This window comes from Mchenga conophoros, linkage group LG7, assembly GCF_057382185.1.
Source record: "Mchenga conophoros isolate Kocher_MC1m ecotype Shallow Benthic linkage group LG7, M_conophoros_male_GT1.1, whole genome shotgun sequence".
NCBI lineage: Eukaryota > Metazoa > Chordata > Actinopteri > Cichliformes > Cichlidae > Mchenga > Mchenga conophoros.
This window is the reverse complement of record NC_140532.1, coordinates 7,820,700-7,883,036: the sequence shown is the minus strand read 5'-3', so window position 1 is coordinate 7,883,036 and position 62,337 is coordinate 7,820,700. Positions and strand designations below refer to the sequence as shown.

General features: G+C 39.0%; 3 protein-coding genes across 6 annotated transcripts in view; 1 reads left to right on the top strand and 2 right to left on the bottom strand.

Annotated features, from left to right (window-relative positions):
- Positions 1–8,406: 8,406 nt before the first annotated feature.
- Positions 8,407–43,095, bottom strand: banp (BTG3 associated nuclear protein). Of its 2 annotated transcripts, none has more exons than XM_085281811.1 (13): positions 42,928–43,095; positions 38,642–38,720; positions 38,353–38,462; positions 38,062–38,261; positions 37,880–37,936; positions 37,535–37,707; positions 36,214–36,453; positions 34,317–34,475; positions 31,322–31,443; positions 29,185–29,256; positions 27,146–27,190; positions 13,330–13,470; positions 8,407–9,451 (listed from the first exon to the last, which is right to left on the bottom strand). In XM_085281811.1, exons 2-13 carry the CDS (start codon positions 38,709–38,711, stop codon positions 9,335–9,337), a joined length of 1,506 nt encoding a protein of 501 aa, XP_085137937.1. In that variant the 5' UTR covers positions 38,712–38,720; positions 42,928–43,095; the 3' UTR covers positions 8,407–9,334. The 2 variants fall into 2 exon arrangements, with proteins under 2 accessions (XP_085137937.1, XP_085137936.1); XM_085281810.1 differs by having other exon boundaries at positions 37,880–37,969; positions 42,928–43,094.
- Positions 43,096–47,987: 4,892 nt separating this feature from the next.
- On the top strand, positions 47,988–61,114 carry fbxo31 (F-box protein 31). Its single transcript, XM_085281808.1, has 9 exons — positions 47,988–48,560; positions 50,009–50,080; positions 55,755–55,831; positions 55,943–56,110; positions 56,243–56,317; positions 56,437–56,546; positions 56,673–56,826; positions 58,539–58,906; positions 59,330–61,114. The coding sequence occupies exons 1-9, from the start codon at positions 48,137–48,139 to the stop codon at positions 59,550–59,552; spliced, it is 1,671 nt and encodes a 556-aa protein (XP_085137934.1). The 5' UTR covers positions 47,988–48,136; the 3' UTR covers positions 59,553–61,114.
- Positions 61,115–61,516: 402 nt separating this feature from the next.
- The window catches only part of LOC146569479 (cocaine esterase-like), a 13,242-nt gene continuing 12,421 nt past the window's right edge, over positions 61,517–62,337 (bottom strand). For all 3 annotated transcript variants that reach the window (XM_085281805.1, XM_085281804.1, XM_085281803.1), the window contains 4 exons: positions 62,269–62,337; positions 62,026–62,175; positions 61,845–61,917; positions 61,517–61,771 (listed from right to left, as the gene is read on the bottom strand). The exon at positions 62,269–62,337 is cut by the window's right edge and continues 79 nt beyond it. In XM_085281805.1, the coding sequence (XP_085137931.1) occupies positions 61,585–61,771; positions 61,845–61,917; positions 62,026–62,175; positions 62,269–62,337 (479 nt within the window). In that variant the 3' untranslated portion in view covers positions 61,517–61,584. The remainder of the gene's footprint in view (positions 61,772–61,844; positions 61,918–62,025; positions 62,176–62,268) is intronic.

Genomic DNA, 62,337 nt, shown 5'->3' with positions numbered 1-62,337 from the left:
GACGACTGACAAGTACAAGAGGATGAAAGAACAACTGGAAAATATGTGAAAAGTGAAGTCTAGACTGTTCCCAGTGATAATAAGAGTTGAGAGAATGGCTCCAGCAGATTCCAGAAATAACATCTGAGGTCTATGTCAAAGAGTGCATTATGTAAGTGACCCAACAGGCACAATACCAGGGCCCTTGAATTACTTCACTTAGGTGGAATGCATGTTATTATTAACAAGACACTAAGTTTAATGAAAAATAAATTTTTTTTTTGACAATATCTAGTTAATATACCATTACAGCTGTGGACAATATTCAAAAATATTCAATATTCAAAATATTCTGTCTTGGCAAGAAAACCTTTGAAGTTTGGTTAATTTCCATGAGAATTATATTAGCTATCCTACTATTATAAAGTAGCCAAATGTTGTGTATTCACTGACAGAGAGTTCTGCGGTATCTTAACTATTCCTAGGACTGCTAATTATATTTTTCAGATTGGGCTCACCGTAAAAATGTGTCTGTGTTTTAGGGTGGAAATAGAGTGTCTGTGTGGGTTCTCGAGACCATCCAAGTCACGTTAGTCTAGAGCTTGAAGAGAGGACAACTGGATTTATTTAGGAGATTATTTGAGAGTGTTCTAAGGAGTGAGATATTTATTAACGGAGAGAGGCTTGGCCCTCATTTTACAAGTGACCGTGTTTGTTTAAAAGGCTGTTGCATCATGGGCTGTTACTGCATCATGTGTCGTCTAAGTTAAAACTCTTACTCCCCCTTTCTCCCCCTATTAAGTAGCTGACCATAACTTCTTGTAAGAACTTCGTAAATTGTAATGCTCATTAGTTATTACAAGATGATTTCTATACTAAACATCTGCCAGCTGTTTTGAAAACATCTGCCATTACTTGTAAACATGTAGGCTTTGTTATGGTAAGATGTCTTATTGTACTATTTTTCTTATATAGAAAACATGCTGCAGTGTAGCTGTTCTCTTCCTTTTCCCTGTCTCTTTCCCAAAACTCATATCTGTCTTAATCTTTTATCCCAAGATCCTCTCTGTCTCGTCTCCCCTCTACACTTAAGTAACACATGCAGATTCTGTTGATCGCTCCATTTCTGCATTATCTTTGAATGTGAAATCTCTATGCTCATTCTAGCCTGGAATATGTTCAAATACTGAACAAGGCTTTCCTTTATCTCAACTTTTAGTGACTCTGGTGGCAAGCTGTTTTGTGCAAACTGGGATCAAGTAAGCTAACAAATGACTCGGCCTTGGGCTCGAAGCTTGTAGCACATCCGCAGAATACCAAAAGGAACGTTTCTGGTCGACATTAATGCTCGGATAGGAGGCAAGTAGCTCAATTTATTAAGCCTCATAAACACTCTTGCCCCTGGATACACACTAACACACTGTAAATTCATGCGAGCCAGCCACATACACTCACACATACAGAGTGACATTATAGGTTGATGGGTGATTTTAACCAGAGATGGTGGGATGAAGGATCAGAGATGGGTGTTCAACTGTCCCCGAAACCTCTGAGTCCCTGTTTTCCTGGCCTGACCTTTTGAATCAGTCGAACCCAAGAAAATCATGCTCTGAGACATCAGCCAATTGTGGCTCCAGACAAATCCATGTACTGCATGCCATCTTTGGCATAATCATATTTGTAACCATAACAAAGATAAGAGAAGGGAAATCAAACGGGTCATCTCAGAGTACTTACATTTGTGTTCAATGAAAAGGGTACATTCAGTAAATTTTCTTATCCTGATCCACAAGAGTGCCAGAGTCACAGCATTAGATTCAACGTTCCAGATTTTTCACTGTACTGGATGCAAATATAATAGAACAGCCTAGGCTATTCATATTAATCCATAAAAATAGTTTGCTGAATGAAAGTCTTTCCATAAATCTTGTTACGTGGAATGAGGCAATGTTGATCTTATTAAGTTCCCTGCAGCTTAAGTTAAACAGTAGGCCCTCCATAACTAACATAATGAAATTTTACTATGATGCCATTCAGTGCTAATAAAAATGTTAAAGTAACTTGCTCAAACGAACCGCAGACCTTACAGAATAAATTAATCCGGCTGAGACGTTTAATATATGCAAGAAAGGTTTGATGGTTATGGCACTGTAGCTCATAAAACAGGCAAAGCTTCTGAGTCAACTCTGATGATTTCTTGCAACCAGCTCACCCATACTAACAGCACAAAAACACACATAAAACAATGCTAATATCACATTAAATGTGATCTCTTTTATGCGAGTATTTAAAAAAAAAAAAAAAAAAAAACTTACAAAAACAACAACAACTTGTCAGTTGTGTATATGTAGTTGATTACTGACAGTACAACGAAACTGCCTCCACTTTAACGCGTTTAAATCACTGCTGTTAAAGCTCATTACAGCTTTGTTTGTCTATTTTTAGGTGACATGGCGCACCTGCTGCGCACTCCTAGACGTTAACAGTCTGTATCTGATGACTGCACACTGTGCCAAAGTGCTATGACGCGCCACAACATTTGCGCTCGTTTTTGGAATTACTGCTTTTGAATGAATGTAGGCGGTCAAGTAGAAGCAACTACCATAAAGAGAACAGCAGAAAAGCAGCTCAGACATCATACACCCTGGGTCTGTCAAAAGCAGTTACCCCCTCACGTCATCACGTCCTCGGTTCACCTTCAGGGCAACGACGTAATGCGCATTTCAGTAATCAGTATACAAACGGCCGTGGAATTATCTAACTTACCTCTGAAGCTGATATCAGATGCGTGCGTTCAGCCGAAGGTCTGAGCTGCCAACTTATGCAGTTTGTTTAGAGAAACTAGGAAGTATTTTGTAGCTGTTGTCTGGTTGCCTCTGTACCCCTCCTCTCTCACACATCTGGTCCCCAAACTAAAGGAGGACCTCCCATTCAGGCAGCTTCGGCTGGACTCTGCGGCACCCACTTCTCCTCAAAGGTTTGACTATTTTTCACGATTCAGGGAGTTCCCTATGCTGTCTCAATAAAATACCATCCAGTCTTTGAAACTGAACAATCTTTACATGGTTCTTAATCCTTGCGGGCTTTTTTCTTTTCTTTTCTCTCTCTCTCTCTGTGATTTACCAACGGCACCTGAACTTCTCGTGGCCATTTTAACCCTTACAAACTGTTCTGGTCAGATTTGACTCTTTTTGGCTTTTGACAACATCAAAAATGTCAGTCTGGTGCCTGAAATTTGATTGATTGTTCTTGAGTGACCCATTAACATTAATTCTAGACGCACATGTGTGGGTTACTTGAATCAAGGAAAATTGTGGTTTTGTGCAGTCTTGAAAGTATGAAACTGTACGTGCTGACAGAAGTCAGACTTTTGGAAGTTCTAAAACTCTACATACTGGTCTTTGAATGATCAGGGGGGTCTCGAGAGAGTGAAATAGTAAAATAGCATGTAGGACTGATCATATATTATACAACTTGTGTCAAGCCAGCCTCCAATTCGAGACTTGCAGTCAAGCCAGCCTCCAGTTTGTTTTACGTTCCCTGTGTATTCAAAGTATTACGGGAATGGATGTGGAAACCGGATTTCAAAATAAAAGCCAACTTCGAGTGAATTAACAGGTATGTTAAGAACATAATAACATATAATTTAGGCTTTTTTTTTTTTACAAACTCTAATGTTAGATCTATATGACACAGCCTTGTACCCTAATTGTGCCCTGTCACTATCAAGGCCATCTTATTTTGGATTTCAAAGTAAAAGCCCTGTGAATCTTCATTTTTGAACTACTCTTTCAATGACTTAATAATGCTCTTAAAAGCAAAAGTCGTATTTCCAAATACTATTTGAACTTTATATCAACACTTTCCAACCACAGTCTTTTTACAGTGATACCATATCAATATCAAGTCAGTCTGATTTTGCCTTTCATAGTAATGGCCCTTTGAAATTGTCCATAATTGACTTAATCTTCTAACGATTCAAAATGCTCTAAAATGAAAAATTCTTGTTTCCACAGGGTAATTCCACCTTAGATCAACAGTATACAGCCCCACAGTGATACCATATCAATATCAAGTCATTCTGATTATGCCTTCCAAAATAAAAGCCTTTTCAAATTGTCCACAATTGACCTAACTTTCAGTGATTTCAAAATGCTCTAAAATGGAAATTTCGTGTTTCCACAGGATAATTCCACTTTAGATCAACAGTATACAGCCCCACAGTGATACCATATTAATATCAAGTCATTCTGATTATGCCTTCCAAAATAAAAGACTTTTCAAATTGCCAAGATACGACCTACTCTTTTAAAGATTTCAAAATGCTCTAAAAGTAACATCGTGAGGTTGTATACTGTTGACCTAAAGTGAAATTATCCTGTGGAAACAGCAAAATTCTTTTTAAGAACATTTTGAAATCGTTAAAAAAGTAGGTCGTATATATGCTCAATTTGAAAGGGCATTTATTTTGGAAGGCATAATCAGAATGACTTGATATTGATATGGTATCACTGTGGGGCTGTATACTGTTGATCTAAGGTGGAATTACCCTGTGGAAACAGGAATTTTCCATTTTAGAGCATTTTGAAATTGTTCCAGGATCAAGTCAGATATGGGCAGTTTGAAAATGCTTTTATTTTTGAAAGCAAAATCAGAATGACTTGATATTGATATGGTAACATCGTGAGGTTGTATACTGTTGAACTAAAGTGAAATTATCCTGTGGAAACAGCAAAATTCTGTTTAAGAACATTTTGAAATCGTCAAAAAAGTAGGCCGTATATGCTCAATTTGAAAGGGCATTTATTTTGGAAGGCATAATCAGAATGACTTGATATTAATATGGTATCACTGTGGGGCTGTATACTGTTGATCTAAGGTGGAATTACCCTGTGGAAACAGGAAATTTCCATTTTAGAGCATTTTGAAATCACTGAAAGTTAGGTCAATTATGGACAATTTAAAAAGGCTTTTATTTTGGAAGGCATAATCAGAATGACTTGATATTGATATGGTATCACTGTGGGGCTGTATACTGTTGATCTAACAAGAATTTTTCATTTTAGAGCATTTTGAATCGTTAGAAGATTAAGTCAATTATGGACAATTTCAAAGGGCCATTACTATGAAAGGCAAAATCAGACTGACTTGATATTGATATGGTATCACTGTAAAAAGACTGTGGTTGGAAAGTGTTGATATAAAGTTCAAATAGTATTTGGAAATACGACTTTTGCTTTTAAGAGCATTATGAAGTCATTGAAAGAGTAGTTCAAAAATGAAGATTCACAGGGCTTTTACTTTGAAATCCAAAATAAGATGGCCTTGATAGTGACAGGGCACAATTAGGGTACAAGGCTGTTGCATATAGATCTAACATTAGAGTTTGTAAAAAAAAAAAAAAAGCCTAAATTATATGTTATTATGTTCTTAACATATCTGTTAATTCACTCGAAGTTGGCTTTTATTTTGAAATCCGGTTTCCACATCCATTCCCGTAATACTTTGAATACACAGGGAACGTAAAACAAACTGGAGGCTGGCTTGACTGCAAGTCTCGAATTGGAGGCTGGCTTGACACCAGTATGATACACATGAGGAACAGACACAATATAGAAGTCAGAGGGTGCCTTAAAGAGATATAGGGTGACTATATAGTTGGTTAGCATTGCTGTCACTTCACAAGGTTTATTTAGTTGTTATTCTGTGTTTGCTCAGATTTCGCAATCAGCATTCCAAAATTGGAGGTATTTGTCTTTGATGTATGGATGTAAAATTATGGAATTGTAAAAACTATACACAACTGTATTTTGTATTTCACATAGTGTCTAAATTCTTTGCACTAATAAATATTTATGTTGTTGTTTTTGAGGTTTATATCAATAAGAAAGCTGGATAAATAATAACTTATAAGTTTGCACTTCTTCCCACTTTGTATGTGTAAACTAAAGCAGCAAATGTGAAGCTATATTGTTGTGTATTTTTGCTTTATTTTTGTGTATTTCTTTCTAAATTACTTTCTGTATACTGTTTACATATTCTAAACGAATGCAACAGAACAATGCATTTGTGCTCGTAGACATGAGCGAGATGATCTGCTTAAGTTCAAGCTAAGCAACAGAGTGGAAATTTTAAAAAAATGAAAAAAGTGATGTTGACCATCTCATGGTGTTTGGTGTCAGATGGTCTGGTTGGAGCATTCCAGAAATTGCTGACTACTGAAAATTTCCCACACAAACATATCTAGGATTTAAAGAAGATGTTACAAAAACATTGATGTCAGAGGATAGGAAGGTAACTTAAATAGTTACAATCAAAATATGCACAAGTGCATCTCTGAACGCACAACATCTTGGACCTTGAAGCAGATGGGCTCTGGCAGAAGATCATCCTGGATGGCACACCTGTCAGCTAAGAACAGGAAACTGATGCTCCAATTTGGATTAAACAACAGATAATTTAAAAACTATAGCCTGGTCTGATGAGTCTTAATTTCTGCTGTAACATTCAGATGTGGTATTTAGAAGTTGGTGCAAAAACATGAAAGTGTGGATCTATCCTCAGTGGCTCAGGCTGCTGCTGGTGGTGTAATAGTGTAGTGGTTATTTTCTTAGCAGGCTTTGGATGTTTTAGTACCATCTGAGCACTGTTTAAGCACCACGATGTACCTAAATATTATTGCTGATCATGTTCATCCATTTATGACCATTTGTTCACCACCTTGTTAAATATGCGCAACAAAGAATTAAGACTGTCCTGAAGGTAAAAGGGGAATAAAACCCAGCACTAGAAACCTGCAACTTATAAAACGGCAGTGAGTGTATGTGGATCCCTTTCTTTTATATTACGATATATTGCGGATAATACCTACTGCAAGCCTGTCAAACAGCTCTTATTAGCAACTTCTCTTTTTATATAGTCTGTTTAAATAATGAATAAAGCTTCAATTTTTAGACCTTCAACCAATAAAAACGGACATTTAGAAGCTCGTGCTGTTTTATGATGCATATAACAGCAGCCATGCTCCTGACTCTGGTCCAACACAGTGATACATCCATCCAGAATCCCCACAATTTCATCTATAAAAATATTTTTTCTCTGTTCATGCGTAACAGAAACCAATTCAAAGGACTGAGATGTTTCTAAAAGCCTTACCTGTGACCTTTTGGAGTAGAGTGAATGTGAGACAGATTTACATCTGCATTTGTCATTAACACACATGGTTTAGAAATTTTTGATCCAAATATGATCTTCACTCATTGCTGAACATCCTAAGGGACGCCTGCCTGTGGATGATGTAGACAAAGAGCAGATGCCAGCAGACCCACTGTCTCTGCAGGTGAACACAGAGCTGCTGAGAAAAAAGGGAAAGATACACGCCTGCTCTCTGCCTGTCACTCCTCTCCTCCTCTCTAAACACACATTCCCTTTCCAGACAATCGCATCTCTCCATCTATCATTTGCTTCAGTTGTCAGCAGGTTATCTTAGAGGCAGCCCATGAGAGAGCCCATAGTTATGGTACCAATTCCAGCTCCTGAATAGAGTCCATAGTTGTAAAAGTGAAGAGCAAGGTCTATCCCGTTCCAAGTCCAAGATTTAATGGAGGGCTCACTGTGAGCAGGGGGTTGTGCCAGCATTTCAACTCAGCTATGGCAAGGGATGCACTCACCTGACTATCCCATGAAATTTTAGCCCAGCTTAGTGCATAACTTCAATGCAACTTCCAAAAGGAAAAGAAAACACAAGTTGAGTGGGAGAAGAGCAAGACGTGGGAGAAGCAGTGAGGGGAATGTACAAGATGAAGAGGCTGTGTGAAAGGACTCAAACACAGCAACAGACTGAAAGGAAACAAAAGGAAGCAGCCAAGACTATGAATGTTGTTTTATCGAGTTCATTTTGTCGCCTAACTCTTTTCCCCACTCCAAAATACACTATTACATCATGCTGACCATGGGAAACATACCCCAACACAGTTGAGTGTCTCGCTCATCTTTTTTTTTCTTAGTCATTTCTTGAGGATCATTCTAAATAATAAGAGTCCTTTGTCTTTACTTAAAGAAAGGCATAGACACGCAGTGGGCACAAAAAATGCAGTCACAGTTTAAAAATTATAATGAGGACTAAACATAAATTTATAGTCTCCTGACAAAAACCCTGTCGAGTGTATGGAAAAGCTTATTATTAGTAGCCTAATCCTACACTTATTGATGTTGACATGATACAGATTTACTTCAAAAATAGCTAATAAATTAGCTCAACATGAAACAAGACCTCAAACCCCAACTATCATTTCAGACTCATTTCGATTGTCTGTTTGTAGTAGATCAAAGCGAAGTCATGTCTTGGAGCTATTTTGATGACCATGTCTGATGAAAAAAAAGAGAGAGAGAGAGAAACTAGAGGGGGAAAGCTAAACAAAAGCACACTTTAATGGCAACCACAAACATGTTTTATTCACATGAATGGATGTCACAGAGACAAAACTGGGGGATATAAACAACTTCAGGGTTTCCCTGGCTGTCTATAAGCAACTTGTACTGTCTACCATTGACCCGGTCTCTTCCATTTCATGGCCTTCTACCTCTGGAATTAAATCTCCCCCAATATTTCAACATGTTACAATTAGATAAACCAAAAACAAACAAAGCTGTGTGGCTGAAGCAACATTAAAACAAGTTGAACAAAATAAAGTGTCTCACAGCCAGGAGAGATAATATGGACCAGATCCAGGTGAGTGTTGGGAAATCAAATCAATTAGGACAAAGAGCAGCTGTCCACAGCAAATTCTACTTTCTCCTTCAGATCATTGTGACAAGAAGGGACGAAAAAAGGAGTGCAGTGCTGGTTGTTTTGAGGAATTTTCAGGGATTTTTGCAAACCCTCTGCGGCATCTCAGGGTTAGTCAAACAGCTGAAGTCCAAATAACCCACTATTTTCCAAAGCTGATGTAAACAAGTACTGGTGCTGATGAAGTGGCAGGGTGATGGTGTCCAGGAGCAGCACCCTCCTTGAAGAGACAATAATCCCGCTGTGTATTCTTCGGCCTGTCAGGTCATTATAGTGATGAAACCACCAGAAGGGGCCACAGTTGATTTTGAAGCATCTTGGTCTTTTCACAATCTCTGAGCATTTCCACATTGCGACATCTGGCTAACAATGAATTAAGCAGTTTGCAAGGGGAAAACAGAAAAAAGGCTCCTCTTTGTTTTATCCATGACCTTCAATATTTGTTAAAAGACTATCTAACTTGAGTGCTTGTCAGACTGTATGCATTTGTTGACCCCCAATCTTCCATAGACTCTTCAGGTCCTGCTGTAGGGAAAGATTCTAATCTTTGTCAAACCAGATGGACTCTCAAGTGGCCACAGATGTCACAATCTGGACGATCTCGCCATTGTCTCCATGGATAGCACCCTGGATGGCCTCTTTCACTTCCATGTCTGCCTGCAGGGCTGGTGCCAGCTCAGCAGCCTGAGATAAAGAAAAGAGAAGAGATGAAATAGGTGACAAGAAAGGTGAAAATACAATAAACGTTCAGTACTTTTACTGAATGTTCACCAGGTAAGGGGGACTGAGGACCAGTCTTAAACCAGTCTTAAGTTCTCTGAAGAGCGGAGTATATCAAAGGGTTATTTCAGATGATTTGGGAGGCTCCAGAGAGTATTCTAACTGTTTATTTTTTCCTGTCAGACAGTCTATTCTCTTGTGTAACTGTAGCTGTTGTGTTGCTCTCATAAAAACCACCAAAATCCGTTCACAAAAACAATTTTACGTGACAGAACGTTGCAGCTGATCATCAGCTGCTGTGACTTTAGTGTTTAAACACAAACATTTGGATCATAACTAACATGTTAAAAGATCAAAAGACATGCAATAACACAAACTAACCAACTGAAACATAGTTGACTAAAAAGTACCCTGATCTCAAAGGAATATGTTTCCCCTCAGTTGAGGCTGGGACTTTCTTTGTCAAAAGTTTACGCCTTACTGTGGGAGTGGATCAAGTCTCCACTCATTGCTGCATCACATCCACCCTCTGTCTCACCACTTCCCTGCCTTTCTTAATCCATTCCTACCAAATGAAGGTACAAGAAGCCAAAAGTTTAATCTTTTTTGGTTTCTTATATAATGAATCTTGCCCTCAATTTAGCTTCTTTGTTGGAATTAGCCCTTGAAATCGGATCACTTTGCCAGTAGGGGTACAAGCAGTTAGAAGCTGGGATTATAGGCACTTTTAGGTTAACACAAAGTAGTTATCCATTTTTGACATGGCAAGTGGAAAAAGTGCTGGCTTGTAAAGCTGCCAGGAGGTCCAGTTGTAGGGAAGCTAGACAAAATGATGTTGGTAAGCAGCTATACGCTTTAAACCTCATATATAAACATCCCAAAATGTAACGAACATTCATTTTCACGATATGGGAGCATTTTCTCTGCGTACTAGTCAAATATAGTCACACAATATCATTGCCTCGCTACAAAAGTCAAGTGAGATTGACACAAAAAGCTGTCTGCATTTCATAAAGCCCATCCTAAAATCCCAAATGTGTAAATGGAAGTGGTCAGAACCCAACTTCCAGGGAGTGATCTTAAATTAGCAGGACCACAAAGGCACACAAGGAGACAACTCTGGAAAAAAAAATAGGGTGAATTTACATCTTTTAATGGCTGGAGTCCCAAAACTTTGCGGTCACACCTTGTAAAAGCCTAATGACACCTATCACAAATGATGAAGACTTTCCTGTGGACTAATCAATGTGACTAAGCTATATCCTGATTCCATTTTATTGTGTAAGACAACCACAGTGAATAACAACACACAGAAGGAGCAGAGGAATGACAAGATAGATTACAGAAGAAATAGTGGAGAAAAACAAGAGGCTAGCCATTTGGATTTAAATGCTTCCCTGACTGTCTCTATAGTCGATGTCAGATGTATCGAGTTATTGTGTGTCTAAAAGCCCTGTAAAAGATGAGGTTCATGACTCAGTTCTGGACGATGACCATGAGGAGTGACTCATTTGTTCCTCAAACACACATCCAAGGTTCCCTCAAACACACCTGCAGCGTTTAATTCTCTCTCCAGCCCAACGTGCTGTCACAAGACAACAGCATTGACTGTAGCACAGCTGTACCATAGCAGCACACACAACACAAACATGAGACACAGCGGCAGTAAAAATGGCAAGTTCAGCACCTTTGATTCCAAGTTTGTTTTTGTTTTTTAAATGAGAACTGAAAGACTCTTAAGCTATCATAGCACAGACCTAGCTCTACCCTTGCAAATAACAAATGGAAGAACGAAAATATGTAACATGTGTACTAAAACCAGGCTGCCGGTGCTTTGCAGTCTCAGCTTTAAACTGTGTCACAGTTTAGCCAGAAGTTAGAAATGCTATGCATTCTTTAGATAAAAAATATATCGCCTTGCATTGCGCACCACTTCATATGTCTAATGGAAACTATTAAATAAGAAAAAGAAGAAAATGCAGAGAAAACTAAATGCAAAATCTGGAGTAATTTTCCAGCATGTTGCATGAATGCTTCCACATGTGTGTAAACAGATGAGAGCCAGTGTCTTGACTTAGCAGACTGCAGAAAAGCAGGAAAAGAAATAACCTTTCTATGAACTCTGAAGAGAAAGTTAACAACGTTTAAACTAGGATATCAAAACAATACAGCCTACATGTCCTTTGTTTTATTAGGTCCTTTCGGGTAAAGTTTTTCATTTAAACCTGGAAAAATATCAATGTTAGCATACAGATGTGTTTTAAAACATCTTAGAATGGGAGCTTAAAGTCTACTCGGTTAATAAACACACCGCTGTTTATGAGCAGTTTCAGTCTGTTGTTGAGCATGTCCACATGCTCTTGGTGAACCCCAGCTCTACTCAACATCAACATCACACTTGTGACTGATCAGACTTCTGCCAACTTTGTTGATATCTGTCAAGATCTGTGTACAATCCAACATTAGGAAAAAAATGAGCTCATTTTAGATTTAAAGGTTCATTCAAACAAATCACTTGTGTAAACAAACAGCTTGAATTCTCACTGCGCACAGAAATATAAAGTACAGATTCTGAAATACAGTACATTGAGTGGCAAAAACTTTGTGGGCTCAGTACACAAATAAATTGTATAACAAGGCCATCAGTATGTGTATAATCCACACCCAAAAAATGTAATCAGTATAAAATGCTCTAACTACTTTCGTGTTCAAATCGGCAAGGAACAGATTATTGAGACAACTATGGACAGCAATTCCTTACTCAAAAGGCAAAATCTTTTTTTTTTCCCTTTCAAATCCACTGCTGTATGGCTGGTCAGCACATTTGCTCTGCATTTCTTACAGGGAGATGAATAAGCCTGTCCTGATTCATATCAGGACAGGACTGGAACCAGAAGTAGGCTGAAATTCCACCTATTTACATTATCACACCACAAAAACCTGACTCGTAGCACACGCGTCAAGGAAAAAAGTAGGAAAAAAAGGACTAAATATTCATCATATCTGGGGAAAAGAAAAGATGACAGAACAAAGGAGACGTGCATTTTTTGAAGGGTTAAAGTGACCACTTCAAAGACTGTCTGCACAACATCCTGATTCCACATGTGGCTGTTGCTCAGCAAGCTCACTCATTGAAGGATTTTAGAAATATCTACTAATTACTACTTTCTCCCCTCTTGTAACATTCCACCTCAACTTGATTATGTTTAATTACTGTTTGTCCAAACACCTGTCATAATGACAGAAAGCAGAATGTATGCCATTTAAGCGATGGTATAAGAAAAGGAGAAAAGCAGATTTGGTGTACCTACAAGTACTTTAGCTAAATTTTTGAAGCAATATTTGAACAGCATAATGAAAATATACAGTACATTTACTGCCTCTTCATGAATGGTAAAGCAGTTCAATAAATACATTTAAAGGTAGAAGACTGTACATTTCCTTTTCGAGCAATAACTGCAAGCTCCAAGATGCATCCTAGCTCAAGAAAATGAAACCAGCCCCATTTGGATTTATATACATTCTTGATTCTTGAGGTAATTTGGCATCTTAATGTTTGTTTGTTTTGTTTACGGAGTCTGACTGGCTTCGTTTTAACAGAAAACAGATTATATTTACAGTTTATTTACAAACTAGACAAAAGTGATCAACATCAAAACAGACATGACATGTTTTCTTACAGTATTCTGAAATGCAATATTTATTGTGGAATAACTAAAAGCAAGCAATAAAATTGCAAGATTACTACTGGGGGATCTGTTCCATGAGGCTACTCAGTTACACTCAATGTGCTCTTTGCAGAGTTTGCCTTTTTTTGGAGGGTGTGTGTGTTTGTGTTTTACCTGTACAGCAGCCGTGTGATCTGCAACAGGAGCTAGTTGGACATACTGCACTTGGATGTCAGGTGGGAGTGGGGAGCCCTCCACTGCTGTGGCTCCTCCATCAGCTGAAGCGACAGCTATCAACTGAGCTCCACGAAGCACCTAGAGCAGAAAAAGAGTGGCGATGAAAGCGGAAAGGTCAAACACAACTGGGATTTTTAGTCCTTTCTCTGATTTTTCATGAATCAGTTAGAAAAACTGAGCTGAATAAAACATATTCAATACGTTTCCCCACTGCCAAGTGTAAAAATCCATCATAAGAAAACTCATTATTTTACAGCAAACGCAATAAGAAACAACCACAGGAATATTTTATTGATGTCCTATCTGATGTTTTTTATGTCTTTAATGATTACAGTCATCACTGAGTACAAGCATGATGACACACAAATGCAGCAAGAAACTTGGCAACTAGGAACGAGTCATGTGGTGGCATAAATAAACATTTCATCCCCACTGTTCTCACTTCTCCGCATCCCACTCTTGGGTTATACATCACATCTAAGAGAAACTTTATGATCCAGTCATTTCAATTAAGTTCTGTTTTCCTGGGTTCTATAATGTGTTATGCTCACCAGCAATGTTTTTTATTTGGGTTCAAATTTAGAAAAAGAAAGGAAACTGTTGGAGAATGGTTAGTGAGACATCGCAAGGGGATCCTAATCTCCCACGGCGCTGAAAGTCAGCCAGACAACATTAGAGATCTGCGGTTTTGATGCTCTAATTACAGAGCAGTGCAGTGCAGCTGGAGTGTCGTTGAGTAGAGCTTTAGTTTGTTGAGGTGGTTCCTATAGATAGACTGCAACCACCAACAGAGAGGATTGCACTGCATGTATACACTTGCAGAGCACTGCTGTTAATTTGGACAACAAAACTTTCATGTGACAACAGACATACAAATTAACATACAATCATCCTGTCAACACAAGCATACAAAAAGAGAGATGGAGGGAAATATTCACTAAGCTTTGTGCTTGTGCATGGTTTGAAGAAATGCATTTCAACATGACCTGACAGCAGGATCTTATTGATATTTTTTTTCCTTATTTCAGTGATGCCTGGAAAGCTTTTAGTTATGAGAGCTCTATACTTCGGTCCTATTCAAGGTGCCCTTAGTGCTGAGATAATCTTGCATATGCTTAACACACACACACACACACACACACACACACACACACACACACACACACACACACACACACACACACACACACACACACACACACACACACACACACACACTCAAACACACTCAAACACACACTCAAACACAAAAATAGGGCCAAAAATGCAAGCTGGCAAAAAAAAAAAAAAAAAAAAAAAGAAAAGGAAGGGAAAAAAAACTCATTACAGATGATGTTTGCTGCCCTGTAACATCCCACACTGCTTCCCAACCCCCCAGCCCAGCCATTACTTTAAAGTTCTGAGCTTGTGATGTGCCCCAAAGGTTCAGTTAACCACCCCAGTACCCTCCGGCAAGAAGTTCTGCCAATCTGACCACAAAATGTGCTGCTTCACCACCACAGTATGTTAGGCCAAGCCAGCCCGATGGAAGCTATTAGTGTAAGAAATCAGTCTGACTCACTCAATGAGATAATTAGGACGCTTCAAGGACAGGAGTGGATCGAGGCTAAGTGGGCTGACCTAGTATAATCTAGTCATCTGTTAGATCTGGGTCAAAGGAATCACACTGAGTGAGAACCTATAAAACACTGAAATATTTAGAGCCTTAGCCTGGAGTTTTGGTGTAAAGACGACTCATACGTTTAAAAAAAAATGGATTTCATGTTCATACTCAACATGTTAAGATATTACACTTTTATATCTTTACTATAAATCTGAAACTGAGGCCAGCAGCCAGCCAACTTAGCATTAAGACTAAAAAATCCTGATAGAGCTAGTCGTCTTCTTCCAATCTTCAAACTCAGTTTAAATTAAAGCTCCCTGCCTTCTGTCTCCAGTTATATGTTTATTTAGCATACAGAAACGGTGTATAATGCTAACAATTCTGGGAAACATTTGCATTTCCTTCTGTGTCAAACGACGTTTACATTCTTGAAACAGCCATCATATTTTAGAAAATATATGCTAAAAGTGTTCAGACAGACAGCTCGGTGAGAAACTAAGAGGAAAGATCCACCTGCTTAATGGTTTCATTATGGCAGACATCCATTGCATCTCTACAGTCTCTACTCTTCTATTAGGGATCAAAACTGGCTTCTTTCAAGTGCTTGTCTGTCTGAAATCGTACATTGAGTATGTGTGCCTGTGTGCATAAACTCAAGCATGATCATACGTCAGTACTTACTGTATCTAAGTGTACAATTACCGGGGTTTAAGGGATGCTATGGTTGACACATGAGATTGTAAAAACTTGTCTCACTCAATTAACGTCTGAACCTCCATTTGAGAGCAGTTTGCATTCTCAGCTGTGAGGAGCAGCCCACAGACTCACAAAAGCATTTACAAAGTTGGAACAGTGTGTGAGATCTCTGCAGCGATTACACACGAACTTCTCGGGTCCATATCCTGTCCCACGACTTTCTTTGTCAGAACAACTCGTCTCCAGTATTTGAGGATAATACTGTCATGCTTGGCTCTAAAGTATAAAGTCAGTCTAAAACAGCAAGACAAAATGCTCTCGCTCATAACAACTAAATCTAATCAGGGGATAAATTGTGGTTTTCTTTATCTTTCTCCCCCATTAGCATAAATTATAGTTTTGTTGTCTATAATTACCTCAAGGTTGGAAGTTTATATAAAGCACTATAAAGCAATTCTTTGAGTACTGATGATAATTACCGCTCATTCAGCTAATAGAACATAATCATCATTACGCTGGTTGGCAATGATGCAAAAACAAAGATCACTTTAATATATCAAGAAAAGTTTTCACGAGGTAAAAAGTTATGATTTTTGTAAATTAGGCTGAATCAACAAATAGACTGTAAGTAGAAACAAATTACACATTATACAAGGTGAGAAGTGTTTGTACTTGGAACACACGAGTCTCCTGACACTGAAAAAATTTACTTGGCCTGATTGCATAATAACATCGGTTTTCAACTACGATTTGGAAGAAGTCACTTAAAACGTTGCCCAACATATTAGATTTGATCTAGGGGGCTTAATTTGTCAGACATAGGGGCCACCAGTGGATCTTAAGAGAATAAGTTACTGTTGACCTCAAGGTTTTGGGGATTTGAAGTCTTAAATAATCAGTTTGAATGGCCGGCCACCTTCATGACCAAGTGCCAAAGAGAAGAGCAGCCAGGGAGCATTAAAAGCTATGGTACTGCCCCACAGTACTGGAGAGAAGAGCAATTCTCTGTAGGCTTTGTTAGCTATCACGGTCTTGAGAGAAAAAGGGAAGAAAAGAATAAATCTTTTGCTGATGCTGTAATGCTTTCAGTAATGGATCCAGGACGCTAAAGAAATACAGCAATGGGAGAGGAAAGACAAGTGAACAACAACAGCAGCCTGATGCAGAAAACATTCGCAACTCCAACAGCGAAGGAAAATAACGAAAAGGATAAACAAAGTTCTTTACCAAGTCTTCATTTACTTGCTTTAATTCAATTTAAATTTTTTCTGCATTCACTTCATATGAAAGTAGTTACACTTGATTTACACAAAGGTAATGGGTGTTAAGAAAAAAGACAACACCTCTGAATACCCATCCTCATCCTCAGTCACCATCCAAGAGTAATGCAACAGTGAGACAACCAGCATTCACAAGGCATGAGCCAGATGCAAGCTGGCATTAATTCCCAGTCTTTCAGGAGGTCTCACTTAAACTCAGCTGTGGATCGGGTGATGCTATGAGTCACCCTGTTAGCGTGCGTGTGTGTCTAAGTTTCTAAATATTGTGCTTCCCTTGCTAAAATTACACTGGGAATCAAATATAGCGGCATAGAAACATACCCTCTATTTATCAGGAAACAAAATTCATACCGACTATATTGTAGCAAAAGAGACCAATAAAAATCTGGTTCCTATCACTCCCGTAGGAATACCGCCTCTTCTTTCAGATCTGGAGAAAAAAAAACTAAACCAAAACAGGGAAATGAAAAAAGAAACATTTGGACTTTGGAGTGCCTGGAACTTCCTCTCTGCTTAATAGCCGTCAACAACATCTGCAACAGCCATTCCTTAACAGATGTCCAAGCAGAAACACTAGCTCCGGGTGGGTAGGTGCGGTCAAAGTGGAGGAGTGGGGGGCAGGGGGAGGGAGTAAGGCCTGGGTTCAACTTGGCCATAAAGATAGCCATAGACACAGAAGTGCTCTAAGTGATTGTTTTGTGTGAACTGGGGAAATGATCACACCGACTGTAAAATGTCTCACTGCAGTCATTACCGCTTTGTTACATATGCCTTTTATTTTACTGCTGAGTCTTACGCTGGCTATTCTGATTTCAGCTGGACCTCAGATTGTAATGTGACTCAATGAAGTCAAAACACTGAAATTAAAAACTATAGTATTGATTTTTCCCCTCTATGTTTTGAGAATTACTCCACTCATTTGTTGATGCATCTTTACCATATATTTCTGACAGATATATCTCCTAGCTAAATATACTTCTTTGAAACTTGTTATGTATGCTATACATGAACTTGTGACCTGAACCAAAGCTTCCCATTTCCACCCACACCATCAAAGTGTTTCTACACTAGAGCTCAACACCTGCAAAGAATCAAGCCCTCCCTTGCATCCTTTGCTTCACAACTCCCACCAGCAGACTGGGAGTCGGATTCAGGCAGGGCTCAGAAAAGTTTTATGATAAAACCAACTTCACTTGAGTTCTGATCCAGAGCAGAAAATCAAAAGGGAACTGATGACAAAAATAACAGCTGTAATTAAGAATAGGGCCCCTTAAACACGAAAGAGAAGTACATTTCATTGACGGTTTTCACTGTTCTCTAGCATAAATCCAAACTTGGCTTGCCTAATTGACCACGCCATTTTTATAGCGTCAGTAAATTTCATGATTTAAAAGGGTGCCTTTATCATGTTTCCAATTATTCTGTTTAATTCAATGGAGCCAGGGAAGATGATAAATACAGGTTGTAAAATTCAATGAAGAAAATACAGCACTGCCCAAACTACCCATCGCAACAAGATCCTTTATCTAGTTAGATTTGCAAATACGCATTATTGAGGCCAAATGTAATTTTCCTCAGTTGTCTAAAGCAATGCATCTTATGTTTGTTTTCAATTGTGCCACTGTCCTTTTAATACATAAATACAAAACAAAGAAAATTGCAGTGAAAATTAGATCTCACGTACTGACATGTCCAAATTACCTCTAGCTGACCCTTTTAGGCTTCCAAAGCACTTCCATAACAGAAAACCTTAAATGCACTCGGCGCCTTTGACACACACCAGCCAAGAATCCAACAAATTCAAATCTCAGATTTGTTGCGAAAGACATCTGTCATCTTTCATCAGCGTGTAGCTTATTGGGAGTCTTTAACTCACTGATGCATCACATCAACTATGAATCTATCAGAATTACTTTTACTGCTTCCTGTAGATTTTCCAGTTTCAGTGAAATAAAGCTTGGGTACTTCTACCTCATCCTTTCTCTGGAGTTTTTATTTATCCAACACACACAGATTAACAGAAAGCATTTACACTGGTAACCCCATTTTGGAGGTTAATTTTAAATCAGGGAAGTTGTTTTGCTAAAATTGCCATTCTTTACTGTAGTAACAGTAAAATCAGGGTCTGCTGTAAATATGTCAAGAATAATTCGAAAGACTGTTGAACGTTAGTCTCAAAATTATGACTCATGTGTGATAAATTCACTAATTAAGAAATTTACATGACAACGGTGCTTCATGGACTTGGTTACAGAGGTTGCAGCATTGAATGATGATGATGGAGCCATCTATGCCTGACACTGGTAAGGCAGATATGCACCAGGCCTGTGCTGAGGGTGACTCATACTGAAATGCATCTAAGACATCTGGTCTCTCTTACTCACACAGCCAGCGACCCAGACTTTGCCCACACAGACGAAAGAAAACACCACTGGGGGTATCCTCCTCTGAACAACTCTGAAAAGCTCACTTACAAATACCCCCTCCCACACACACACACACACACACACACACACACACACACACACACACACAAAGAACTAGGATTCCCCGATCTGTGTCCCTTTATCTCTGCCCCATGATGCCACAAGACATGAAGCAGACCACTTCTTTGAAACGTGATCCACCACTAGTCTTCCAAATCCTTGAAGGCTTACGTACAATCCACTTATACTAAACCCTGGTCATAAAACATTTTGTTTGTATCTTTTAATTGTTATCCTGGCCCAACATTGTCAATCACAGGAATTTCAACATCCCCTTAAATACCAGAAACCACATTTCGGAAAACAACTTGGGCCATGAGCCAGCAGTCTGATTCCATCACACCCTGATTCTGTGAGGTTAAGCCTACTTATTGTTCAAACATTTGCCTTTTGTGTAGAAAGGAACAAAAACACATTGTCCTCACACAGCAGACCTGCAACAACCCTAACCAACAACAGGCAACAAAAGTGCTTACAATATCATAAGTTCACAAAGCTCGAGTCAAACATAGTAATCCCCATTTCCTCTTAAACTCTACTTTCACTGTCTTCCTGTACTCTTCCTTTCCTTTCCTTTCCTTTCCTTTCCTTTATCCCTATCTTGTCCAGTAACACTGTGTGCTTCCCTCACCATGACCCTAAAACTATTTGTATCTGCTCTATGTTTGAATGTCCTGGCAGAAAAGACTGGAGGGACCAGTGCAGAGCTGGACTCAGTTCTATGACCCAGTTCTCATACCGGCCATGAACATTGTTATTTGGGATGTTTCAACAGATGCACCAAAACATGCGATGACAGAAAAGGATGGCAAACTTTCAACTGAGGGAAAATGAGGTGGGGTGAGAGAACAACATGTTTAAAACCCCAGATGGGAGGTAATCAGGTCCATCATCGATAAATGATGCAGGCAGATGATGGGATCAGTAAATTTCGTAAAGCTTTATAGTAGTCTCTTGAGATGTGCTGCATTTACAGACTGACATAGCTTAGGTTTAAAGCCATCTGACTGGAAGAGTCCTCTAATAACCCGAACTGCATGTTTTAATATGAGATTCTTTGTGTTTGCGATTCACGTTCAGTGGAATCAGGCAATGTTTGGAGCTGATTCGCTTCATGTTCTATTTATTGACATTATTGCAAACATACGAAAATTAAAAATAAAAACAATGAAATCTCTTCTATAAAGTATCCACTTGACTGAAGTCCAAATGTGTCAAAGAGTATCAGTTGGACATACACAGAATCCACAATGGATTTAAAGACAAAAACAAAACAACCCCCACCCACACAAAGCAATGCATACAGTCTTACTAGGAGTAAAGTAGGTTGTTAACTGTGAAGTTTGTACCGTTGGCTAAACTGCCAAAACAAAATAACTGAGCAGGAAGAGCATTGGTCATGAAGACCCACCTGCCGCTCTAGCAGAACCTCAAGAATTCTAATTTAAAGATGGCAGCTCTCCATCATTCAGGCCTTTATGGCGAGATGGCAAGAGTCAATCTTGCCCGCAGACCGCTTCGACTTTGCTCAACATAAATGAAAGACTGCAGAGCTTTCAGAAAAAGATTTGCAAGCAAGATGTGACGAGCATTCGTCTGCTTCCAAAAACCAGTTTAGCTGAAGTTTACTGACTTGTCTATTCAGAGATATAGATTACATGCAGTGAAGATTCGAGCACATCAAATAACATTAGATCAAATAAAAGTTTAATAAAGTAAAATAAAAGTATTTTTGGCCAGTATTGCTAAGAATGTTTTGCATTTGAATATCAGCTCAAAAGCACAAAAGATGCAGTTATTACAGTTTTGCAGCGGGTATCCAAGAAAAAAATAACACCTGCACGTAGAACTGTCAGCAGCCATTGTGAGCATACTGTATTTGCCTGAGCCAGGCAATAGTCCAGCAGAGGGCACAATCTCCTCCTGTGTTTTTAACCAGTTATACCTGGTACATTGCATTTGTATTACAGAGTGTGCGTTTGTTCACCAGCTCAGCTGGTGTCTGTTTTTAAATCATCAGCATTACAAAACATGTCTTTCAGGCATTTTTTAAATGCCTTTCCCTCCCCATATTTTCTCTTTTCTCCTGTTCTCATCAGTCACTCCTTTCATCTTCTAATCCTCCATTTGGTCTGCATCAGTGCAGGATAAGATCACAGCAGAGATACAGAAGGGCATAAGATAAGAGGCTATGGCAGACAGGCAGTGCAGTAAAAGGCTAGTTATTTTATAGCTTCATGGTCTGCCTTCTCTTCCATCCGCATGAGAGGGTTTTATGAGCAATTTGGGAACTTTGGATCGCTCTAAACCAGTTTTGCTCAGACTTTCAGCTGGCACAGTGGCACCAAGTTCATGGCTGAGTTGGCACAGACTCCCATGGTAGAAGTAACAAAAACATCTGCATCCATAATGCACAAATGTATACTATAGTGTAGATGCAAAAAAAACAAAAAAAAACAACCCTCTACAGTCATCTGTACTACACAATGGCTCAATCACACTAGCATGCAAAAAATGGGACTTGCCTCACTGTGACTAAATTGGTGGTTGTCCAGTGATAGCATTGAATTTTTTCATATTCAGTGCCCAACTTGAAGTAGCTGCAGTGACCAAGTGATTGCTCAAGGGGCTGATCGTGCAGCACTCAACTTGTGGCTGCATGTGATCCAAATGGTCTGACTTATACTGACAGCAGTCACTCTCGGACGACCTAGCAAAGGTTTCCAAATAACTCCCCTTACTGTATTTGGGTTATATTCCTATATAGAAGTTAAAATCCATATGTTAGCAGTTAAATTGCTGTCCTGCAATAACCATGAAAGAGGAATTTCTGTTTCAAATCTATGAAGTACATGCTGGGCTCTGAATATAAGTAGTTAGTGTGAATTTCCGAGTATGCATATGGCAGCAGATTTATCAAAGTTAATCACTCAGTCGATCAGGTTGTAACTGCCAACTTCACCCCATTCAGTTTCAAACTGAAAGCAGACCGTCTCTGTGTTATAGATATTTTATTGCTGTCTTAACGCACTAAAGTCCCTTTGGCAACTGACTGCAATTGGTTGCACACCTGGTTAGAAGCATTTCAAGCACCATTTCAAAAGGTAACAAGATCAGAAAATCATTGCACACAGTAACAATCATTTTGGTCATGCAGTTGTCTCCTGGACTGTTTTCCCTAATGTGGCTGTAGCATTAGACAAACGTGCAAAACTAAGATGTGTGCCGCACATTTCTCTTCTCACTGCATGGACATAGTCTCTAGTAGCAATACAAAAGATGATAGATGGATAGACGGTAGACTGCCAGCAAAGCATGTTCTGTATAGGTATATACTGCAAATGTATTAATAATCCAACAAAACTTAGCCTTACTTAAAGGAGAAAGGACACTCTTTTGAGGATGCCACATTTTAGATAGAGAAGACAGATGTTTTTAGAGACTAGTAAAGGAGGCCATCTATATCCACTGTGAATTACCATTTTTAAACATAGGTGGTGGCTTATGGCACCAGCTATCAGCCGTGTTGGGGCAATGTTTCATAGAAGTTTCACCTCTCAGCCCCAGCGACAGGAGTAACCCACAACTTGACTCGTGTGATGACTCAGATCTATAGGTGTTTAGCAACTCTAAGGAACACCTTGATTGAGACAGCCCCAGTAGGGGTTTAGTACCCGGGACTCTCCACCATTGTTCTAAAACCAAAGAATCCAAAACTAGAATATCAATATGTTTCTGTGAACAGGCAGTATTGTCTGTTTAGAACATAAAGGTAGATTTGAACTCACAAAACATGCTATTTAGTAAAAACGTGTTAATATGAGAGTTTAAAAAAAGATCGATTTGGCAAAAACTCCAAAATTAACCTGTCCACTATCTTTAACAGTCCCTGGTAAAGAGACAAGGATATAAATCAACAGAAGAAGTTATTTAACATCTTTCATGATAAAGCTTGTAAAGCCAGATTCAGACTCATCATCCCAATGAAAGATGACATCGTAATTTGAAACTTTAGGAGTGATTATTCAGACTATACAGACTGTGACCAGATATGACTCATATAAAGTCTACTCGCATAACAGACTGATGAGACAGAATAATGCAAGCCAGACCACCTTACAAAAAGGAAATAAACATGGATTAGAAGTCCCCAAAAGAGCTATACAGTTATTTAGAAAAAAAAATAAAAATCAGTGCTGAGCTGAAAATTTGACTTTATTTTGATGTGGGTATCAGGTCCAAATATAGCTCAAATAGTACCACAGAGTGTAAATATCTAACAGAAAATGGATGTGGCAGGTAGCTTTTAAAAGACAACCATAGCCACAACTACACTACATAAGTGTAGTGAAAGTTAAATAAAGAAGAAGTGGTCCCAGAGTGAGATAAAAAGATGGCTTTTCTGTGATGAATTGCGTAGGCTAGGTTACACCAACATAGCCTCAGCACTAGTCTGCCAGATTACAAAAACGCTGACATCATTCATAGTCCTTTTTTTTTTTTTTTTTTTTGCATTCATAGTCCATTTGATGTAAGGCTCTCTGTAAACAGACAAATTACACATTTAAGAAAATACACATCAGGATCAAGTGTGATCTTTACTGTGTGTCTGAGGTTCTTAACAAATGACGTTCCAAGACACACTGCAGCAATCATAATATAGCTATAATCTGTCATTTTCCTGAGTAAGTGCTATTACTACTAACATACTTGTGGAAGCACCGTTTCTTTTATATGGCTCAGTGATTTAACTGCATGTTATCAAGATTTAAGAGTTGACCCAAGATTTGCTCTCCCTCCAGTGCATGAGAATATGAGAATTTGTCGCATGTAACTGGATGTGTGTGAACAACTCGACCTACAACATGAGGTCTAGCAGAGTAAGTGACTTGGTGTTTGTTTTGGAACAATTCTGATATCTTTTTACAAACCCAACAAAAATATGAGCTTTAAAAAAGGGAGTGATAAGAAAAAAAATAAAGGAGCTTTTCATTGGAATAGACTCTCAGATACCCCCTGAGGAATACAGAGCTTTTAGTTCCTCTATCTTGGGATGCAACACACATGAAAATCCCCCACAAAAAATACAGTTTCAAAAGTTACATTTTTTTTAATCTATGCCATGCAAATCATGGTGTATACCACAAAGAAGAGCTAACCCCAATGGCAATCTGCAAGAGTAGTTCATGCACTCTTTGAACTCATATGAATAACTGCTGGAAATGTGTGTAATGGGACAAAATCTAAACCACACTCTAGCCAAAACTCCTTCTAAGATCTTAGAGAGAGACGGAGAGGAATGCTGCTGTCAGGCTCACCAAACAGGTCATCTGAGGACATGAACACGCATGTGTGAAGAGAAGGAGCATATGGATGTGTGCTGACTACCTTAATCAATTGACAACACGCACCAAGCTTAACAGTCAATAAAGGAATATAAACAACAATAACAACAACAAAAATCTGATATAAAGCAGATGCATTCATGCAACCCAAATGTATGCACATCCAGAGTAAATGGCATCTTGAACCTATGAGGGAACTGAGTGATGGGATCATAATCAGACTATAAAATGAAGAACTGACCAGCTGGAAACAAGTGGTTTCAGCTGCTGGCTGTGGTGTAGCTCCTTCTTTGCTCCAGATTTTGAGATATTATATGTTGATGAGTGTATCTGTTTAAAAGTAAAGTGTTGGGGTGCCTAAAAACATAGTACTATTGTAATTGCTTACTGTCAGACTCCACAACAAAGACTTTAACTGAACAAACACACACATCCACACATGTGCAATAACACTAAGTGCAATAATCTTTTCTGGCATCGTTGTATTTTTACTCAGTTGTATATAGCATTCGTATTCTATTTTTATCTTATTGTATATTTTTATTCTATTTTATTCTACTGTATATAGTATATTATTTTATTCTATTCTGTACAGCTGTGTACTGTATTTATTCTTATTGTATTCGAATTTTTGCGTCATAACTTTTGCACTGTCCACTTCCTGCTGTGACAAAACAAATTTCCCACGTGTGGGACTAATAAAGGTTATCTTATCTTATCTTATCTTATCTTACCATATTGGAAAAAGCAATTACCATACTGACTGCATAGATGGGTTGTTACATTACATTCTTTACCCTGGTTACTGGCATAATGTGTACAGAGAAAGCCTTGTTTTATTGTTTCCTCAGTTTATGATAAAAACAAAATTATGACCAGACTTTATAAGACAACAAAATTTACGACCACGAAAGCCTGAATTTTAGGCTACAGGTTATTTTTGACTTTTTTCATAACAAACCCTGGAAGAAACCAGTAAATCGACAGTGCTTTCAAACACAATAGCTTTTGTTTATGTGCAGAATGAACTGCTGAGACACCGAAATAAAATCCAAAAAGGCTGGCCTGAGTCACCATTTTATAGCTCTACCAAAAATTACCATGCTTTCATTTTATGCTAGTAGAAAAGTATGCTTGCACATATTTGACTACCCCATAGTGTGCCGTACCTACGGGTGACATCAGATTGTTTGGTAAAAACGTTTTGCAGATGACAGCATGCTTTTTTTGTGCTAGGTTGGCAACCAAAGTGTACAAACCCAGCAGCCATGTGATGCACCATAAGATAAGTTAAAGATGGGTCTGTGACGCACCCATCTCTTAATTGCCTTTAAAAAAAAAAAGGTAAGTAAACAATCTCCTTTTGATGATCCCAGGAGGGAGTTTGTGTAGCCTCCATTCAGGAAGAAAAGGCCCTCTGAGGCTGTTACATAATCACACCTGTGGTAACAAAATAGTATAACCACCAGATGGAGCGTGAGAAGGCACTTCCTTCCCTAAAGCCTAGCTTCTAGACAAACATGATGAAATAATGAATGTGAAATGGTGGTTGTCTTCAGGCATCCATATGTGGCATGTATCGGTGATACACAGCCAACGCTGCTTTGATCGAGACTCACTTGGATCTCAGAGGAAAGAATAAAGGAACAGGAAGGGCTCTCAGTCCAGTGACAGAGAAGGAAAGAAGGGAGTGGTATGAACAAAGACACGGACACCAAGAGCACAAAAGACATCTTGCTCTGTGTGTGTGTGTGTGTGTGTGTGTGTGTGTGTGTGTGTGTGTGTGTGTGTCTAATTAGTCTATCCTGAAACATACTGTGTTGAAACATAAATGGGACACAAGCTTTTGTTATTTGACACCTTACCTGGTTCATTGATCACATTTACATTATATATGAATGCCAACAGAAAATATCTCCTCAAAGTCATAATGACCTGCTCCATCCTTTAACCTCTAATCAGACAGTGTAATTGCAAACATAATCCACGAAGTATGAAAATATGAGATATATATATTTTAAAATCTACAGCAAAGATCAGTTAGTGTTTTATAACATCTTTTGAGTTGCTGTCAGTCTGAGAACCCAACCCAAAAGCCTCTGGATTTAGCCTTGCCTGGCAACTGTCAATTTTTCAGGACTTTAATCAATTATCAGTTGCTGGCTTTTCAGATATCCTAGATATACTTAGGACTTCCTATTCCATCTGCATTTTCCCCCCCACATATGTCAAGACTGCATTGCAGTGCCTCAAAAACCAGAAAGCTTCCAATACCAAAAATCGTGTCCCTTGCTTACACATTCTGCATATTCATACAGAAATCTTGCTTAAACGTGTTCTTACCTGTCCATCCTGGCCAACATGCACCTGGTGGATTTGGAGATTTCCCTGAAATTGAGAAATGTCATGTCAGTCAGCAGCCCTATGTTTTAATATAAAGACTATGGTTTAACTACTTTAAGAAGCTGAAATCACATTAAGTTAAACAAGTCATTAAACTATCTAAGCCAATCAGATATGCAGTGTGAAAAGGTCAGCATGATAAGTTCCTGCCAGTGTTTGTACTTGAGAGGAGGTGAATGGAACATCCATGTATTTTCATTTCTGGATAGAGTTCGACTCCCTGTTAACATAAAAAGAAATCTGTTTGCTCTGACATAAGTGCATGATTGTCTCAGATCGAGATATAGTGGCTATTAGAAAATCTCTAAACACCCACAGTGATATCAACAGGACCATTTTGCAAAAGGATATTATACAAGACACATTTAGCTATCCTCAGGTCTCAGCTGTTTCTGCTCTAGCTAATTTTATCTCATGTATATATGCAATACTGTCTGAGCTGCCATATGGCCAGAGAGCAGTGTAATCTCTCAAACAGCTCATTTCCTTTTTAAGCACACTAAAACCAATCCCTTTGATGAAAGGGGCCCATTCCTAATGAAAACATATTCTGTGAGTGGCAGTTGGGAGAAGTGGGATTTTGTTGCTAAGCTTTGAACTCCAAAAAACAAACAATAGCATGGAATACGAAAGAGAAAAGACAGGGGAAAAAAATCTGGGCTCAGCCACAAAGTGCAGGAAAGGCTTTAGTGTTTTCTGCCTCCAATTTACTCAGTCTCTCTCCTTCAATTGTGCATTTCTTCCTCTAAGTGTCCTCTAGGAGTAGAACCGAATAGGAAATTAGAAAAACACTTGCTTAAGGTGTCAATTGCTTTTGCAAAAATGCCGAGCTGTCAAGCATGTGTGGCCTGAATCATATACAGTATGTGATTACATGTATATATGTGTACACAGACTGGCGCCTTGAAATAAATCTCTCTCCCACATCCTTTAAAATCATTAGCAAAGATGTTGATGCGGAAATTCCTCTTTAAAAGTCGGGGTGGTTTGGAGTTAGAGTTTGATTTCAACTGACAGGCTGTGTGCGCGCATGCAAGGATGTGTGGTGGGGAAAATAAGCCACCTGGGCATTACATGAAAACAAAATTCAAAACCTTGTGCATAATCTGGCAGATAGCATATATAAACAATAAGACGTTCACTGAAAAAACTTTACTTTGGCTAAAATTCACTAATGTCTAAAACGTCTAGCGCAACACCAGACAAGCAGCTAGCTGCCAGCTAATTGTGTGAGCAAAACAAACATACAGGTTCTTGATAAACTTGTTTAAATTGCTTTGTAGAAGTAGACTAGTTTAGAGACTACAATAAGCTGCTTGTGAGATTACAAAATTAAACAGCCATTGTAAAATCAATGTAATCAGGACAATTATTCCACACTTATGCTTTCTTATAAGACATTGTATATTATGCTAATCAGCAGTTCTCTTGCCGTAAGAAGTTGGCACTGAATAGATGTAATGTCGTGCAAAAAATTCATTTTTCAAGTATTCCTTTGTTTATAGTTAAACAAATGCAGTGGAAATCATACCAGTCCTACCATTGACTAGCTAAAATGAATAGAAGTGGTTGTTTTTGGTTGTTAATCAAAACAGGAGATTCTTCCAGCTCTAACAAATATTGTGGATAATTTCAGATAGCTGTTTAAACAATTCAAATCACAAACATTAACTAAATTCAAACAATACAAATTAACATTGTGAACTTCCCCCACAATAACATACACAGAATTGATTTTCTACCCCCGAAACTTAACTCTGCTTAAATTTGACTTAACTATAAACAATAAAGAAAGGTAGGTATCAGCAGACGGCTGACTACAACCACTGGTGCCATCGTTCTACATAACAGTCATATTCTTTTTAGATACATGTTTAGTGAAGTGAATTTAATAAATCTAGAGAAGTGACTCAGGGTGATTGTTTATTTTTCTTTTCTATTTTACAACCCCTCTTTCACGGGCGCACTTGCACACTAACCTCACTGTCCTGTGTGATCTGCACCTCCTCTCCTTGTGGTACCTGGGCTATGTGCAACTGCCCCTGTGGAATCTGAGACACACAGATGAAGATGAGGTATAGCTGAAGCTAGAACAATTTCATGAATATGATTAAAAAAAAAAAAAAAAGTTAAAAGGTATGTTTATATAATCTTCATAACCCACAATAACAAAATTGCACACAGTGGTTAGAAAGTCTTTTTAAGTTAATTCATCCTCTTTGGGTTTTCCCAGTCATCATTACTGTAGAGCAGGGATGTTGGACTCCAGGCCTCGAGGACCGGTGTCCTGCAGGTTTTAGATCTCACCTTGGGTCAACACACCTGACTCACATGATCGTTACCAGTCCTCTGGAGAACTTCAAGACATGTGGAGGAGGTAATTTAGCCATTTAAATCAGCTGTGATGGATCAAGGACACATCTAAAACCTGCAGGACACCAGCCCTCGAGGCCTGGAGTGCAACACCTGTGCTGTAGAGTGATAACAAAAAATGTAAAAAAGAAAAAGAAAGAAAAAAAAAAGGAAAAAAAACCCAGTTGTGACTAAAGCTTTCAAACCTAATGTTAAAGCTAAAGAAAAATAAGGAATTGACCTTCGATCCAAGATCAAGATCTACTGGAGATCACAGCCCGGGTTTGATTAGTAGTACGAAGGTTGAACAAGCGACGACTTTTAAGTATTTCTGTGTTCATGATGGGTGTGTGCATGATTTAGCGCTTGCATTTTTTAAGAAGGCTTAGGGTCCATGGAGTGAATAATAGCCTTATGTTACTATTTTATAGGACAATTGTTGAATCTATTATCTGTTACAGCATCTCTACATGGTTTGGCAACCTTTCCATCAAACTCTGACCCAAAATTCAAAATGTGAAAAAAAGGGATGGAAAAAAGGTACGGGGTACCAAACTGTAAGTTAAATAGCTTTAAATTTTCTCTACTGCCATTATTGATCAAATTACTGAATGCTAATAGATGGAATTGTAAATGAGAGTTTGTATGCATCTGCTAGCTTACATGACGTGTTTCCCTGGCTTGTCCAAGGTAAATTTCTCCCAAGGGAGACACAATAAAGGCTAATCTAATGTAATCTAATCAAATTATTTGCTAAACAACTAAGCTGCTCTATTTTGGGAAATATAATTTGATGATGATAAATTACATTGAGTTACTATGGAATGATGGTTGCAATGCTCAATCACTCTTTGCAAGTATTAATTTCTCCTACTGCATTAGGAGTACTAATAAATTTTAGGCTCAACTGTAGTCTTTAATACTCAGATGTAAGGTTGGATGGTCTTCCCTACAGGACTAAGTTATCATATTGAGAAGGTGTTGCAATCCCTCTCTCACTCAACAATGTGAATCCTTGAGACCATTACTTGCACAATCCTACTCAGGCAGGCAAGTAGGGAGAACTCCTGACAATCTTTCTCACCCACCTTTCCCTGAAAGCACTTCCTGCCTGTCTACCCTGTATTTTTTATCATCTATCTGTTCCCTTCCCAGGGAAGTGGTCTGTCACGAGTACTGCCAAAACTATGCATCATGTATAGTATGATGTAAACCAGAAACAGCAGAAATACTCATCACATTGTATCCACATAGGCTTATCAAACCTGTACAAATGAAGTTTTAACACTAGAAAAAGAAAATATAAATTAGTTCCTTCTTGAATAACCCATCAGGACTCTGAATATATTGACATTGTGACTCTTGGTATCTAACTCTGATCATCTATTCTGGGTGATTTCAGAGCTGAGGGAACTAAAAGATCCAGTCACTTCCTCTATCCGCCTACCTATAACACTGTACTGGGCCTGAACGCAACCTCTGACCATAGCATCTGTTCATGTACATCCCATGAGTCACTGGTTCACTGACATAATTTGCACTATTCCTCCAGAATGCTGTAAGGGTAATTGTAGTGGGTGGTGTGACCCATTCTAGTACACTATGAACTCAGCTCTGAGGGCCTCTTAGATAAAGTACACACATGACAAAGAAAAGAACAGAGATATGAGCAGAAAGATTTTCTTCTGTTGTGTTTGCCAATCAATAAAAATGTTTTCTTATGAATTTAAAGAGAGTTGGAAATAAAAAAAATCTGACACTCACCACCTGAACTTGTCCATCTTCACCAATACGGTGAAACTGGACCTGCTGATTGGCCAATGTATAGTGCAAGGTTTGTTGAGTGGCAGTCTCAATGTGAGCCGTTTCTTCTGTGATTCCTTCCTCTAGATAAGAAAAGCAATAAGATTAGTGATGCACTCATGTACACAGTAAAAACAGGTGAGAAATAGCTTTCAATGGATTCCAGGATACATAACCAAATTCTAATAAGAAATTCTGGATCATCCTAGGCCATCCACAGAATATTACGGTTTTTAAAATGTATCAGACACTTAAATATACATTAAAGACTCCAGAGAATCATCAAACAGATTCATGGTGTAGCAGCCAAACTCAGGGTCTGGGGTTTGTTATCAGAACAGCAGTCTGAAAGCCTGACCAGACCTGGCCATCATCCCACGGAAATGCACAACAGCATCTACAGAGATGTCAAATAGATATCAGTACCCTCATCCAAAGTGGAGCCTGGCCGCAAAATAAAATATCACTTTCTCGTTTTCAATGTTTAAATATAAAGTAATAAAAGACCTATTTACAAGAAGTGACATTAATGAGAAAAGTAGTCGGATTGCTTTTTTAAGCATGAAAACAAAGAAATTTGCAACATGAGGAAGAACTCTTGCTTGGTAAATTTTGGACTCTATATGATAATTGATTATTAAATATTCCAGTTCTGATTTATGCAAAATGACAAATTTGTGTTTGTGATTTATGTTATTTGATGCATTTGCAACTAATATTTTGCATTGTACATTCTGGGGTGTTTGTGGCTCATAAAGGCGGGGCCTGACAACCCACACCTAATTTGTGCTCATGGGTTATTTGGGTTTCCCCTGCAGTCTTACATTTCTCTGGTCAGAGGTGAGAGGTTTTGACTCACAGGGAGGGAAGGACTGCAGGCATTGTGTGCAGATTACAACCATCTGCAGAAACTGCTTTTGGGTTCCGGTCTTGAAATAGCTTTCATGTAGCTGAAAATAACTAGCTAATAAATAGCTAAAATAAGATGAAGCAAAGTACTCTGTGTCTCTGTGGTTGTTGACTGTTTTCACTCCTGCCAAAAAGCAGTTTAAAAAAAAAAACGTGGAAATTGATTTAATTCACCCTTTGCTGCAAATAAGGCTATCTATCCCAAACCATTATAATAGTAGTGTTTTTTTCAATTCTCAATTTTGGATTCCCAAATTTGCCTACTAATATTTGCTCCTGCAAAACACTGAAGTGGGATTCATGGTCCTATATAGTCATCCGTTTGCATTGCCCTTAACCAGTGCACTCGCTGGTTGATGGCATTGGCTGTTGTGATGGCAACCCCCAAACCACACGGTGGACATGATTTGGAGCAGTCAAGCTGAAGGGGCTATATGAGGCTTCATTAGTCTTTTGGACTCCAACCACTGCCGACAGGTACCGACAGGCCAAGGAGAGTGTGGCTCTGGCAGCAGCTGAAGCAAAAACTTCAGTAAGAGGGGAGTTTGATGAGGCCATGGAAGAAGTCTTTCAGTCGGCCTTGAATTGATTCTGGCAAACCATGAGGTGAGTCAAAAGGAGAAAACACTGCTCTATCGTTCCCTAGGAAAGTCTATGCCAGCGTACTAGAAAGGAGAGTCCATCAGTTAGTCAAACCTTGGATTCAGGAAGAACAAACCAGTTTTCCTCCTGGTCAAAGAACTCTTTATCCTTTGGAGGATATTGGAGGGTGTAAAGGATGCAAAGGAGTCTATAAGTCTATACGAGTTCTGGGTAGTGAACAAAATAACAAGATCACAGATAAAAGTGACAAAAATAAAAGTTCCCCTAAAGAGTGGCTGGCCCCTTAGCCAGTCACTCAGGTTGAGAAGTTCAGTCACTTTGGACAGACTCAGAGTAAAGTACTCTACACACTGAAAGGATAGATCGAAACTCCAGTAGAGGTGGTTTAGGCATGTGATAAGTATGTCTACTCGCTGGAACAATGGGGTGATTACACCTCTTGGCTGGCCTAGGAAAGCCTTGAATGAACTGGAGGAGATGGCTGGGGAGAAGGAGACTGGGCTTCTCTGCTTAGACTGCTACCCCTGGTTGGATGGATGGATATAGAGATGCACTTTGTGCAGTCCTACAAAAAGTCAACATTGCCTGAATGCAATAACGCTAAGAGTAGGTAAAATGGTGATTAGTTAAAAAGCTGGATTGAACAGAAAAGAGAACGGAAGATTCACAAGAGAAAGACACACAAGAAAATCACAGATTAGAAAAAACAAAACAGAGACGATGTCCCCATTAGGAGTTTGGACACCGTTACAAAATGTAGCCAAGGACCTGCAAAATGTCTAGCATCTACATATTGCCATTCCAGGAACTTGGTGAAAATCCTGAATATTAGCAGGTGTAATTAATTTCAAACATTTTGAAAATAAGGTAGGTGTGCCCAAATGAACTATTTGATGTGATCTAAATAATAGCAACCATATAAAACGTGCCAAGCATCATCCAGAATCTGCATGGAGAATGTGCGTGGCACAAGACACAGAGGGTGGGTTTATTACTCACCAAATAAAAATGCATGCATATTTACAGAGAACAACTGGTTTAGTCCATCTGTTGACCCATCCTCAAACCAAACGTGACCTCATACTTTTGCTCAGACATACTGTGGCCATCACCAGTATTTACAAATCGAGATTGTGTGACTGCAGAGCTCTTTTAAAGATGAATCCAGTGGTTTCACTTTCTGCTCCACTGACACTGACAAACAGAAAACTAGTTTTCTAACTGGCCTATAAATAAAAACAAAGAGTGTGCAACAGATGTCTCCTTCTGCTGCAGTTTACTTTTACAATTTTGCCTCTACTTTGATCAGAGAATAATTACAGAAAACTAGCTAAATTTATCTCCACATTAAGACAAATGAACGTGTACCAGTGATGTTAGAAACATTTATACTTATGTAACAAGCCTCTGGTAAAAAAAAAAAAAAAAACAACCTGTACTTTACCTGTGACTGTGTTGCGAGGTGTTCGTTTAGAGAAGCTCTTGACAGCCAGACTCTGACCACGTTGCTTGCGTCTCCAAGCAGTGCGACACTTTGAGTCAATGCTCTGCTTGATCCGGTACCAGTCTGATTCGGTGATGCCAAATTTGTGGAATAAGTGGCCTGTGGGAGCATGAAGAGGTCAATGTTACCTAAGGTTTAAATCAACAACCTAAAATTAGTGAAATATTCCTTACTTCATTTGTCTCGTTCAGTCTCTTTCAGTACTGATGGGAATAAAATATTTTGCTTTTAGCTTTGGTGACTTTCTATACACTTAAATATTAACACATTCAACTGGTGGCAAGAGCATGAGCAGATTGCTCATTACTTAAGGCTTAATTCTTAACATTTTTAGAAGAATACAGTCATATAGCTTATACTTTAAAAAAAACACATTAGGAATTTTTCAGATCCACATGCAGAAAGGGGGGGGGGGGGGGGGGGGTAATAAATACCTAAATAAATAAAATCGCACTTGATCCAAAACATGTAATACTGCAGATTCATCCTGCTGAAATTGTGTGCTCGATGTGAACGGCACACCATATTCGTACACATTTTACACATCAGGTGTGTAAAAGCCCCTGATTTGCAATTGGTAGTTACTCTGTAGGTAAGGTAAATTGTCCTTTCTTTTTTGTTGTTCTCTTCTGAATGGGAACCATACATAGAACAAATAATGGCTCATACTTCAGTGACATCACTCTTCCTCATTAGCAAATGAACACACCCTGGAAATCCTCCCTATTTTAGATAACACTTTATATAGCTCAAAATGACTGAGCAAGTCTATAAACTTCTCAGAGAAGTGTTAACAGAGATCAGGGCAGAGGGTCATTTCCCCAAAGACTTTCGTAGAACGGGAGCCACATATATCGCCCCCTGGCAGCCCAAAGATAGAATGCAGGTTTAAGACACTGGGTTTGGTTTGACTTTTTCATTTTCCCAGAAGCAACATTTACCTTTTACACTCTCTTTGGCCTGAACAAATCTACATGTAACTACACACCCATGCTGTTGAGAGGAAATAGAGTCTGACCGGCCAAACTACAAGGCAGCAAAAAGGCATGATGGTGTGTGCTGTGGGGATACTTCTTTCTTACCTCAGCACAGCTGGCCAGTCATGGTGTGACTAGGTTGTGATTGTTGGATCTTTTTTGTTTTGCCTTGTCCAGACACTTACAGCAAAAGGTTACCAAGACATCCCTTAGCCAAGTGGACAAGGTGTGGGAGGAGGGGATTTCTGACTATTTGACCATCTTACATGCAGTTCACAAAGAATATTAATTCTGCTTATGTCTACTTGCACCAATGGGGGATACAGTGGGTACATCAGAACTCTGGAGCATAGGTTACAGATAACTGAGACCCTTTTAACACTGTAAGAAGGGCCTATAGTTATATAAATAAATACACTACCAGTGTAACCCTGACTCCACTTAATCAAGAATCAAAGAGTTTTTTGCACTGAGAGTGACTCCATTAAGATCTTTCTACCAGACATGTGCTTGTCGTTTAGAGTCTGGTATGTTCTGAAATGTGTTGCACATTAATGCATGTGTGCAATGATGAATGGATGTTGTTGTAACCCGTCTTGGGAATACAGAGTGCAGTCTATTTTCTGTGTTTTACTCAGTGCCGCTTTGTACGAAATGCGGGATGAAACGTGGAAAGGTCTCAGAGAGTTCATTTATTACTTAAAATCAAAAACTGAAAAAGTCAAACCCTGCATGACAAATAGCATGTCAATCAGCTTGTCATGGAAGTATGTTCACTACCAGACCTACCACTGCTCTGTCAAAAACAAATAGTCCCCCAAAAATTACCAGTATTAGATGGTTATGTTATCAAGACTCACAGCGGATGCCGTAGATCATAAGTGGGTCCAGCTGCTTCTTTCCATGTTTGCCCTGCCCAGAGAGATTTGACATGGCCTGGACCTCACGGTGGAATAGGTAGTCCAGCAGCGTCAGCGCCATTTTCTCTGCTGTGCGACAGTTTGTGCTGATATGAAGCATATCAGCTGCAGATATTGGACAGCGAACTCGCATCTCTGGGTTGTTCTCATCTCCTAACCAGGTGCCGGCTGGATAATCATCTAAAGAACAGAGGAGGAACGGCTCTTCAAAGAGTTGCACAGATTGAGAAATATTTTACAGCAACAGCCACTGAGATAATTGATATAATATGACAGCACCCCCATGTGGCAGTAAAAAGGAAGTGAGTGAATTTGTGTAAAACTTAGTATAACTGTTATAAAAAAACAGAATATGTGGTTTGGTCACAGTGTATGCTAGCTATTAAGTAAACCACATGACCAATGCATTAGGCATATGGTAACATCTAACTTGCTGACTAACAGAAATTTTTATAATGGTAACCCAAAGTTGCAAATGAATGAATAATAGTTTGCCTTTGAAGGTAACCAAGAAATTCAGATCCAATAAAAATTATCCAACCAGCAAGCACAACAATGGGACAATGTGGACTTCGTTTAAGTTTGCATAGTTAACTATTTTCTCTTGGTTTCAGACAGAAAAACACAGTAATGCAACTCAAGGCATGAATAATGCCTAACAGCATCTGAGGCAGAAAAACAGGGAAATTAACACATCAGCACAGTTTGCCATCTATTTAATATGGAGATTAGCTGAAAGAGTCACGTTAGACACATTAAACAACTAAAAACTGAACAAAACATTCAAAATCAATTACTGAGAGGTCTAAAAATGTCAGGGGGTAATTTACTGCAAGTGACTTTTCCTTAGAGTTGATGCAGATGAACATGTTGAGCACTGTGTACTTTTAGTGCATAAGTGTTTTTGCTATTAGTGGGATTGCAGATGGGACATTGTTGAGGCTTGTTGCTGTGAAGTCGCCAAAGATCAGGAAGTCATTTTGAAAGAAAAAAAAAAAAAGGCTGAAAAACCCCTAGCTTTTTCCCCCCCTGCCACAATCAGTAATGGTAGTGCTCACCATATGTGACTGTCACTTTCTACTGTAGAAAAATTGTGATACAGAAATTTTGAACACATGGCAGAACTAAGTTTGAAAATGAGTAACATGGGCATTAAAAACAACCTATGGCTCTATGTAAGTAATATACTTGTCCTTTTCTAATTTTAAGAAGAAACTAAAGATATGTGCCTTGCTGTGCCTCTTCACCAGCGTGGTCATACCTTCTGCATTGAGTGTGATGAGAGTGACATTTTGGCCTTTCTGTGCATTGCTTGATTGACCACCGTTGGAAACACAATCACTGGCCTCTGAGCCACTCTCCTGTTCCTCTTGACTCTCTTCTGGGCCAGGGACCTTTACTAGGATGGTGTTGTGTCGCCTCCTGGTCACTGTGCTGCAAAGAAACACAATGCATTGACAGATCTTGTTTGGCCAGAAAAACAAAATAGGTACACTCAGACTATTAGCTCAACTGAAAAATTGTTATAAGGCAGTAACTTGACATAACTTGTGTGGTGGTGTGTTTGGACAGATATAACATACAGTATAATAAGTGTGCCACTCACTTGCTAAGCAGGTTCTCCAGAGGAGTGTCTTCTGGACTTGAGGGCTTCGGCGGTTCACTGCTCACAATAACATTTGTTTGTGGGACAACACTGAGAGCAAAACAAATAGTTTTCATTTTCATTGAACTTTTAACCTGCCTGACTGACTGGTGGCCAATATGGCACCAACATTTAGAGCTTACCATCGCACTTTGTTCCAAGTCTGAGTGGCCCCTTGAGGGGATCCTGCAACCATAGGAACCTGAATGGGACTTCTGGCACATGGTGCCATGCTATCCAGTTTGCGTGCAAGGTTTTTGCATGCAGCATCCAGAGACTGTAGCTTTGACTCAATTCCCTCCAGCCGCTGGCTGATTGACCCAGTGAATGATACCAACAAGTTCTGAAAAAAATTCAAAAGCAAAATTAAGCTCTACCAACTACATATAAATGTATGACCAGTAAACAGTATATGGTTTATAAAGAGCTGCTACCTTAATAAGAGCGATATCTTGATTGCTATTGTTATTCTCCTGGCCGTTGCTTAATTTCCTTCTTTTCTTCTGAGACCTTTCTTCATCATCTTCATGATTGTCCATCATGTCTGCCATGAATCAAAGGAAAAGACACCCTCAAAACAACACACCAAACCATCCTGTTAGATTTTACTTCAAGAGTGAAGGTGTGCTTCTACACAGGAGAAAAGTACTAACTGTCTGCTTAATCCTAACCTTATATTATAAAAAGAGTCTAATGACCTTTTTTTTTGCAAAGGAATCTTACCAGTACGATTTTCCTGGTTAAAGTCCTCCACTGTTATTTGCACAATTTCATTCAGCTCTTGTTCAGACATTGTTCACCGCTGAAATGCAGGAAGAACATGTTCAACTTAAAAAGACATTAAAATATTCATTTACTGATATGTTTATATAAATTAAAATATCTTTTTGCTGTCTGTTTCTATTTACACATTAGCAGTGGGCAATATGATTGTAGGGAATTTCTGTTTTCTTTGTATTATTGTATAGAATAGAATACAATAGAATAGAATAGAATAGTCCTTAATTGTCATTGTACATGTACATCGAAAATATGGGTGCTCCATGCCAACTGCGCAGGAATAAAATATAAATAATAAGACAACAGGAATAAATAGTAAAAAGGAGAGATAAACCAGTTAGAGGAATATATACAAATATAAGAGAAAGGCACACATTGGAGAACAGAGTGCTTGGAAGTAGTTTAAAGGAATTGGTCTGAGTATAGAGTCCTTATGTGAGTGGCCTGAGTGATGAGAGTTACTCGGACAATGGTTCAGATTGGTGAGGTGCGGGGGGATAGTTTTTGTTAACAGTCTGAATAGCCCAGGAGAAGAAGCTGTTTGTGAATCCGGAGGTGTGGGACCTGATTCAACTGAGGCACGGACCAGAGGGCAGCAGGTCAAACAGGTTTCTCAGTAGTGGCCCCCTGCGTACCAAACATCCAGGCAGTAGGAGGGCACGCTCTCCACTGAAGAGTGGTAGAAGGCCAGCAGCAGGTTCTGGTTCAGGTTATTCTGCCTCAGGACACAGAGAAAGTGCAGCCACTCTTGGGCCTTCTTTACCAGGGCATTTGTGTTGTGGTCCAGGTGAGATCAGTGGACATAAAGTGCTGTGAGGCAACTGTTGTTGTGATATGGTACCATTTTAAATAACGCTCAATTGAATTGGATTGAAACTCTTTTGTGCCATGTAATAGTGCCGTGCAGAGATAAACCAACATTAGGTATATTAAAAAAAATCATGCACAGACACCTGTGGCTGCAGGAAGAATGCTACTGTGTGTGTATTTCCCTTCACTGTAAGCAGCAGTGAAGCTGCCTTTGACATTCTACTCACATTTTAGGCATAACAACAGCCCTGGGCACCTTCTTCAGTTTGAAGTCTATTTTCTTCTGTTTTGCATGCAAGAGAAGTATCGTGTTTTGGACTCTTAAAGTAGCCAAAATGTAGGTAACCACAAAACAGTGGGTGAAGACAATGACCGAGGCCTGCAGCTGCAGCTGCATGCACACTGCTTCCATTAAATACACTAAATAACATGTGTAGCAGAGTGTGAGAAACAATTTAACTAAAGAGGCAGTGTTCTTCTCAAGACTGTTAAAACAGTACTGGAATAAACAACCCACTTTCTAAAGGTTTACGAACTGATGATTAGGTAATAATGCTACATAAATAACAACCATATTCCTTTAGTCTCAAAAGCTGACTTTGTGTTGGCTGCTAAAGAACTACTACCCCTGGCAGAGAAGAAATGCAAAACCAAAAAAAATGATTTGAGCATACAGTGTGCCTCAGCTTTTCAGATCAATCCATCATTTGAAACATTCAGTTACAATTTACTGGCAGTGGTCAACATCCTCAAGTCAAGTATTCATGACAGGATTTCCGAAAAAGGCATTCGTGCCATTTATCTTTTACATGAAGTCTCAAGTTTTCATGACACATACTGTGCTTGTATCTGATGTTCTACAATTTATGCTCAAATACTTGGTTGGGTACGTTTGTGTGTGTGCAGTTAATCATTATTTTTGAAAAAATTAATATAATGTTATTAAAATATTCGAATACCTTAGCAGTATTCGTGTTGTGTGCACCACAAGGTTTACTTATGTAATCTCAAAGGTCCTCTTCCATTAAGTGTAGCTTTATATAATAACCACTATGTTATCAATAGTACAACAATAAAGGTTCTCTCCTTCAGTACAAATGTTTGACATGTTTAGTTAAGTTTTATCTTTTCTTGTCCTCACACAGGAACTCCATATTCTTAAACCAAGTACAACTCTGGGCTCTATAACAAAAGATAGATCTCTACAAAAATGCCTGTGTCCTGAGTAACACTTCAAAGTGGCAGTTACTACGACGGAATATTAGGAGCACATTAAAAGAAAAGCAATACTGTTGATCGTTTTAATAATAAAGTAGTGGAAACGTGGAGATCATCATTGTTGTGTCAAGACAAACTGCCATATTTTCTATACCTGTACAAAAATCCTTTGTTTAGATGAATTAGTGAAACAAATTAATTAGCCTTTCTGTGATACAACATACATCCTCTTCATTGGACAAGAGTGGAACCATCAACAACCTTGCATCTGTCCATTACCAGCCATTTAATTTTGTACAAACCCACTCTTCTTAATTTGTGTTTTTGTCTATCTGACCAGATGCATCTTTCTGCAGCATATTTTTGACTTATCACTTTATACTTATCAAGAGATGAGAAATCATATGCTTCCTTGTTACTAAAACCGATTCTGAAGTACGGTTTCCCTAACCCAGAGACTATGGCAACTGTGGCAGTTTGTTTTGTGTAATCGCCACATATAATTTTTCTCCCCCTTATAATAGTATTTTGACTTTAATCTCAAAATGATCGATAATATTTTTTTCTTAATGTGGTCCTAATACTCATACATACTCATACAGTCAGGGTTACACTTTTAATAAGCTACCTTTACACAACAAATATATGACAAAGTAACTCCCACAAAACTGTCAAATTCAGTAACCCAAGAAAGATCTAGCACTTACACACTCCAAACTAATTTATTTTTGCAAGTTGCAGTAGAGTATTTGCAACTTCTGATCCGTGTATCAGTTCACTTGAATACATGTTATAAGTTGTCCTGTTTTGAGCCTTTATGTATTGCCAAATATTGAAAAAAAAAATCCTGTATAATTCATCGAATTTTAGCTGCTGCTTTTCATTTGTTGCATTGCTTTGTTTGCCTACTTTCAAGGTTTCCTTGGTCTTTGTGTCATAACTGCACAATTGCTTTAGTGATTTGCCTACATTTTGGAAACAAAATGTTGGAGCTGTAATGCAAATGCTAACACCAACACATTTTTAGCGCAGTTGTGGAACAAATTATTAAAAACAAAAGTATTACTCCAGAAATGCACAGCACCTCAATTAAAATGTGTGAGAGAAGGATCCATCTATTGTAAATACAAGGCTTATATCCTCATAACAGCCACGAATAAACTAACAATCATGTTGTGTGTATGAGAAATGATATCCAGAGTCATGATCTCGCAGCTTTGTCTTCCTGAGTCATTTCCTCGTTTCCCAAACATGGCAAAAAAGCATAGATGCATAAGGGAAAATTACAATAATCAAAGTATGACATTTTTATGTGAGCCCGTCTCTACGTAACTAACAAAAGCATGGATTGCAGCTTAAGAGTAATAGTTTGCGCCATTACTTTACATTTAAAAAAAGAATAATAAATGTGTGTTTTGTCCTTAAACTTACACAAAGGAAACTTTGTTACTGAAGACACACACCATTTATGTAAGAGGGTTTATTTGAATGCTATGCCCAACATAAAATGAGCGAAAATCAGTTTTAGAGTAGCTCAACTAAATTAAGCCCTATGTAAAACGGTCTGAAATTGCAAAAAGCTCCTGGCGCTTTTTTTAAAGCAGGCTACCGTTACCTGTGATAGTGGCTAGCTATAAGGAAACGCGGTCGTACACAGCTGTTTCAGGCTATTTTCTTTAGACTTTAGCTGCTTAGCCTAGATTACTACAGTTTAGCTTACAAATATAAAGAAATGGCACGGAGCTGGTACACGTCTACTAGCCAAACTAACGAGCTTTAGATTGGTTAGTTAACTGGGCGGGGGTCTGACGATGCTAAACACAGGCGAATAAACGGAGGAAAACTAACTTGGAGCATCTATTTGTTATGTATCTATGTAATGCGACTAGACATACGGTTCAAAACTACTGTACTTCAGATATTTTATTTATTTTTCATTAGTTAATTAGCGTCAGCAGAATCATAACTAGCACCTAATGTTAGCTGCCGCTACAAAATCGGATTTGAAAGCTTGCATGCTAACTTAAAGGAGACGCTATTTAAGCTAGCGTGGTAGTTAGCATGCTAGTTGGGCCTAAAGGCCTTTGGAGCGTAATGCAAAATTCGTTTAATGCTGAAGCAATCGCTAAATTAAATGTGATTTTGATGCAGCTTCTCTCTCGCACACAACACATGTACCGTGTAAGATTGGGTTATATTACCGTGTGAATGGTGAATTCTCGTGTTGTTTGTAGAGCTTCCGATAATGGCGTCGTTCCTCGCGAGAGATGAGACCTTGCCTTCGTGTGCTTCACACGGAGGTTTCCTCAACGCTCATTCAAGGGAGCTCAGTCTGCAGGAGACCGCTTGTCACCGCTGTAGACGCCACTCACAGACTGCACGATTGCTTCTTTTCAAGCTGTTTTATCTGAATCTGAAAAAAGCCGAGTTCCATTAAATTGTACAGTTTATTCGACTACTCATCATGATACCCCATGAAAATAAAGCACAGTATCTTAATACAACCTCTGTGGCAAGCACTGAGATTGGATAAAGGGATAACATGTTTGTTTAACCCTGTAATTTTTAAACGTCCACAAAACGTTTCTTACATCCATGGTAATCCAACTCCTCAGGATTGTTTGTTATCTTGATTTAATCCTAGTCTTTGTTTGCATCAGTAGGTACCTTATAGAGTATATATTACTGTATTTTACTATTTTGGTTTCCCAGTGATTGGAGTAAATGGGTTTATTTTCCTCTACATTGTTTGCCCTTTTATGTAGATGATTTGGCACAAGAAATTAAGCAGGCCACTAACTATTGTTCATAATGTAGATGACTCTGATGTTTATTTCTGAGACAGATAATCAGCAAAAATGATAAAAAAACAACAACAAAAACAAAGCAAATTCAGTTGAAACATTACAAAATTCAAGGTCAGCTGAAGCGCAAGTGTATTTTTATCAAGCGTTTTACATTTACTTGTTTGGTCTTCAGTGTACATATAAAGGTGTTTATTATATTCAAATAAACATGTTAACTATAGAGCAAGAATAATACGTGCAAAATGTTGCAGGATAGAGAAGAATAACTTATACAAACAATATATTTTATTTTATATATTAATATCATAGAATATGCCAATATCTAGTATAGAGCATATTGCTTTGCACTAAAATGTAACTCTCTCAACAACTGTGGTGAAGAGGTGGTGAGTGCTACAAGTAAAAGCAGCAAATGACCAGCAGATGGAGCGACTGGCAGGCTCAGTCCATCTTTCAGCTAGGCAGGGATTTGACACACTGTTTTTAGACATTTTTCTGTTCCTCTGGGTGATACAAGAATAAGAAAATGCAGCAGATATTAGGTTATTACAATCACTATATTAAGTGTCTATTAACTCTCCACATAGCAGTGGTTGCACTTTTCATCATTAAGAGCTGTATAGGTAGAGCTAGATAGCATTGTTTAAAAGGACTCAGATCTGCAGATGAGGCTCAAGGTTCAGTTCATAGTGCGAATGGTGATGCAGAAGGGCTGTTCCTGGTTGGAATACATGTCTGTAAATAAAAATATTTTTAAAATAACATATTCTTATATGCACACCAGTGTGCTACCATGGGAGAATTTTCTGCCATACATCTCAGAATCAGAATCAGAAAGGGTTTTATTGCCAAATGTTGAGCAGGTTTACAACATTAGGAAATTGCTGCGGTAATTAGTGCAAACATACTGTCATATAACGCTTAAATAGACATAAAAATAAGAATTAAAAGTGCTAAGTAGATAGATATATACATGAGTGCAGGTGGTGATCAGTGCCAAACATGGAATGATGCAGTGAACACAGTGTAGGGTCATGTGTTAGTGGTGGGAACAGTCATACGGTTATTGTTCATGAGTCCAACAGCAGAGGGGAAGAAACTGTTCTTATGGCGAGAGGTTCTGGTGCGACTGGACCCTCCTGCCTGAGGGGAGCAGGTCAAACAGACTGTGTCCAGGGTGAGAAGGGTCAGCTGTGATCCGAGCTGCACGCCCCAGTGTCCTGGAGGTGTACAGGTCCTGCAGAGATGGAAGTCTGCAGCCAATCACCTTCTCAGCAGAGCGCACAACACGCTGCAGTCTCTGTTTGTCCCTGATAGTGGCTCCAGCGTACCACACGGTGATGGAGGAGGTGAGGATGGACTCAATGATTGCAGTGTAGAATTGCATCATTGTCCGTGTTGGCAGGTTGAATTTCTTCAGCTGCCTCAGGAAGTACATCCTTCCTCCCACTCCCACTTCAGGTCCTGGGTGATGGTGGTACCCAGGAAGCGGAATGAGTCCACAGTGGTGATGAGGGTGTCAGTCAGGATGATGGGGGGGAGTGGGGCTGTGTGCTTCCTGAAGTTCACAATAATCTCCACTGTCTTCTGGGCATTCAGCACCAGGTTGTTGTGGCTGCACCAGGACAACAGACGTTCAACCTCCCTCCTGTAGGCAGACTCATCCCCGTCTGAGATGAGTCCAATAACGGTGGTGTCATCTGCAAACTTGATTAGCTTGACAGACTGATGGGTGGAGGTGCAGCAGTTAGTGTACAGGGAGAAGAGCAGAGGAGAAAGAACACAGCCCTGTGGGGAGCCGGTGCTGATGGTCCGGGAGTCCGAGACATTCTTTCCCAGCCTCACATGCTGCTTCCTGTCCGTCAGGAAGTCAGTGATCCACCGGCAGATGGGATCAGGCACATTCATCTGGGAAAGCTTGCCTTGGAGATGGTCTGGAAGGATGGTGTTGAAGGCAGAGACATTCTTTCCCAGCCTCACATGCTGCTTCCTGTCCGTCAGGAAGTCAGTGATCCACCGGCAGATGGGATCAGGCACATTCATCTGGGAAAGCTTGCCTTGGGGAAAATCTCCTCTGATATGTCTAAAAAATACTTTCCTCATTCAACCTGGTAAGTTTAGATTCATATGCCTAGAAAAAGGTGTCAGTTTCCAGTGGTCACGATGAAAAATGTTAGATCTTTCATACTGCATACATGGCTCGCTCATTTCCTTTCCCTTTTCTTATTTTATTTTTAAATGTCTACTGTTTGTTTGTTTGTTATTTAATTTCTGGGTTATTTTATGAATATAATCCTTTGTTTGATTCATTGTTCGGGCCTCCTCGATTTTCCTCATCATGTCCTAGTCCATTTAGAGAATGACAACATTTCAGATTGTCATCCAGGGTTAGAAAGAGAACAGGAAACAGATTTAGTGTATGAGCAAGTACTCCTTTGTGTTGCAGTTGTCTCCAGTGATTACTATTATGAGTGTTGCTGCCAGAATGTTTATTGTTTAGCCTTCATTAAATGTGGAGACACTCACCCGTCTTTCTTAGAAAAAACAAGTGTCTTCTCAGCTGTGTCATTTTTTCCCTTTTTTCTTTTTTGGCCTTTCTTGTTTTCGGAGTAATCCTTGGTGGCGATATCTGTTGGGTGTAGGTATTTCAGAGCTCCGGCTGTTGAGGTTTAACCTTTCAAAATGCCTCTAATCCAGCAAGCGCTAGAAGATGGGAATATAAAGCTCAGTTTAGGCAGGATCAGGGGAAGTTTGTAGATTGTGGCCAAAAGGATTCAAATTATACTCGCCTGCATACATCAAGTGGCTAAGTGGCAGATGTCTAGTTAATGGTGTTTTGAATATGGCAGCATCTGAAGGAAGTGTTTGCTGGTATTAGATGAGTCTATATTAGATACAAACTGCAGGAATGATGACTTATGCTGCATTATTCCTAGAAACAAGTGATCAGAAACATCTCAGTCCTTTCTTCTGATTAACCTCGTATTGTGGTTTATCCTTTAGTTTAGCTTTTACTAAATAAATACAGGACTTTTTTTGAAACATGTGCTTTCATTCATAGTTTGACCTCACTGACATCCCTGAAAGTGAATGGCAGAGAATGGCACCAAAAAGGGCACTAGAGATATTATTTTATTAGTGGATATTATCACATGCTGTTCACCATTGTCTTGTTCATGTATATATGAAGACAGCATGACCACCAGTGTTAAACATTTTCTACAAGGGCGGCAATGCAGTTGGTTGCTCCCAAGATAGTGTGAGATGAATATCTGCTTTTAAGGTTATTATGAGAATGAGAACCTCTTGAATTCTTGAATTTCTGATCTTAAGCATACTACAGGACATGAATAGAATAGTAATGATCTTTAATAATAGGTATATAATAATAATAATAATAATAATAATAATAATAATAATAATAATAATAATAATAATATGTTAATCTGCCTGTAGCAGACTGGTTCCTGCTATATATTAATGTGAAAAAAGGACAACTATGGAAAACATCCTGACTAAACATTCCCCTTCCACTCAAAAGTGGAAACTGCTTAAGGTGCAAGAAGATTAAAATTTCAGTTTTTGGAATTCAGGGTGGCATTTGATTGGTAAATAATATAAATTTCTTTTTCCCTCACACAAATGGACGGCTAAATCAAAACTGACACCCCGTGTGAAGATGAAAAGTGCCAGTGAGTGAAAGGAAGGGCAGTCCTTAAATAATGTTTGACAGAAAAATGAGTAAAGGACAAAATAACTCAAAAGGCAATCATTGGCGGGGATATGAAGTGAGCTGGGGAAAAGTGAGAAAAGAAATAAAAATAGAAATCTTAGTGATTCGAATCTAACTGGACAGAAATAGTTAATTTTGTCTCTTTTTCACTTAGGAATGTGAACAACACATTGTACATAACTGCTTTACATAAACTAACTCACAGAAAATATTGTGTTTTACAAAACTATAGTAGAATAACAAGCAATCAATGTTAAATTAGCATTAGAAATAGGTCTTGGTTTAGCAATGCCTGTCTTATAAAGATTGCTGTTTGATCCCTAGTTGAGTGCATGTTGCACAGAGAACAAAAACACCTCCCACCTCGACAAATATACAACCTAAAACATAAATGTTAAAATGCAATTATTGGCTATCAGTTTGGATATTATTCTGCACGGATTCATGCTTATTTTGAATGAAAGCATTTAATAAAGACTAATGTTACTATTTTAAATAACAGTAAACTGATCTTTTAGAGGGTGACTTTCTAAGCTTTTCTCCTAACTTAAAAAGGAACCATGTCGCTGCAAACTCTGCAGCTGTGTGACACGAGCTGATCCGTGACCTTTAAACCCTGTGTTAGTAAGCGGTTACAAAGAGCATTGTCTTTCAGGCATAGGCTACCCTTATAAACTTGCGTAACTGCAGGAGATACTGCACACTACCGTCGCTTTATGTTCAAAAGCAACAAACTACGCACTGTACGGGAACATTGTGACGTCAGATGAAATGCCTTTGCCCATGCTCGCGAGGACGAGGAAGGATCAGGCACACTGCAGCTGATGGATGTGTTGTAGTGATGTAATGTTGCCTGTTTGGTAACTACGGATGGCTGTTTGCGCCAGGCTCTGCGGAGTTGGTCAGTCTCGGAGGTGCCGAAGGCGACAGAGGCATAACCAGCAGGATCAAGGCAGCGATTCCGACATGGACGAGGAGGAAGAGGAGCGGATCGTGGGCAAAGGGAGATTCGACGCAGGTGCTTGCGGAGGCCCAGAGCGCGGCGTAGCAGCCACTGCAGGGCCGAGTGACGCTTGCGAATATGGCAGCGGTCGTGTCAACACAGGGGGCTTTCTGGATCGCACGAGCACGGGACCTCCACACCCCCAGTCCTTAGCGGAATTACCACCGGAGCTTTTAGTGGAAATATTCTCCTTGCTCCCAGGAACAACTCTATCAAATGTTGCCCTCGTTTGTAAGAAATTCAGACAACTCCTCAAGACGGAAACCATCTGGAGAAGGCGATGCATTGAAGGTAAATGTAGCAGCCCTGGACGTTTATTGCAATTTAAACATAGAGCGATAACGTAAGACCGAAATATAAAGCTCGGGTCTCTGATCAGAGTGTCCGAGCTTCTTTCTTGTCGTAAGAATTTATGTATCAGCTGATTTCGCGGAAACGAGTTCCCTTAAAAGCATTTCAATTGATCTCTGCGGGAAATATGAAGGAAATTACCCCACCATATCCCAGCTGCTGGCTCTGTAAACACAGCTGCTTAAGAATAGACCAAGGCCTGTGACTCTCATTAGGGCCATGTCAGCCATTCTGTCTGGCGGTTTAGACTTTTGATGCAGGCCCTGACCAAGCCCTCTGCGATTATCTTAGGTGACTGCAGATGACAGGGTTCAACAAAGGCGGTTCAGTCACAGTCCATGTAATCATGACGAGCATAAATTGGTAGAGCTGAAGATTCACTTCCGGGTTTCCCAGCTCATTTTCAGTGTTTTGAAACATGCAACGTGCAAAGTTTAAAAATTAATGGACAATAAAAGGCAATTGCAAATGATTAGAAAATTGCAAATTATAAAATAACCCTTTAAATCAGTTGGCTGATTAGGTAAAAAAAAAATGAGCCACTTAAACATATTTGTGCAATAAGCATTTATTATTTTCTGTCTTTTTTGGGTGTGTGTGTGTTACCAATCTATTAACTAGGAAAATGCAATATAGTAGTGCATCAGTAATAGCCTAATTAAGTCTTAGATGAAACATGAGTGTTGGAATTTCAAAACATCAGCGCGTGAGATAACCTTCTAGTCCTGACTTGACACACATTCAGAATACCAGCTGTTTAAACTAGGAGACATTTTCTTAAATGTCTGGCAGAGAATAACAAAGAGAATAAACATGTCTGTACAGCATCAAAGACAGTAACATGATGACTTTTGGAAAGCGCTTTATAAGCAAGTCGTCATTTCAGTGGCCCTGAGAGACATTACTTGCTGCTCAATAAGAGCAATTAATATCAGCAACAGATGCCACCACTAGTACTTTTACTACACACATACACACATTCTCTTTTAAGGTCTTACTCTATTTATATCTCTCTTTAGTACAAACAGAATTTAGACATCAGAGCAATCTCCAAAAGCATTTCCACTGTCTTATTTTTGGATTTCTGTTGAAACTGTTGCTCATGCTTTTGGCTCTGTGTGCCTGAGAATTTGTGCAATTCAGATCTGGTCAGGTCTGTGTCTGATGACTGGGGTTTAACTTTGCCCTATAAAGTCTTTATTTCGCTGATCTCAATTTAAAGGGGAAAAGACACCAGGAATATCGGAATTGTTCTCACCTCACTGCTTTTTCTCAATTAGATAAATACCAAGGTTATTTATCACATTAATTATAAGTGTGATTATCTTTATAATCAAAGTCATAATCAAACTAAGTTTTGTTTTGTCTTGTTCTTTTTTTCCTTGCAGAGTTTGGCATGAGGGAGGATCTGAGGAAGGTGGAAGCACGAGGAGTGACTAGCCAGGATCTCTATGTTAAACGTTAGTTTCTCAGCTCTCATGTCACATATTCATCCTTCTTTGTCTAAATATAACACAATATAAGACATATAAGAGAAGTAAATACTTTGATAACATAATAAATTCGAACTAAGATAATCTATTTATCGATTTAGTGAAGCAGGTTCATTCCTGCTCATTTAGGTTATTCTGTAAACGGACACTCATATTTTGATGGATTTAATATTTACTGGTTCAAAAAGGAAAAAAAATCTGACAGTCTTTTTTATATATATATATATATATATATATATATATATATATATGTGTATATATATATATATATATATACATATGTGTGTATATGTATGTGTATATATATATATATATATATATATATATATGTGTGTGTGTGTGTATATATATATATATATATATATATATATGTGTGTGTGTGTGTGTGTATATGTATGTGTATGTATATATATATATATATATATATATATATATATATATATATATATTAGGGGTGCAACGATATTCGTATCGATATTGAACCGTTCGATACAGTGCTTTCGGTTCGGTACGCATATGTGTCGAACAATACAAAATTTGTAATTTATTTTAATCTGCGTTCGACTGCTCCGCCTAGGGTCGACAGTGCAGCCTAGGCGGAGTAGTCGAACGCAGATTCACTGAGCGCTCAACACAGACAGCATCGTCAGAAGGAAGAGCGCAGGGCAAGCTAGCGAGACAGAAGTTAAGCTCCCCTTACAACATGGACCTCCCCCATGGACCACCCTCATTCAGATCTGGGGCCCGTTCTTCGTACGTCGCTTACTACATCCAAGATCAAATGACACATCCAAGATCAAATCATCGCGCTAACCGTGAGCTCGCTAATCCGGTTCCCCGAACACACCTGCTGTTGACGATTACTACAGCTGGACGCAGGAATGTGACATCACTGGGTGTCGTAAAAGGGGCTACGCATCGATAGTAGAAACATTGATCGGCAACCCGCTGATTGGTCGGCGAAAATGTCCAAGGGGCGTGCTCGGTATTTTCCGGCAGCAGAGCAAGAACTCATGAGTGAGGGATTTCAGGAGTTTCAGAGTTTAATTAAAGAGAACACTGCAAAGGCTGCAAAAGCAAGGAGAGAGGGCTGGCAGAAAGTTGCTGACAAATCAAACTCGTAGGTAATTTAATAATAATAATAATAATGGATTGGGTTTATATAGCGCTTTCCAAGGCACCCAAAGCGCTTTACGATATCACTATTCATTCACTCCCACATTCACACACTGGTGGAGGCAGCTACGGTTGTAGCCAGGCTGCCATATCGCGCCATCGGCCCCTCTGGCCAACACCAGTAGGCGGTAGGGTAGATCTATCATATGACACTATATTGTCCAATATCATATGGCATTATATTATATTATAATATGTTATATTATATCCCCTTTCACATTAGAGCCACAACAGGACCCACAAGAACATGGGAACAAGTAAAAGTGGAATACAGGAGTATTCTACAGAATGGTAATATTTATCTCTTAGATTGCTTTGCGTCTCTTGGCAAGGTAATACTGGCCTGTAATACTCTGTTAGTTTGTTCATAACAGCAACCAAGAAAAGGGCAGAGGAAAAAAAGACAGGTGGTGGTCCTGCACCCCCTCGTCAACAAGTTGGTTAAGTAAATAATACCCTCACGGGAATATCGATATCTCTCTATGAGCACACTGTCGCGCTGAGCTAAAGGATCCTGTCTGTCCCGCAATATACGCTGAATTCTGAGGACTCTCCTTATCAATCTTGCACCTTCCGCAATGGGTTGGTCGCGTATACGGACAGGACATGGCTGCGACAGGCTTCCCAAATCCACCTTCGCTTTTATAGCCGTGGTCTCTCATCTTGATTACACGAAGTAATTTACAATTACTACTCTGAAATATGAATTACATCTGTAATAATCACATACATGTAATAGAATGTTAATAGTACATTTCCCTTTTTTAGGAAATGACCTGTATGTATCTGTGTGACATCAATAAAAGGATCAAGTGCTGCATTATCTTTAGTTACATTGATAATATTTATTTATGGTGAAACAGTGGAAAAATATCGCTGTTGCTTTCGTATAAATGAAGCGGACATACCTGCGTGGCCGCGATCTAATCCTGTTTACATAAAGTAAACCTGCTCCCGAGCAGGTTTACGCTTACGGCTCTGTTGCTATGACAGCAAGTCCCGGATGAGCTTCGGGGAACCGACTGATCCAGGATCACGCGAAATCGTCAACAATCTAATCCGGCTAACCTACTTAGCGAGGTACGAAGAACGGGCCCCTGGCCTTTGGAATTATTTTGGTTTTCATGTGACGTATGACCCTGAAGGTAAGCGAGTCATGGACTAAAGTAAAACAGTATGTTGGATGTGCCATGCAATGCTCAATTACATGGGTGGGAACTAGTGTGTTAGCGCAGTTAGCTCGTTAACGTGTTGGCCGTCTAGCCCCATGCACGGGGCAATCGGCGGTAGCTCGTTAACGGAGATTTGCCGTGCTGTGGCGTTAAGGTCATTTCAACGAGATTAACCTGAAAGCACTAGTGGGAACACAACGAATATGACTGCACATTTACGCCGACATCATCCTAGTGCAAAGACAAGTGGAAGCAGAAAAAAAACAAGCAAGCATGCTACTAACTTTAGCCGAGTCATTTAGACAGCTGTTTAATATGCTGCTGAGAATATAGCCCAGAAGAAGCGGATAGTATAGCTTTTATTTTGGAAAGAGACATTTCTCTGTAATAAACTCTCTTTTCCAAAGATGAGTGATTCCTCAATCAGATACAGGGCTTGCAATATCGCTAGCCCGACATCCCGGAGCTAGCGATTTTTTTCAGTCGGGGTACCAAAATCTATCTCTTCCCTGCCCGTCGGGCTTTTGTAGGAAGGAAAAATATATGTCAATGCTTTTGCATTCTTTCGGAAATGTAGCTGGGTAATTATGTCATTGGCATCGGTGAGCCACTGTCAATATGTGACATATTGAAATTGCGTTTGAATTTGCGCTTGTTTTTTTGCTTTCACTTTGTATAGAGAGCGACAGCACTGATCTGTGAGTGATGATAATTTGTGCACCAATTCCTCTGACATCGTCTTATTAATTGTTAGCTTACTATGCAAACATGACAAGTGAAATCTCCCGCAGCAAGCTTAAACATGTGAGAGGTTGATCACGCAGAGAATCGCTGAGCTTATGTGAGTGCGTGTGTAAAAGCAGCAGGATATATATTTGACTACGATGACCTGGATGACTGAGAACCTTCACAGACAGATATATATTTTAGTTCTGCTGAGCCAAATAAGACAGGTCAGGGTGAAGAAGTGACAGCCAAAGAAAAGCTTACCACAAAACGGAGAAGTTATGACAAATCAGACTATAAGGCAAAAAGAAAGTGCAGCTTTATGGTTTCATGGACAAAAGAATTTCTGTGGCTGCAATATGACGAGCTAAATAACCAGGGCTGCACATAAGTGGTCCGCAGGTGCGTATTCGCTGTCAAAATAAAAAACACGCACAAGGGTTAGGGTTAGAGCTGGGCGATAGAACGATAACGATATCTATCGCGATATAACTTTTACGCAATAGAGAAATTAAGCTATCGCGATAGACCTCGCCGCTCTTGTCCTCTTAAAAAAAAAAAAAAGGTCGGCCAATCCAAATTAAGTAGCGCAGAGCCGAACCAATCACAGCCGCAGCTTCACGTCGCGTGACTTGTTACGTACAGCACAAGTGCCAAGCCGCACGTGTGTTTGTTTGGGAAGCAGCCAGCGGGTAATGGAGGAAATGAGTGTACCGACTAGAAAAATCAACCGAGCGTGACCGAAGAGAAAACAGATGATGGTTCCAATGCCGGAGAGATTGTCGAACGGAAGAGCCATAGAAGTTCCGTAGTGTGAAGGTATTTCGGCTATTTCAAGTCTGACAAAAAACAGAGTAGCGTGCACTGTAAATTGTGCCGAAAGCAAGTCTGGAAATACAATGAACTGGTGCATTATTGTTTCGGTGAAATGAATTTCTACAATACTGTTACTGTTAATTCTACTCTCTGCAGTGTTTAAATGCTTACATATACACACAGTTACTGTCGGTCCACACATACGACTCGGGTCTGCTTCTATGCCCCAGCTTTGTTTACTTTTTCCCACCGAGGCTTCTAGACTTCTGATTGGCCAATATTTCTGCACGGTTAGGAATCTAGCGCCACCTGCTGCTTTGGCATGTTTATAGCACCGTTTTCCTTCATTTCTGCCTTTACGTGTGAACGGGATTATTTTTTTAAAACGAAAACGGAAAATCTCCGTTTTCAAAAATACCCGTGTACGTGTGGACATAGCCTCAGTCTCTGACTGGAAGCGCTAATTCGTCATTCGGCTTTTGTCAGACTAAAGTAACTGTTAAAACTGTTTGAAAAGCTCAGCTATACAACAAGGAGAGATTGAGAATTTCCTTTTAGTTCTCAGTTTATTTGATATTGACAAAAGTTAGTCAGTTTTGTCTGTTCTTCTGTAAAACAAACTAAGATTTATTTTTAGAATTAATATTTTGTTTCTAAGTGGAATTGACAATTTAGTCTGTTTCGTTTGTTCTATTTTGAAACTTAAACGCTTTAGCGGCTGTCTTTTGTGTAGTTTGCAATATTTGCCTTTATTTATCTGAAAAAGTCTCATGTTCCTTAAGTACATCTACCCTGTTGAACTTATTATGGGAAATAAATATTTAAATAAAAACAAGCTGCTGATTATTTCACATTTTACTTGTGAGCAACAGCACATTTAAATCTTACAAATATAGTTATTTGGCTTATATCGTGATAGATATCGTTATCGCCTGAAATGAAAAAAACATATCGTGATATGAAAAAATCTCATATCGCCCAGCTCTAGTTAGGGTTAAATTTAAAAACTGTACTTTTGAGTTAAAATATATATTTATAATTTTAATAAATGACAAATTAAAAAGGCATGAACATTTTTTTGTATCGAAAAAATATCGAACCGTGACACCAAAGTATCGAACCGAACCGAACCGTGAATTTTGTGTATCGTTGCACCCCTAGTGTATGTATATATATATATATATATATATATATATATATATATATATATATATATATATATATATATATATATATATATATATTGTTGAATTGTGCTATACAAATAAACTTGCCTTGCCTATATATATATATATATATATATATATATATACATATATATATATACGACTATAAAGACGTGTACACACACTGTATGTACATGGGCCTCTACGTGGAGGCTGCAGCATGATGGGTTACGTGTGGGGTGACTTTTATTGACTTAATCTGCAAGCCACAGTCATAGCAGTGCAATGTAGTCTGCGTTATGGTTATGGTTATTAAAAAATATCCCCTGAGCTTCTTGTGTGAGTATTGAAAATGAAATGGAAAGACAGGTGTGCTGTGTGTGTTGTTCAGAAACTTGGTTGGCAGGAACACCATCAGTTTACACATTTCTTCCCTTTGGCTCATAAACCAAAAGTTGAGTGTTTTTTAACATCAACTGGTGTTTGTTTGTTTTTGTCAACCAGACAGTGAGCTAATGTTAAACCTCAAGTGAAGCAGTGCATATAATGATTTGTATGGTGTGTTATTATGCTCTTGTTTTACAGTACTTTACCCATACAGGCATATTTTGGGCCTATGGCAGCCTGACATTGGCCCTTATGGTGGATTGCTCAATGTTGTGGTAGGTAGTTTTCCTCTTTTGCACAAAACTGCTACATATAGTAAATATTGGTATAAAGGAACATATAATTTAGGTAGTGCAGGTAAATTCTTCAAAATATGTTTCATTCAGGTGGACGGGTTGTTCATCATTGGCTGGATGTATTTGCCACCTCACGACCCCCGCGTGGAGGACCCCATGAGAAGGCGCCCACTCTTCCAGATCCACATGATGGAGAGCAACAAGGCCACTGTGGAGTGCATGTATGGACACAAAGGTCCTCACAAAGGAGACATACAGGTAAGGGTTTACACATTTGAAAAAGCGGAGTGATACTGTCTTTTTTGACACAAATAGATGATGTTGGTTTGAGTTTAATATCTTATCAAAGTATGTAATTCTCTTATATGTCTTATATTCTGTTATATATAGACAGTAAAGAAGGATGAATTTTCAACAAAGTGTAACCAGACTGACCATCACCGCATGCCAGGAGGCAGACAGGAGGTGGGTCAAATACCTTTACTACCTTTACAGTGTATGCTATCTTTTAAAGCCCATGCATGCTGATGATGGTGAAATTCAGGGACTGTTATCAACTTTTTACGATGTGTGTGTCTGTGCAGGAGTTCAGGACATGGTTGGAGGAAGAATGGGGGAGGACACTGGAAGAAATATTTCATGAGCACATGCAGGAGCTTATCCTAATGAAGTTCATTTATACTAGTCAATATGAGTATGCATTTTTTGTATTTATTTTTTGCTTACGTGCATTTTCTCTGTTGTACTTCCATGTTAAAATGATAATGATTGTAATATGCCTAAATAAACCTGTATGCTTTCATCTATTTTCCTATGACAGTAACTGCTTGACATACCGAAGGATCTACCTGCCACCTGCAAAGCCCTCTGATCTGCTGCAGCCAGGCCTTTTCAAAGGCACCTATGGTAGTCATGGCTTGGAGATTGTCATGCTTAGTTTCCATGGAATGTCTGCAAGAGCAACCAAACTCACTGTAAGTAATAATCATTATTAGTGGTTGTACTCATTTTAAATGAAAGTGATTCTTAAATGTGGGCCCTGCAGTTTAAAATCCCTCAATCTGTTCATGCATTCTTAGAGGAGCAACAAGATATAACATGTTACATTGTGTCTTTTATCTCTTTAATTAAAACTAAGCCAAAATTCTGGAAGTGTGTGAAAAATTAAGTGCACACTTAATGCTTTTGTAGCAACTAAGACGGTAAGTAGTAACCACGTGCTGCTAATTAAAAGCACTTGATTAACTGATCACCAGTGAGTGTGAGCAGCAATCTGCAAAGTAAAATAAGCCATTTCCAAACAATTTCAAGTCCATCATTCTACAATAAGAGAGATCATTCAGAAGTTGAAGACAACAAATCCTTGCAGGAGTCGACATCCTAGCAAATTTACCCTAAGATCAGACCCTGCAGTACTTGCAAGTAAAAATTGCAAGAAACCCAAGAGCTACATCTCAGACTCTGCATGCTTTAGTTAGCATGTTAAATGTTAAAATTCATTACAGCACAACTAGAAAATGACTTAACAAGTATGGCTCTGATTCTAATTCTGATTCTGATGGCATATTTGCAAGGGGTGACAGGAGAATGCCTCTTCTCTCTAAAAAGAACATGTCAGCACAGCTTAGGTCTCCAAAGTATAATTTGAACAAACCACAAGACTTCTGCAACAGTGGGCCTCACTTACTTATATTTGTGTGGAAATGTTTTTGCCATACGCAAAAAATACTTTCACTCTCAAAAGTTCTCACCCTCACCTAGGGTCATGAATGTTGGTTAGTGACTGAAAGGATATGAACAGCGGAAATGAGTTTCCTCCGAACAGTGGCTGTGCTTTTCCTTAGTGATAGTATTTTGTTTTCTTTACATCCCTTTTTTGTAATTCTGAGCACTTTGTGTCCAACCAAAAGCCAATATTAATAATAACTATAAGTGTTATTGTTATTATTAGTATCACTAGTAGTAGTGTGCATTTTAAAGACCTTTGTTTAAATTCCTTAGGTGCAGTGCATGGTCAGAGGGACTTCTAAATTTATTCCTAAAGTACCAACAAATTCAGGCACAAAAATTTTCTAAAATCACAGATTTGTGCCTGAAACATTCGTGTGCACAATTTATGCACAGATTTGTGCATGCACACTGTAGTAAATGAGGCCCAATACCCTGTTTGGCCATAATGCACAGCACCAGTTTCAGCAAACACATTCAGCATATCCAGGGTATGAGTTGTCATACATAAGTCATACAGAAACAGTTACTTGAAGTTAATGCTGCTAACATTGGTTTCTGTTGAATCTAGTGTACACTTATTTTTTCACACGCCACTTCTGTATTTTTGTTAAATAAATAAGATGCTGTGTAATGGTATCATGTGGTATTGTTAATCTGAGATAGTCTTTAAATAACATTCAGACCTGGTTAAGACTTGGTGTTTTTTTTTGGTTTATATATCTATATTATGGCTAAAGCACTTCTGGATGGATGCAAACTGCATTTCATTGCCTTGTACCTCTGACATGTGCAATGACAATAAAGTTGAATTCTATTCTATTCTATTGTTTCCCAATTATGTTGTGATACATAAAACCTTAGAACTGAAAATGGGTTTTTCTTTTTCAAGACTGTGGATTTAAATTGCATGTAAATCTACTCATGGTGCATACTCTGATTTTATGGTTTCCTGCAGGGAGATCCCAATGTTCCTGCAGGGCAGCTCACACTGGATGTTAACCTGTGTCGGCCTGTGGTCCTCCCAGACTTGGAGCAACAGTGTAACATTGAGGAGCTGTCACGGCTAGTAATGGGAGTGCATGAGGAAGTACAGAGGGAGCAGGAACAAAAGGAAAATGGCACTTCTGCCACAGGTAGATGTGCAGCTGAAGGGGCCTGTGGTGGTTCCAGCGCAGCAGAGGAGATGGAGTCAGATCACGGTGCTTGTTCAGACAGCTGTGACTCTAGTCACAGTAGCAGATCCAATCCTGAAACACAGCCTTTTGTCTTGCCTATGGGGGTCATGGCTCGCAACGAGGAGTACCCTCGCACCTGCAGAAAATGGTGAGGATTTGGCTAACAGGCTTTTGTTACAGAATTCAAAATATTTTGAAAGGCATTTACCATAAAGGGCAATGATATTAAGGTAATGGTCACAATTAATTCATCAATGAAGGAAAATACTGGTCTTCACTATTGTCTCCAAAAAGTTGATTCTGTTCATCTGGACATAGCATTTTGTGGGAGAAACGTTTCGTCACTCATCCAAGTGACTTCTTCAGTCGAGACTGAACGCTACGTCCACAAAACGCTACGTCCAGATGAACAGAATCAACTTTTTGGAGATTTACTTTCCTGGATGATTGAGAATGCATCAAGACGTCTTCACTATTGCTTTTAATATCCTGTGCATAGTGTACGTTTATGAACCAGTCAATATATGTAACAAAATGTATTAATCGATGAGGACACGTATCTCTCTTTCAGCTTCTATGGGACAGGCCTGATTGCTGGGCATGGCTTTACAAGTCCGGAGCGCACCCCGGGGCTCTTTGTGCTGTTTGATAAGGACCGGTTTGGTTTCATCTGGCTGGAGTTGAAGTCTTTCAGTCTGTACAGTCGCCTGACGGACAACTTACCTCACGCTCATGCCCCCGACTTGGAGCGATTTGAGGCCATGCTGCGCAACATGCAGTCCTGGACATCCTGATGCACCAAGCTTTAAGTCTCCTCCCACAGTAATAGCCATCATAACAACCATTCTACACAATTACACCTCTGTCTTCTGCTGGCAACGATACTATCATGATTAACTTAAGAGTTTGAAAGGCATTAGGTGTTACCATCTAACTTTAGCTTGTTCCAATCCAAACTCTTTGAAAGGCTGCCCGTGTCACTGTTTGTCTTCACCTAACGTATGACTTTAATCCTCCAGTGCAGCATGATAACAGGTCACAAATTGATTTATTCACTGTAGGACAAAAAAAACAAAAAAAAAAAAAGAACAAAGGAATGACACCATTTATTATAGATCAAACTGTATGTGCCTCTGATTCTAAATCCATGTCTGTACTTGGCAGTGCTTGAAGAAGACAAAGGTGTCCAATGTATTCTACTATATAATATAGTATTATACTGAGTTCAGTGCCCAACATATTAAACTGCATGCTGCATTTATTTACACTCATAACCACTATCTGAACCAGTTTTGTTTTCAATAAAGCAGCATGCCTTTTTCCCCCTCAGTTTTTTCCTTTAGAGACATCCAGACTTTAGAAAAGGCAGCATCTCAGGTGTTTCTCTTTGCCCGACATTAGTGATACAAGGACAGACTAGTATTAAGTACAACAAACGTGTTTTAAGTTTCATTCATTGTATGGTGTCAAATAGAATTGCTGAATATGTTTTACAAGCGGGCAATTTTCTAACTGTTCACCCGCCGTCTTATCAAACACGGTACTTACATCAACCAGCGTTGGTCAGACGTTTATGTCCTTCAGCAACATCAGACATGTTCACTATCACCACACCTGAATTATTATGTAAGATGGAAAAAGGAATTGTAATGTGACAACGATAACAGATACATAATCTGGATTTATTCAAAGTATCAGCGTTAGACAGTTTGTGCTTCTGTAACTATGGTATGAAACTGAAGCTTCACTTACCTTTGAAATGTATTGAGTTTGTTCGTTTAATGGCTGACACAGTGTTTGCCTGGCTTTATACCTGCAAAGTTATTCCCTACAGGTTTCCCAGTTGTTTTAAATTCTAGACCTAGTAGCTGAACATTATACGATCTAACAGCGCAGTACCAAGTAAGTGTCTGTATGTCTCATTATGGCCTGATGGTGATGCCCAGTAGCTTTCCTACTCCAAGTGCACTTTTCTGGGCAATATATTGAATCATTTGAAAACCACTGGCCAGCACTTTTATATCAGACTGCAGCTTTACTAATATTTGCAAAAAATAGATATCTGCTAAAGCATTGTTGTGTTTCCTTTTTGTCCCTCCATTAAATTCCATCTCAACTTTAGTGAATTTGTTTGATAAGTTATTTTCTCTGTAACCCAGCTGTTTGAATAATTTGCCTTTTAAAAGTGTTGCTTTGTACTATTTTAAATGCCATATGCCTGAATTTGTGGAAAACTAAGTTTGACCTATTGAACTGCTCACATCAGACTTCAGGGAGCTTTTCAGCTTAAGCGCTCTTCTCAGTAATGAATAAACAAAAGAGGAAAAAAAAAAAAAAAAAAAAAAAATGAAAAGAACCAGGTTGTCACATCTGTTTATTTCACACCGTTTTGCATGTGTATTGTCATCTACTCTCACCCCCAGCCGATCCAGCAAATAGTCACCCCTGCCTGAGCCATTGTTCTGCCAGAAGTTTCTTCCTGTTACAAGGGATTTTCCTTTCCACTGTCACCAAAGTGCTTGCTCATAAGGTGATCATCTGGCTATCTGATTATTCTGAGGCATTTACTTTGCATTATAAAGCACCTTGAGAAAACTGTTGTTCTGATTTGGTGCTATGAAAATGAAATTAATTAAAACACTTTAAACCCTGATTACAAGCAGCAGAACTGAATCGCACATCTATTAACCATAGTTTACTGGCTAGTATGAGTTGTGTGAATGTAGAATGGAAAGGCAGGCAATTAAGTCATAAGTGATTAATTTATGCATTTTATTATTTGGTAATGATATCAAAAACTGACGTAACAGAAGAGATGTGAGTTTTCTACAGCTCGCTGCGTTTTGCATTTTCCTCATGCCGTTTGAGCTTCTCTGGCACGGTCTGAGTCAGGAAGACAAAGCGCTCCTTCTTCAGGTGCTGAGCAGTTACCTGCGTTGTTAAACCAATCGCCAGGTACTTTTCATCTGCTTCATACTTTGGCCAGTGGACAAGGTCGTGCCCATTAGGAGACCTACACGCAGACAGATATACACGATATAACAATGTGGTATTATCTCCCAGTATACTAAAATATGTAAGCTTACCCTGTGCGAGCAAAGTTGCCCCAGTAGCTCATCATGGTTCTGCTCAACCGTTCCTCCTCCACAAAGCATGGATCTAAAGTGATAATCTTGTAAAAAATCCTGCACTCCAACCCCAGAAAACCCCAAAAACTAACAAACCAAATATCTCATGCTCAGATTAAACTTTTTAGGTTTCACTCACGAGGCAGTTTAACGTGGGTAGTTGTGAAGCAAAATCCCATCACTGTAAAAATTTCATCTGTATGATCACTCCCAACAAAGCTCGGTCTTCTTTTCTGCACCATTTTCAAGGAATGCTGGTACTCATACAGGTATACAGGAGCACCCGCTTCTAGAATTAGACAAACAAGTGTCACACTTAGTAAGAGCGGTAAATATGAAATAATTGTTTCTAGATAAATGTGCATTAATCTATAAAAGTTACCTCTGTGCGCATTAGCAGTTTTAATGACTGGAATATTGAATATAATATCTGCAGTAACCTCAGAGAACC

Coding starts and splice junctions, on each gene's coding strand:
- banp (XM_085281810.1), bottom strand. CDS start 38,711: ATGTCTGAACAAGAGCTGAATGAAATTGTGCAAATAACAGTGGAGGAC. Junction 38,463..38,641: donor TAACCAGGAAAATCGTACTG/GTAAGATTCCTT, acceptor GATTCATGGCAG/ACATGATGGACAATCATGAA. Junction 36,454..37,534: donor CATCACACTCAATGCAGAAG/GTATGACCACGC, acceptor TCTGTTCTTTAG/ATGATTATCCAGCCGGCACC.
- fbxo31 (XM_085281808.1), top strand. CDS start 48,137: ATGGCTGTTTGCGCCAGGCTCTGCGGAGTTGGTCAGTCTCGGAGGTGC. Junction 50,081..55,754: donor CCAGGATCTCTATGTTAAAC/GTTAGTTTCTCA, acceptor CTTGTTTTACAG/TACTTTACCCATACAGGCAT. Junction 58,907..59,329: donor CCTCGCACCTGCAGAAAATG/GTGAGGATTTGG, acceptor TCTCTCTTTCAG/CTTCTATGGGACAGGCCTGA.